Here is a 72,089-nt window from a genome sequence, read left to right on the forward strand (position 1 = left end):
CCCAGTACGTCATCTGGCCAAGGCGATGTCAAACAACAGAGTGTTTCCAAATTAGGGATGTGCACCGGCGACTTTTGAGGTCTCGTGTTTTGTGTTTTGGATCCGGATTTTCGTTATTTTTGAGGTTCGGATTTGTCTCGCAAAACACTTGACGAAAGGTCTCGGTTCGGATTTAAGGTATTGGATTCGGATTTTTTTTGAAAAAAACATAAAAAGTTTAAAAATCAAGTTTTTGGGCTTATTTTCACTCCTAGGCTATTATTAACCTCAATAACATTCAATAACAAGCATTTCCACTAATTTACAGTGTATTCTGAACACCTCACAATATAGTTATTAGTCCAAAACGTTGCAAAAAGGTATCTTTCTGGACTGCGTAGAGGAGTGGGTCACCACAATATCTTAAAAACCCTGAACTTTTATGATTCGCACCAATAATTGTACCTGGACTGCGTAGAGGAGTGGGTCACCACAATATATTAAAAACCCTGAACTTTTATGAATCGCACCAATAAATGTACCTGGACTGCGTAGAGGAGTGGGTCACCACAATATATTAAAAACCCTGAACTTTTATGAATCGCACCAATAAATGTACCTGGACTGCGTAGAGGAGTGGGTCACCACAATATATTAAAAACCCTGAACTTTTATGAATCGCACCAATAAATGTACCTGGACTGCGTAGAGGAGTGGGTCACCACAATATCTTAAAAACCCTGAACTTTTATGATTCGCACCAATAATTGTACCTGGACTGCGTAGAGGAGTGGGTCACCACAATATATTAAAAACCCTGAACTTTTATGAATCGCACCAATAAATGTACCTGGACTGCGTAGAGGAGTGGGTCACCACAATATATTAAAAACCCTGAACTTTTATGAATCGCACCAATAAATGTACCTGGACTGCGTAGAGGAGTGGGTCACCACAATATATATAATAAGAAAACCATCAACTTGTTTGATTCGCACCAATAAATGTACCTGGACTGCGTAGAGGAGTGGGTCACCACAATATATTAAAAACCCTGAACTTTTATGAATCGCACCAATAAATGTACCTGGACTGCGTAGAGGAGTGGGTCACCACAATATATTAAAAACCCTGAACTTTTATGAATCGCACCAATAAATGTACCTGGACTGCGTAGAGGAGTGGGTCACCACAATATCTTAAAAACCCTGAACTTTTATGAATCGCACCAATAAATGTACCTGGACTGCGTAGAGGAGTGGGCACTGGGCACCACAATAAAATATATAAAAAACCTTCAACAGGTCTGCATTACACTACACATACGGCTGCTCCTCCATCCTCTCCATCATATACATGTTGGAGTTTTAGCGTGTGACAACCTCTTGTTTTTGATAATGTCAGTGCATTTTGAATATTTTTCAATTTGCCCCACACCACTGAATGTACTTTATCTATGATACGCATCTATCTATCTTGACTGCGTAGTGTGGTGGCCCCGGTACACAATTTGGTACCGAGGCCACAATATAATTAAAAAACCCTCCACGTGTCAGAATTCCACCAAACAAGTATCTGGACTGCGTAGTGGGGTGGCCCCGGTACCCAACTTGATACCGGGGCCACAATAAAATAAATACACCCTCCACGTGTCAGAATTCCACCAAACAAGTATCTGGACTGCGTAGTGGGGTGGCCCCGGTACCCAACTTGATACCGGGGCCACAATACCTCCTCCAAACATGCTACAGACAATTCGTCATTGAGATCCCATTAAGTATGTTAAAGACAGACAGGGTCCAAGTGTTATTAGTTGACTTTGTAAAGAAAAAAACTGTCCCTGTTGCACATAGTCGTGCAATGAAGACTTACTTTTTCATTTAAAGGCACGATCTTTCAAGTGTAGTGTTTGTAAGTCTAAGTCATATTATACTTTTGGTAAAATTGGTTTTTTTTGTTCCTCTTTATGTTAATTAATTAGTAATAGAATTAAAGTAGGAAATAGAATTAAATAGAATTAAAGTAGGAAATAGAGTGGTATAGAGTTGTAGTGTGGTATAGATAGAGTGGTCCACACAATATAATAATAAAACCCTCAACTGGTCTGAATTCCACCAAACAAGTATCTTGACTGCGTAGTGTGGTGGCCCCGGTACACAATTTGGTACCGAGGCCACAATATAATTTAAAAACCCTCCACGTGTCGGAATTCCACCAAACAAGTATCTGGACTGCATAGTGGGGTGGCCCCGGTACCCAATTTGATACCGGGGCCACAATACCTCCTCAAAACATGCTACAGACAATTCGTCATTGACAGACCCCAGACAGACAGGGTCGTAGTGTTATTATTTGACTTTGTAAACCCAAAAAAATGTCCCTGTTGCACTTGCACATAGTCGTGCAATGAAGACTGACTTTTTTATTTAAAGGCACGATCTTTCAAGTGTAGTGTTTGTAAGTCTAAGTCATATTATACTTTTGGTAAAATTGGTTTTTTTTGTTCCTCTTTATGGTAATTAATTAGTAATAGAATTAAAGTAGGAAATAGAATTAAATAGAATTAAAGTAGGAAATAGAGTGGTATAGAGTTGTAGTGTGGTATAGATAGAGTGGTCCACACAATATAATAATAAAACCCTCAACTGGTCTGAATTCCACCAAACAAGTATCTTGACTGCGTAGTGTGGTGGCCCCGGTACACAATTTGGTACCGAGGCCACAATATAATTTAAAAACCCTCCACGTGTCGGAATTCCACCAAACAAGTATCTGGACTGCATAGTGGGGTGGCCCCGGTACCCAATTTGATACCGGGGCCACAATACCTCCTCAAAACATGCTACAGACAATTCGTCATTGACAGACCCCAGACAGACAGGGTCGTAGTGTTATTGTTTGACTTTGTAAACCCAAAAAAATGTCCCTGTTGCACTTGCACATAGTCGTGCAATGAAGACTGACTTTTTTATTTAAAGGCACGATCTTTCAAGTGTAGTGTTTGTAAGTCTAAGTCATATTATACTTTTGGTAAAATTGGTTTTTTTTGTTCCTCTTTATGGTAATTAATTAGTAATAGAATTAAAGTAGGAAATAGAATTAAATAGAATTAAAGTAGGAAATAGAGTGGTATAGAGTTGTAGTGTGGTATAGATAGAGTGGTCCACACAATATAATAATAAAACCCTCAACTGGTCTGAATTCCACCAAACAAGTATCTTGACTGCGTAGTGTGGTGGCCCCGGTACACAATTTGGTACCGAGGCCACAATATAATTTAAAAACCCTCCACGTGTCGGAATTCCACCAAACAAGTATCTGGACTGCATAGTGGGGTGGACCCGGTACCCAATTTGATACCGGGGCCACATTACCTCCTCCAATTTCCAAGTGTAGTGTTTATAACATCTTAACACTACACTAATTCTAGCACGTCAAAACCTCTTGTTTTAAATAATGACAGGGCATTTAACTTTTGATTTAATTTATTGAATTTGTTGGCATTTTCTTTTACTTTTTGAACATGGCAAACGACTGTTGAATGGTCACATAATGCCAAAAAAAAAGTTGCAAGATGGAATTGTCCTTGGGCCCTCCCACCCACCCTTATGTTGTTGAAATAGGACATGCACACTTTAACAAACCAATCATTTCAGCGACAGGGCCTACCAAACAACTGTGGCTGAAATGATTGGTTTGTTTGGGCCCCCACACCAATAAAACAATTCATCTCTCCCTGTACAAACTAAACAGGCTCTACTGAGGAAAGATGTCGTCCTTATCCTCAACCTCTGATTCCTCTCCCCCTACAGTGTGTACTTCCTCCTCCTCACACATTATCAATTCGTCCCCGCTGGACTCCACAACCACAGTCCCTCTGTACTGTCTGGAGGGCAGTGCTGTACTTCATTGAGGAATTGATTATTCATTTTTATAAACATCATTTTTTCAACGTTGTGAGGAAGCAACCTCCTTCGCCGCTCACTGACCAGGTTCCCCGCTGCACTAAAAACTCTTTCCGAGTACACACTGGAGGGGGGACAACTCAGTTAAAAAATAGAGCCAGTTTGTACAGGGGCTTCCAAACTGCCTTTTGGAGTTCTACCACGTCACTACCTCTAGTTAATTTAGATTGCAAGGCTTGTAAATATAAATACTTTGAAGATAAAAAAAAGCAGGCTGCACAGACTGTGGAGCTAGAAAGTGAAATTAAATGGACCACGTTACTTTGGTGGCTATCTATGCCCCCCCCCCCGCCCTACACTTGTAGTTGAATATAAATAAAGCAGCCTGCATAGACTGTAGAACTAGCAATTCAAATATACAAAGAAATGGACAAAGGCAGTTTGGTATCTGTCTGCATCAGATCCCCTCTCCACTAGGAGTAAAACAGAAAACTTTTCAGCCGTTATATAATCTAGAATATAAATAGAAATTGAGAAATGCAATTTGGTATCTGTCTGCATCATAATCATCAACATCCTCCTCAGCGCCAGCTACATCAATATCCTCCTCCCAGTGCACAACATTCACACCTTCATTAGCCAAATCTGTAACTGGACTGTGGGTGATCCTTCCAGCATATGCAGAGGGCGTGCTGCAAATGCTGGATGGAGTCACCTCTTCCCGTACAGTGATGGGAAGGTCAGGGTTCACAACCAACAACACCCTTGGACTCGCCTTGGGGATTTGTGATGTCATCTGTTTAGAAGGCAGAGTTCTTTGCTGTTTTGTTGTTGCTGACAGCATAACTCTCTTAAATTTTTTGTAGGGGGGGGGAGGAGGGCTTTGATCCTTGGGTGAAGTTGGACCACTAGTCATGAACACGGGCCAGGGCCTAAGCCGTTCCTTGCCACTACTTGTCGTAATTGGCATATTGCCAACTTTACGTTTCTCCTCAGATGATTTTAAGTTTCTTTTTTTGCTGTTTTTTGAGAACTTGGGCTTTTTGGATTTTACATGCCCTGTACTAGGAGATTGGGCATCGTGCTTGCCAGACGACGTTGATGGCATTTCATCGTCTATGTCATGACTAGTGGCAGCAGCTTCAGCATTAGGAGGAAGTGGGTCTTGATCTTTCCCTACTTTATCCTCCAAATTTTTGCTCTCCATTATATGTAGCACAAGATACTGCAGAATGTGTGAACTTGGTAATATTGCAGTACCAATGGACTTATAATGCTGGATTGGTTTTGCAAATTTGGTTATAATTATTATATATTTTTTTTTTTTTTAATTTTTTATTATTTTTTACTTTTTTTTTATTTTTTAAAAACTTGGGAATAATGGGGAAATAACTATGCCCTTAGAAGCACAGAGCACAGGACACAGCACCACTGGACTGAACAGGACACGGCACAGGACCCAGCAGCACTACGGAACTCAGCAGGACAGAGCACAGGACACAGCACCACTGGACTGATACTGCAGAATGTGTAAACTTTGTAATATTGCAGTACCACTGGACTTTTACTGCTGAATGTGTGAACTTGGTAATATTGCAGTACCAATGGGCTTATACTGCAGGATTGGTTGTGAAAATTTTGTGGTAATTAAAAAATATTAAAGTAGTTTTTGGTATTTTTTAAAAAAACTTTTTTTTATTTTTTTAAACACAGGGGAATATTGGGGAAATAACTATGCCCTTAGAAGCACAGAGCACAGGACACAGCACCACTGGACTGAACAGGACACAGCACAGGACCCAGCAGCACCACTGACCTCAGAAGGACAGAGCACAGCACACAGCACCACTGGACTGATACTGCAGAACACAGCACAGCACAGCACAGCACAGCACAGCACAGCACAGCACTAAACAGCACAGCACAGCACAGCACTAAACAGCACAGAACTAAACAGCACAGAACTAAACAGCACAGAGGACCACCTAACACACCCTCCCTCTACCCTGATCAATGCCCGAGTGAAGATGGCGGCGACTAGCGGGGAATTTATAGGATCCGAGTATCGCGAGATCCGACAACGGGATTATGAGTCAGAGCCTCAGTTTCACTTTTGAATTTGGCGCCAATACCCGGATCTGTCTCGGATCCGACTTGGATCCGCAACGTTCGGGTGGGCTCGGATTTCAGAAATCCGAGCGCGCTCATCCCTATTCCAAATCAGTGCAAAAAACAAAAAACAAAAAAAAATTTACTGTGTTACTGAGCAAAAGTTAGGTGCCGATAAAAAAAAATTGCCAACATGCCATTCTACACACACAGTGGCAAAGAGAGAATGAGGCCTTCACCTTTGGCTATTAGTGGCAGATCCCAAAAAAGTTACCCAGCCAACAATTGGTGCACAACTACTGTTACGCGTCAAAGGCGAGCTGCAAGATAACAGTAAGGTATTAGAGGAGAATGTTTGCTCTGATTCACAAATGACAACAATCCCTGTGGAGAGTCCATCCAACAGTGGGATGTCTAATCGTGAGCATTCTGCTGATGTGTGCCTTAATAGCCCGAGTGTATGCCACTTTGGAATTAGAAGAGGATGAGGTGTAGATTTGTGTAGGCGACGAGGGCGCTAATGAGGATGTTGATGAGTATGAGGTTGTTTGTGTAAGTCCTGCACCAGTGGCAGCAGTTCTGGCACGTGACAAGAGAAAGGCCATTGTCATGCCTGGGCATAAAACAAAAAAATCCACTTCTTATGTGTGGAATTATTTCTACCCAAATCCAGACAACAATTGTATAGCCATTTGTAGTGTATGTCAAGCCACAGTCAGTCGAGGGAGGGACCTTAACCATCTTGGAACCTCGTCTATGTTATGCCATTTAACGAGAGTTCATGGCAAAGTGTTGGGAAAAGCTGAAAGTTCTTCCCAAAAAATACAAGCACTCCATCATCAGCTAAGACCCTCCGCTCACCGACATCCCGACGGCTACAAAATACACCCACCACACCATCCTCATCAATATCCTCAGTAGCGCTCGGAGTTAGCCCGGCATCCCACTTAAGGCTGGATGACTCCTGCACTATTATTGATTCCTCTGAAGAAAGCGTTAATCCCACTGCTGCTGCTGTTGCTGGTGCTGGGGGTGAATCATCATCACAGAGGCAGGTCAAGAAAATGAGCAGTCCTACATTTCAGCAATTAACTGTGAAACAATCGTTTGCGAGGGGAAGCAAATATGACATCAGTCATCCAGTCGCCAAGCGAATCACAGACACCATGGCTGCAATGTTAGTGTTAGATCTGCGTCCAATCTCCACAATAAACGCAGCTGGTTTTTCACAGTTAATTGAGGTTTTGTGTCCGTGTTACAGAATTCCATCGCGACACCATTTCTCCCGTAAAGCAATTCCACAACTATACCAAAAAGTGTGTAAAAATGTAGAGATTGCGCTGAAAAATGCCATTCTGCCCACTGTCCACTTAACCACAGATATGTGGACAAGTGGAAGTGGCCAAACCAAAGACTATATGACTGTGACAGTCCACTGAGTTGGTCATTCACCTTCACCAGCAGGAACAGCAGCAGCATGTACACCACTACGTAACATTTGACACAGGCAGGCCACTCTTTGTATCACCGGCTTCACTAACAGGCATACGGCTGACAATTTGTTACGCAAACTGAGAGATGTGATTGATGCATGGCTTATACCACTCGGACTCTCCCCAGGGTATGTCATTTCTGATAACGCCAACAATATAGTGCGAGCATTACAGCTGGGTGATTTCCAACATATTCCCTGTTTTGCTCACACCATCAACTTGGTGGTGCAGAGCTTCCTACGAAATAACCGTGAGGTGCAGGAGATGCTTTCGGTGGCCCGTAAAATTTCAGGCCATTTCAGGCATTCAGCCACAGCATGTAGGAGGTTACAGCAGCTCCAAGAGCAGTTTAACTTGCCCTGCCACCAACTTAAGCAAGAGGTGATAACTAGGTGGAATTCCACCCTGTACATGCTTCAGAGGATGGAGGAACAGCGAAAAGCCCTCCAAGTATATTGCACAAGCCATGACATTGGGAAAGGAGGGGGGATGTATTTCACTCTTGCACAGTGGGGAATCCTTTCAGTCCTGTGCAAGGTGCTGAAACCATTTGAAGTTGTGACGTGTGAAGTGAGTGCAGATTCTGCTAGTTTGAGCCAAGTCATTCCTTTAATTAGACTATTGGAAAAGCAGCTTGAGAAAATTAAGGAGGAGCTGAAAGCAAGCAATTCAGCAAAGTATGTTGGCCTTGTCGATCAAGTACTTAATTCGCTTCACAAGGATCCTCGAGTTATTAAGATCTTGAACTCGGATCAGTACGTTTTGGCCACTGTGCTTGATCCAAGGTTTAAAACCTACATTGAGTCTTTACTTGTAAATGAGCGAGATGTGAACTTTTGCAAGGAGCTATTGCTCAGCAAGTTGTCCGCTGAACTGGGCGTCGGCTTGACAACGTGTCCTCCTTCACTTTCTCAAGCTGCTGCTACTCGTAAAAAATTAAATTTACAAAAAAGAAGCAGGATCGCCGTAGAAGGTTACTTCCCAAAAATGTGGAGAAAATTATGTTTATAAAAATGAACTACATCTTCCACGAGGAAGGCCTTCACCATCCAAGACATCCAAGCACTGACTGTTCTCTAATGGCGGATTCAAGCGGCGATGAATTGATAGTCTGTGATGATGACGTACACACTGATGAGGGTGAGGATGAAGCTGAAGATGATGACTATAACATCTTTTTAAAACTTTCTATGTAAGTGTAGGGTGCAATCTACCCCCAAAGAGGAAAGGGACTTGTGGCATTTCCATATCAGCCGTCTATAACGGCTGAATTTTTTGGTATTTTATACAAGTGGAGGGGGGCCTAGAGAGACAGAAACCAAACTGGCTTTGTCCATTTCAATTAATATTGTACAGTCTATAACGGCTGAATTTTTTGTTTTTTTCAACAAGTGGAGGGGGGCCTATAGAGACAGAAAGCAAACTGCCTTTTTCCATTTCTTTACATATTTAACTATAAGTGTAGGGTGTAATATACATCCAAAGACGATGGCTGCATTGCCAATATGCATAGATGGAGAGGAAGACAATCTGTTTTGTTTGTAGAATAAATGAAGGTCTACCAACGAAGAATTAAACTGTTTTTGGATGATTTATTACCTCTACAATTAGATTACTTATCTCTAAAACAGTTGGAGCACTAAATTGGGTTATTTTAGGCCCAAAAACATTGATTTTCCAACAAAATAGCAAAACAAAACCAAACAAAACCAAAACCAAAACACGCATTGGCGGTTTTGCAAAACCAAAACACGACGGTAATCCAAAACCGAATCCAAAACCAAAACACGGGAGTCAGTGACCATCTCTAGTTTAAACATACTTGTTGCATATATGAAGATTTAAGAGAGTTAAACTTTGTCAGGGTAAAGTGGCTATTTCTGTGTTTGAACAACAGAAGTGAGAAAATGTGTGTGCATAATCCATTGAGCGACAGATCATATGCAAAGAAAATATATGTTGCTGAAGTCTAGGAAATGTGTGTGTCTGCAAAGCACAAGTTGGGTGTGGGCCAGTTTTGTGCAAAATCAAAGAGCAAGAGTTTAAAAAAGAAAAGTTTATTGGAACAAATGCTGTTTATTGTCGTGCCACACCTCAAAGTCAAGTGAAATTGTGTTTCTATAAAGAAAGTGCTTTGTCTATATGAAGATGAAATTGGCTGCTTTTCACGCTACATTGGGCAAGAAAAAGCAGAAGGTTTCGATTTTAAAACCAGAAAGATTGCATATAAGTATAACAGAGTATCAAGGTGGACAGAAGAATTTAAAGGCCCAGGTAACCATTTTTCTTGGGGTTTGGGAAAAAGACTGTTACAGTGCTCTAGCATGGAGGATTCGGTCAAGGCATTTCAGCAGTTAGCTATTGAGGAGTTCTGGAGGCCACAGCAATGAGACTGTAACGCCTGCGGGGGAACAGGACAAACGCACACAGATACCTTACCTTCCGTCCGCTTTGAATTCAGCCCAGCCGCTCTCTGCCTCGGTGTCCTTCTCTTTCCTTTTCTGGCAGACCAGCAACTGTATCTCCGTCAGATCACTCCCCTTCTGTATGAGATTACAACCCGTGCTTACCAGTAAGAGACTGTCCAACACTACGACAAGGAGAAGAGACCTGGGGCCAGAAACAGTTCGGTCCAAAACACTCCACTCACCCCTCGATGAGGGCCTAACCAGAAGTAGGAATTGGAAGCGATACTCACCAGGGCACTCCAATTTCCAGTCCCTGCTCTCCTGCTCCTCTCCGCCACCTGTGGAAGACAGAACACAACACGTCCTCCCTCTACTCTACAGGTGAGGCTAAATGTACCACCCACACAACTGATACTAGCGAATAACAGGTGCCCTGACCCTAAAATAAACAACTAATGGTCGGGTACGCAACTTCGCTAAGTACTGGGTTTAGTGCACTCCCTAGACCTCCTCTCTCTACCTGTGAGGAACACCAGCCGGTGTTCAACTTCTACTCAGGGGCTGACCCTGTTCCTCACCCAGGTCGTACCGAGAAGACTATCTTCTCACTATGGGGTCACTCACCAAAATCCCAAGGACCAGTTGCTACCTGCACAACCGGGGCTCACTGCCTCAGGAATTCCATTGTAACTCTGGGACCTACGGGACGGGAAGACTACTGTGTGTCCTAACCCTCACTACGTGTCTGCTCTATCTTCCCCTTGTCCCAACAGACACAGAATATCACAAAATTACAGTCAGAAACAAGAGCCTACCTTTAATGGGGGCCTGACGTCTTGCACCTGTAAATAAACATATACAGCACAACCAAATACAATGCACAATACTGTATTTCACCACACAGGCGCAATAACACTTTGCTGCTGTATCTGGAAGGCTGACAACGGGATACACTTACCTCTGCTACCTAACCAGCCGGTTTGTATAGCAGTAACAAGAGCCTTCTGCTCAACTGTTGCCTAAGACTATCACCTAGATTTACTTACACCTCTGAGTCCTGTGCCCTATTCCAACTCATGGCTCTCACGCCCATTCTACCTATAAAGGCCTTGTGCCCTGTCTGTCTAATGGGGCCTTGTGCCGCTCTCACTACACTTCGTGCACTGGTGCCTGGTGCACTTTTTCCTATAGGCTTTATGCCCCTCTAACCTTGGGCTTCAAGCCCAGCTACTTATAGGGCCTTGTGCCCTTTCTGACTAGGGACTTTTAGCGCCAACTAACTAGGGCCTGGTCCCCACTTATAAGACCCTACCTATCCCTACCTGTACCAGGGCCTTGTGTCCGCTATCTGGTGCCATGGGCCTAGTGCCCGACAGTGCCCCCCAAGCCTTGCACGCCATCATCAGACGGCACCGCTGCGAGCGCTCATTAGCTTGCCGAGGCGCCAATAATTCAAATAGCCGGATTGGCTCACCTATCCGGCCGCCGATTGGCCAGCAGGGGGAGGCAAGCCCTGATTGGCTCACCTGCCCACTGCTGCCCAGACCTGCTGAAGAAGAGAAGTACTCACTGACGCTGGAACGCAGGAACAGTGAGTAGAGTTTCATTTCTTCTGCTTTCACCCTCTTCACGGGCACTTCAAGGGGACACTTCATCATCGCCCTCTTCCTGGGCACGGCAGTGGGGCACATCTCTACAAGACCATGAAGTGTTCCGTACAATGGTGAGCTCTATTCAAGAGGGAGCACTCAATGCCCCTTTCAGTGAAGAAGAAAAGTCTCAGGAGAAAGCTATAGATATGCTCAGATGTGCTGAAACAAGATTTGAAGCTGGTTTGCAAGTGGAATGTTTAAGATACCAGCAGCGTATAGAGCAGATGGGGAGAGAAATAATTAAGCTACAAGTTAGTTTGAATACAGAGCATGAAAAAGTTCTGGTAACTACAAATATAGTGGCCCGACATAAAGAGATACTAGGTCATGACCTACAGGAACTTCAAACTATGGGGAACATTTATCAATATCCGCAAAAAATGAAAAATAGTTTTCAATCCTTATTGCATTGATAAGGATTGAACTATTTCTCAAATTTATTAAAAAACCAACACAGGAACAGCAGTTTCTGATAAACTGCTGTTTCAGTGATAAAAATATTACTTACCACGCCTTCTTCGTAATGCACTCGTCTCCAGATTTCATCATGTCTTCTTCGTTCCTCTTCACCGCTCATGTGCGCATGTGCAGAACGAAAATCTCCAGTAGAAATTATATCATGTGACAGGGAGGGATCACATGATCCATCTGCACATGCGCCGTCCAGCTGGACATAAATGAAAAATTAAGTGAAGACTTAATTTACGATGATGTACGCCAGCTGAAGCTGACGTACATTAACATAACAAGTTTCCGAAAAAATCTTGTTAGATTGCGATAGGGAGCAGTCACCATACTATTTTATGGTGACTGCTCCAAAAATGAAAAAGAATGCAAAGCAGCAGTTATCCACAATATCTGCTGCGATGCAACATTCATAAATTTGCGGAACACTCCAACTTGCGTCGGAATGACAGTAAGTATACTTCCCTTCAATAACACTACTTAATAAATAGGCCCCTAAGATACACAAACATATAGCAAATACATTACTGTTGCAAGAAGCTAACTCTGAACTCAGTAAGAAAAGTGAGATGTTGCTGGCAGAAAAGAAGTTGCTTGAGAAAGATGTAAAAAGTTGGAGGGCCACAACATAACAGCTCACTGTAGAGATTGGAAAGTTGAAAACTGATATTGCACGGGTAAATGCATCCCAAAATACAAGTCAAAGTCAATAACAGAGTGCTAAAGAAGAAGCAATAAAACTGAGGAATGAAGAGGAAAATCTGCAGAAAGAACTTGATGGCAAAGTCACAGATATACAAGAGAAAATGAATACCATAAGTCAGGTTGAAAACGTTGGAAAGCGATACAAAATTCAATATGAAGAGTTAAAGTTTCAGCATGATAAGCTGGTTGCCGAGACCTTCTCAGCTCAGGCAGCACAATCAGAAGGGCAAGCTTCTCAAAAAAAAGTACAAGAGTTAAGAAATTCTCGTGCCCAGGCTGGAGCAGAGAAAGCCAAAAAGAGTCTATAAATACACCGGCTATATAATATGCACTTTTCATATTGTTTGACTGATTATTTGATTAGTTGTCAGATAAGGGAGCTTGCAGAGGTGAGTCTCTCTGAGGGACGTACTAAAAGGTATGACAGCTCCAGTCTGCTAAAAGGAATGGCAATTGACTATAATGAAAGGAAATTGAACAATTATGTATATTTTATAAAATCATACACTTTTGAATTATATCTTCCACACACTTATTGCTAAGATATTTGGTCATGTTTGACATATGGAATGACATTTAATGACGGCCAATTACTATTTTATACGCCATGGCAATGCAGTAAAAACATAAAAAAATTAGTAAAAATTTGCATTTCCCTCAAAAAATCACTCATATTTCTCCCAGATCTTCTAACCCCACACACTAAATCCTTTGCATATGTGCTCCCCCATACGTGTACCCACTACACAAGTGAAATAATGTGGATTGACAAGCGATTACTATGAAATGACAACTGTTTTATAAGCCTTCTGAATGACACAGGAAAATATTGAAGACATAAATCTGAGAGAAAAAGGCCAAGAATTGATGATACTAAATGGTACAACTCTGCCTATACTTTGTATGTGGCAGCAGTACCTCAATTCCACCAGAGGTGCTGCTGTTCTGTCCCTGAACTTTACCCTGTAAGAATTAATCTCCTTACCTGATTATTACCAGCGCCTGTCTCACGGCTTCATATACCTGCCTCAATCTATGTTCTGTGCAGTTCATTGTTTATACCTGGCTGCCGCTTATCTCCTGTTTATACCATTCCAGTCTGCTTCATTGCTGTCTGATCTCTTGTTGTGACCCTCTGCCTGATTACCGGACTCTGCCTGTTTACTGGATTATGCATGTTTACTTGTGACCCTGAACTCTGCCTGGCTACTGGGTTCTGTTTGTATGCTTGTTGCCCTGACCTCTGCCTGGTCACTGGACTCAGCTAGTCCTGCTTCCCTGGACTGCCTCGTGCCTCTGGCTAACTGGAATCCCGTTCCAGGCCTCCCTATGCTGGTGCCTCATGCCTCCTGGCAATTGGGTAACTTAATCTACTTGTTCCTGCATTTTGAACTGTATTTGTCATTTGAATCATTGCCTAGAACCTGTTACTTCTGTGGACTATTGTTTTCATTCATCACACATGCTTATACTTGTGTACTAGAGCATACCTGTTAATTCTGCTACCTGAAATCAGCATATTCCTGAACTGAATCCTTGTTCACATTGTTAAATATGATTTTTTGTTAAGGCCTCATAAAGCCTTTGTCCAGCCATTTTTGTAACTCGCATAAAAATATTATTTGCTAAAAGAGATTATTAATTTTTCTGCTGATATGAAGTTTTACAAGATATGAAGATATGAAATTTTACAACCTCAAGCCCACAGCCTTGAGGTTAAGCTGGCATAGAGAACTCCTGAAGTTATGTATCAAGATATATGAACAATAGGTAGTTACATTTTCAGCTCGTGGTGTGGGAGCTGTGCCCATGACGTTGGACATGGCACAGGCACAGGAGATAAACCTCCAGCTCCCCTGAGATAAGAACAATAGACTCATCTGTCCTTAGGAGGGGGAGAAAGTAAACACCTCAAGAATACGTGAGAAAGTTAATCAGCAGCGCATCCCATAGACTAATGTATGCTTATGAAGTAGGCTTCATTTATTCAGTAGGCTTATAAAAATTTGTATCTTTGTATCAATAAATCAGAGAATATTCCTTGTATACAGAACTTGGGCTGTGTCCATTCTCTCCAGCTGATTGAAGCGCTTCCAGATATACTTGACACCACAGGCAAACTTGGATTAGAATTTTAGATCTAACAACATCTTTTGCCTAAATAAAGACACTTGGCTTTTCTACTGCTATTTCCGCGTCCTGAATTCACTAGGAATCATAACACTGATTACAAATGTACACTGGCATAAGACTCAATTCTCTGCTCTTCAGTAGAAAGAGTAAGATGTAATTCCAAATTATGACACTTGTGTAGTGGTGTACACATATGGGGGATAGCATTTGCAAAAGATTTAGTGTGTGGGATTAGGGAATCTGGGAGAAATAGGGATGTTTTATGGAAAAATGTGACTTTTTACTGATATTTCTGCACTGACATGACAAATAAAACAGCTGTCCTTCCATAGTAATCGGCTGTCCCTCCAAGTATCTTTGTATTAAGTGTGTGGAAGATATAATTCATAACTATAGGACATACTTGCCAACCTTTGGCAAGCTAATTCGGGGAGATCCCAGACAGGGGGGTGTGGTTGGAGGGTGGGCACGGTAATTTACGTCATTTTGGCTCCGCTATTCGCGGCTAAATGCCAATTTCCCGCGGGGGCGTGGCCAAAATGACGCAATTCGCCGTGAATCACGTCATTTTGTGGAGCATATTGCCATATGCGGGATATTTGACCTACCCGAATTTCGGGAGTCTCCCGGACATTCCGGGATAGTTGGCAAGTATGCCATACTTGCCAACATTTTTTTTTTTTTTCCGGGAGATGCCGGCTGGGACGTGGGCGTGCAGGGGGCGGGGCTGCGAAATCGCGTCATTTTGGCCCCGCCCCCGTGACGGAATGACGCAAATCGCGTCATTTTACAGTGGGGGCGGGGCTAAACGCCGCGATTCCGGGTGAATCGCGGCGTTTAAACTAAATTTTTCCCCCTTCCTATCAGGGAGATTGCCACACTCGTCCGGGAGACTCTCGCAAAATGCGGGAGTCTCCCGGACAATCCGGGAGAGTTGGCAAGTATGAAGTATGCTATAGGATATATATATATAGAAAATTTTAATTTACTATCATAGTAATCAATTGATATCCCTTTTAGCAGACTGAAGCTGTCCTTCCTTTTAGTATTTCCCCTCCCTTTCAATACTTTTAAAGTAAATCGCAATGATAAACAACTTAGAAATCTACTCATCAAACGATGGTATTTCAGAACATCAGACAAGTCAGTTCCACTTTAAAATATAGCCTAGAACTATTGCAACATATGAAGCGAATTACTTCAATGCTTTTCTAGCAATTATAAACGAATGCAGTGTCTTTCTTTTATTTTAACACTATATTAAACATACATCTCTAGTGACCTTCTCATCACCGAATCACGGTTTACGTTTCAGATTTTCTGCATATTAAATTAATGTCTCGCGTTGCGATTGGACGTTTTTCAGAGCGTCTTATTATTGGCTATCCGATGGAGGGGTGGGAGGATGCTCCTCGATTCGGAGTTACAGTGCTATGAAGCGGCGTTGGAGGGTAAATATGAGATGGAAATAAAACACTGAACTGTGTTACAGCGTCAAGCTTGCGCAATAGTGACTGACCTACGCTCGAAGCCAGTGGAAAGCGGGGCATGGCTGCACGTTTCCGGCCCTTGGAACGCATAAAACGGAAGTCCTCGATTCATTGTCTGAAAGGTGAGTGATCGGAATGAAACATGTTTTAACGTTAGAGTTCGTATGCATCCAGGTGTTCATTTAATGGGTGTGTGCGCTCAACTGTTCGCCGCAAGAGTGCAAATTGTTTTACAGCGATAAACCGTTGGCACCTGTGTAAAAAGTACACTACAGAGTGCACGACAAACTTAATGCGTCTCGCCCATGTGGGTACACTTGATCCCTACTTAAGTAAACAAATGTCATCATATTAGCGATGCCCATTACTCCTGCTGTAATGTGACATACTGCCTTATCATATGTTGTGCCTCTTATTTATCGACATCTTTCGTTGAAAAACCCCTGAAAAAAAACTAGGCTGAAGTTTTGAAGTCTTTTTCGGCCAGCTTATTATTCACTTGTTATTCATGCTCCAGCTTCTTATTCAGAAAAGCTTATTTTTAAAGGATTGAATCAAGTTGTATCACTTATTTCACATCAGATTAACACGAAAGGGGGTCCCTTATACAAACTGCAATAATATTTAGCCGGACCCAAAAAGGTTTTGGGCATGAAATCGGGGCAAATTTGCCATAATTTATCATTTTGAATAAGTAGCTGCAGTTTTGCGCCACTAATTCCGCAGCGCGGTACAGAGAACTTGCTCACATCAGTCCCTGCCCTATTGGAGCTTACAGTCTAAATTCCCTAATATAGACACACACTCACACACAGACAGAGAGGGACTAGGGTCAATTTTTGATAGCAGCCAATTAACCTACTAGCATGTTTTTGGAGAGTGGTAGGAAATCGGAGCACCCGGAGGAAACCCACGTTAGCACAGGGAGAACATACAAGATCCACACGGATAAGGCCATGGTTGGGAATCAAACTCATGACCCCAGCACTGTGAGGCAGAAGTGCTAACCACTAGGCCACTGTGCTGCCCATAATGAAATGAAAACAAACTTTAAATGTATGTAAACCTTACTTAAAAAAAATGATTTCTACAAAATCTAATAGTGAAAGAACAAGATAGATAGCGGAGAATCGAGAGACTGCCAGATGTTAGCTACCACCTAGGGATGTCACAACCTCCGTCAGAGTGTACCCTAGCTCGCAGCATCCATCCGGCCCCTCTCCATTTCCTTTATTTTTAAAACCTCATACAGAATACTATCCACAACCTCACTGCGGGGAAGTATTTTCCCCTAATGGGCACTAAACACCGTGCACTCAATGGGCTAAATTTACTAAGAGTCGAGTTTGGTGGCGGTTTGAAACTGCCACACATCGCCGGCGGTTTAGTGGTCCAAACCACCGCATTTACTATAGGGCGGTTTGCGGCTGCGATTCAAAATGAATAGCGATATATGGCGGATTGAAAAAGCCAAGCTGCCAATGGTTTTGTCCAACCCGGTTTAGTTATAACCGCGATCCAAAACACAGGACCGGACAGTTTTAGTACCTGCTTCTGAATGGCTTGATAGCCAAAGCATGCTGTTTGAACTATTTTGCCATTCAGAAAATAAGAGAAAGCACCACTGACCTTTAAATTATTTGGGTAATCATTATTTATTAATTACGGGGCAAAATTAATTTAATAACTAATGAGTAATAACTTATCTACGTTGTCCATGGGAGAAATGTTATGGGGAGGTGGAGACAATGAACAGCTTCTTGCTTCTGTGTCCTTTTAATATAGAGGTTTACAAGGGAGTGTCCCACACCTTAGCCCTTTCCTGTCTTTCAGAACTTAGTTACTCTGACTGGGTGTATGGAGCACTCAAAAGGTGTGGGGATTTGGAGTTAAGCACTCATTTTTTAGTTAAGAGCGATTGTTAGATTTTACACGTGGAATGCACTTTGTTTAGTGTGCAACAGGGGCAAAACCCTTCCCTGTAGTAAGGTGATGGATAGTATTCTGTTTGAGGTTTGGAAAATAAGGGAAACGGAGAGGGGCTGGATGAATGCTGGGAGCTGGGGTAGACTCTGGCGAAGGTTGAGACATCCCTAAGTGGTATTTTGTGGAAATCAGGTTTTTTTTTTTAGTAAGGTTTACATACATTTAAAGTTTGTTTTCATTTCCTGACTGTAAAGAGTGTGTGGGTGGTAATATAGTTTGATGACAGGGTGTAATGCAGATAATTGTGTTAGAAAATGTCATGTTTCTTTGATGTATATAATTCTCATTTGTGAAGTGATGCAGTAGTTTTTGCGGAAGGATTGTAGGAGAATTGGGTATTATGATAATGTGAAGTTTTGTACCTATTGGTCCATTTTACACCTTGATGACACCTTGATGATGCAGTTTGTATAAGGGATACCCTAAAGGGCTAATCTGGTGTGAAATCAGTGATCCAACTTGATTTAATCCTTTAAAAAAAAGGTTTTCTGAATAAGAAGCTGGAGCATGAATAAGAAGTGAATAAGAAGCTAACTCCAGACTCATTGAAAAAAAGCAGTTTTGGAGGGGGGTAAGTAGCTAAAAGTATCCCCTTAATTTATAACTAGGGCATTGCAGCAGATATCTGAGATACCTGCTGCTTTCCCTGTCACTTTGAACACAAAAAGCAGTCCCCTTAGGTTTCTAAGGGACTGCTATTTTGCTCCATTTAGTTCCGAAAATCAAAGCTTTTCGGACCTTGTGCCCCATGGCTAATGACTATAATTCTTAAATACCAGAGTTGGAACTAAAACACAATGGCACTTTGGTCCAGTAATACATACTTTAATCCATCTATAAATACATTCATTTTGAGTATTTGTAGGTTTCTTTGGCAAGGATATGTAACTCATGATGGGCCTATGATTGGTTAAAACTTCCTTCATAGGCACATCATGAGTTACTATCCTTGCCTTATTGGTAACAATGTTATACACTAGTGAGAGAGATTACTCACTCAATTACTTTGCAAAATAAATGGTCTGTCTTTAATATGTAGTGATATTTTGCATGTCAAATATGTGACACTTCTATGAATATCAAATGACCAGTCAACTAACACATTTTTTCATTTTATATACGACTGTTATATATGGCTGTTATTGAAGAGTTTGTGGTTTTAATTCATAATTTCTTACATCTCTATCACATTTTTATTTGTTTTTAAATATTTTGCCGTTAATCTAAAATATTTTTAATCAATATTTTTTTTAAATAAAGGCTATTTACCAATTAGTGAATATATGCTGTTTCTCAAAGAAATCTATAATACTCAATGAATGAAGTATGTATTATTGGAATGGAGTGCTTTTGTGTTTTAGTTCCAACTTTGGTCTTTAAGGGGCGTATTGAATTGTTGCTCCGGCCGCCGGAAGAAAGAGCGCGTTAAAACTATTACCGTTTATACGGTAAGTACTCGCTGAATTTCATCTCGCAGCTCCCTGAGCTGCGAGATGAAATTCAGCGAGTAAACTACCGTATTAACGGTTTTTACACGCAAGTTTACCGTATAAACGGTAATAGTTTTAACGCGCTCGTTTTTTTGCGGTCCGGAGCAACAATTGAATACCCCCCTAAGAATTAAAGTCATTATTTGTTGGAAGGGCACCATTTCATTTACAGTGCATCCAGAAAGTATTCACAGCGCTTCACTTTTTCCACATTTTGTTATGTTACAGCCTTATTCCAAAATGGAATAAATTCCCTTTTTCCCCCTCAAAATTCTACACAATACCCCATAATAGTAATCCGATTACCCGGTGCGGGAAGGAGAAAAGGGGAATGGAGGATATGAGGAGCCAAACAACATGAGTAATTGGAAGGCAATAGGTGTGTTTTGACAAGTACTTGTATTTATTCAATAAAGGGAAAAACCTTATTAATCAAATAGATCAGCAAACACTGAATCAGGCAGGAATAAACGTCATGCGGATATAAATAATTGGAACAGAGATATCTGAACACAGTCTTAAGCTGGGTACACACTACATGGTTTTCGTCCAATAATCGGCTGAATCAGCCGACATACGACCGCTCGTTCAAAAGTCGGGTCAGTGTGTGCAGTGACACGATGGTCGAAAGTCTGCCCAAATGGACGATTGTTGCCTCACTTGGTTGGTCGTACCGTTTAATATTTTCGTTCCAATCTCGTTTCCGCTGTGTAGTGTATATAAACTTCCGACTGATCCACGACAATCCTCCGATACTTCCTCGACCTGGGGGGCGTGTGTATGTTAATTTTTTGATGTCTGTCCCAGTCCCACGTGGTGTGGAATCCGCACATCACTGACTAGTGTTCTATATCGATGTATATTGCACCTGTCTGGCTGCAGACCATTACACTTGTGTAAAGCACGTGTGTTATTCATATTTACTCTTTATACACTTATACCTTTATAACCTATTAAAGTTATATTAACCTTGATTAACTTATAATTGTGAAGAACCCAGAATAAACCACACAGTGTTCAAGCAACATTTTTATTGCAGGACCAATCAGCGATGATGCCCGCCGAGAATGGATTATTCCATTACATATGAAGGGATTTTATTATTAGGGAATATTCATTGCATTGCACTTTAGCAGTTACATGTTTTTCTAAATTAAATGTATATTACTAAACTTCTATTTTATAGAAATGAATGAAGAGACAGTGTAGTCTTCTCTTTTTATGCAGCTTTGGGTGTTAAATTTAGCGAAAGCTCTGCCCCTTTATACTAATGCCTTTGGTATCTCGTTACATTTCCTGCAAATGTCGCTGCAGTGTGTACGAAATTAAAATCATTGTTCCTGATAACATGGCTGTAAAAAGTCGCTAAAAGGACGTCCGATTTCCCTTTATCGTCCTAAACAAGGCTAGTGTGTATGCAGTCCATGGACCGAGCGATCGGACCATCGATCGCATGTAAAATCGCTCAACATAATAAGTTGGTGGAAAATTCTATAGTGTGTACCCAGCTTTAGGAACCGTTAGTCCATAGACAGATTAAATAGCTTCTATTGTTTAAGCCAGCCGGCTTATTGCAAACAATACATACAGTGGAAGTATGAAGCATAAATATCCACAGGGTTTGGTGTAAAGACAGTTTATGGACTATATTCAGGTGGTACGTGAAGATAAACAGTTATTGCACTATAGGTCCTTAGACCACAATATAAACTCTGATCCGTAGAGACATATCAACAGATTGTATAGTGTATATCCACGGGCAAACAGTAAAACTGGGTATACAAAAAAATCTCGTGGATAAGATATAATATGTCCGCTAAAAGTTCAGAGCTTATGAAACAGATGGTGAATGATACAGATGGTGAATGATAAACCAGCAAGTAGCAGAGGCTGGTAAGAAAAACAGTCCTTAAATATCTGCCGTGTAACTGAAGTCCGTGAACCGGACTGAAAACTCTTGTGTAAAGAAGCTGATAACAGAAAATCCAGAGTCTGGAGCTGTGCGGTCGTAATAGGAGGAAAGGGGAGTGCACTTACTCTACTTTAAGGTACATACTCCGGGTGTCCCGGTCCTTAGGTAATCCTCTTAGTCTGTGCCGCACGATGTACAAGTCCACCAGAAATGGTAAAATACAGCCGGCGAGTAGTTGGAGTCCTATAGCGCATGCGTGCTTACAGTAGCGGGTGTGAAGCGCCGCAAGTGTTAAGCCGGATGCTGTGTAGATGATATTGATATCAGCGAGTAAAAAAGTGTGTAAACCTACGCGTTTCACCCCAGGGGGGCTTTCTCAGGGATAGGTTATCAGCAGTTGAATGAGTAGTAAGGCAAAGGGTGCCTAGATATAGTTCTCAAATTTACATATCCACTCCCTGATTGGTCAAAGTATTGAATGACATTGTGAGGTCACACCCAAATATTCTGCTGTAGTTTGAATGAACTTCTAGTAGTGGACATACAATTCTTCCTGTTACTGAAAAGCAGGTATATTGAATAAAAAGATGCAGTAATGTCTGAATTATAACATAAGAGTAGGTTATGATGACATACCCCATAATGACAACGTGAAAAAAGTTTTTGGGAGATTTTTGCAAATTTATTAAAAATAAAAAACTAAGTAATCACATGTACATAAGTATTTACAGCCTTTGCCATAAAGCTCAAAATTTAGGTCAGGTTCATCCTGTTTCCACTGATCATCCTTGAGATGTTACTACAGCTTAATTGGAGTCCACCTGTGGTAAATTCAGTTGGCTAGACATGATTTGCAAAGGCACACACCTGTCTATATAAGGTCCCACACTTGACAGTGTATGTCAGAGCACAAACCAAGCATGAAGTCGAATGAATTGTCTGTAGACCTCCGACAGGATTGTCTCAAGGCACAAATCTGGAGAAGGGTACTGAAAAATATCTGCTTCTTTGAAGGTCCCAATTAGCACAGTGGCCTCTATCATCCGTAAATGGAAGAAGTTCGGAACCACCAGGACTCTTCCTAGAGCTGGCCGGCCGTCTCAACTGAGTGATCGGGGGAGAAGGGCCTTAGTCAGGGAGGTGACCAAGAACCCGATGGTCACTCTGTCAGAGCTACAGCATTCCTCTGTGGAGAGAAGAGAACCTTCCAGAAGGACAACCATCTCTGCAGCAATCCACCAATCAGGCATGTATGGTAGAGTGGCCAGACGGAAGCCACTCCTTTGTAAAAAAGCACATGGCAGGCCGCCTGAAGTTTGCCAAAATGCACCTGAAGGACTATCAGATCATGAGAAACAAAATTCTGTGGTCTTATGAGGCAAAGATTGAACTCTTTTTGTCGTGAATGCCAGGCGTCATGTTTGGAGGAAACCAGGTACTGCTCATCACCAGGCCAATACCATCCCTACAGTGAAGCATGGTGGTGGCAGCATCATGATGTGGGGATGTTTTTCAGCGACATGAACTGGGAGACTAGTCAGGATAGAGGGAAAGATGAATGCAGCAATGTACAGAGACATCCTGGATTAAAACCTGCTCTAGAGCGCTTTTGACCTCAGACGGGTGGGGTACCATTTTCCGATGTCGGTAATTTCGACATCGGTTACATCTACACCCCAACGTGTAACTGTCGTGGGGTTAGGCATTGTCGCTTTAAATACGTACGAGATATGTGTCTGGCTATGGAGAGTGACGTAATTTCAAAGTGCCAGCTTTCAGAGAAATCAGTATGCAGCGTAAGCATGCCGAGGATGTGCACTGTCATTTTCATGGTCAGTCAAAATTTTCGTTTTGTAGGAATTGTTTAATTCAGTTTTTTTTTGTAGATGTAAGTGATATCGTTATGGTGGTAGTCCTTAATATGACTACCACCGCCTCAGACTGGGGTGACGGTTCCTCTTTCAGCCGGACAATGACCCTAAGCACATAGCCAAGATATCAGAGGAGTGGCTTTAGGACAACTCTGAATGTCCTTGAGTGGCCCAGCCAGAGCCCAGACTTGAATCTGATTGAACATCTCTGGAGAGATCTGAAAATGGCTGTGCACCGACGCTTCCCATCCAACCTGATGCAGCTTGAGAGGTGCTGCAAAGAGTAATGGGCGAAACTGCCCAAAGATAGGTGTGCCAAGCTTGTGGCATCATATTCAAAAAGACTTGAGGCTGTAATTGCTGCCAACGTTGCATCAACAAAGTATTGAGCAAAGGCTGTGAATACTTATGTACATGTGAAGCTGTACAAAATATTAAATACATTTAAGGAAGCTTTTTCAATACTTTTTCCCTGTGTCATTTCACCTTATTACAACAGGCGTAAATTATGGACATCTATGGTTTGATTTCTTTGCATGTGTGAATTGCAAGAGTTGTTGCTGACATTTGGTGTAAATTTCAAGTAGCTGGTACAGTTCAAAACGTCTTCCAAAAAAACTGCTCACTACAGATATGCTGGCATTGCACAGAGCTCCTGTAAAGATGACTGTTCAATGAAAATAATGTTTTTGAAGGTTGTTGGGGAAAATGGAAAACTGTTCAAAACAAATTAAATGATATTAATATTGTAAAATTCTTGCAGAGTTACTTACACCAGTTCTTTAAAAAAGTGTGATGGTCATTACTTAAAATGGCGACAGCTACATTGCTGATATTAAGGGGGCAATGTGAGGGCCTGACGACCTGTATAATGTTTTGTTTTTTTTACTAAGGCTTACACATTGTACAGGGGCCGAGTCCTCAGATTGTCTCCTTGATACCAGCAATGTAACCGTCGCCATTTTAAGTGATGACCATCACAATTCCTGCTTGTTCTGCTGCGTTTATAGCAACTGTGAGTTGTACCTATTTCAGTAAGTCCTCCTTCTTTGACATGTCATGATTACAAAATTCTGGATTTTAATGTTGCTGTAAGTCTTGTAGGAATTTTCATAGTCACACTTTCGTACCCCACCCAAAATAACTTACTGTAATAGAATTACTTTTTGTTACTGTAATTAAATACATATTAATGTTGACTTTTGTTAATACTAAAATTCATCTTGAATACATGAACTTAAGTGGATATGTACTTACAACTAGTTTATTGTTGGTTAGGTAAATTTTAAAAGTGAAACCTTATTTGTTGGATTTTTATGTTGTTTTTTGTTCACCCTTCATTATTTTATTTTTTTTTCTTCTCCCACACAGCTTGAGATCAGTAGTATGGGTCTTCTACCTACCCAGAAGTCCTTTTTCCCTCTCTGCTCCCTGGAATCACTTATCAATCTGTTCCAGTGGGAACTGTCTCGTCCTGAGCCTGATCTGGCGCTACTCTCTCTCACTCTAGGCTTTGTTGAGCACTTTTTGGCAGTTAATCGTGTGATTCCCACTAATGTGACCAGCATACCTGGGGGACCTGAATTATTAGCTAAAATATGTGGAGAAGGTGTAAAAGCAAAACTTGGAGACTCAACAAGCCAGGACACTCGTGGTGGCATAAGGGCAGAGCAGGGGAAGAGAGGAGCTAGGAGTGAACTGGGGAAGAAGGGGGGTTCTGGAGGGCAAGCAAGGAAAGAAAAAGATATTGGCCCTAAAGAAATCACTGGAAGAACATCAAAAAAGGAGGTGAACAAAGCAGGAAGAGAAACTTCTGAAGTGAAGAAGGATAAGGAAGTAGTGCACGAAGAGAGTATCAGTACAGAAGACAGTTTAAAGATTGGACCTGGGAAGGATAGCACAAGAAATCCTGATGAGAATGCCAAGTCAGAACTTGCCCAACAAGGAATACCTTACTTTCCAGCGCTGGAGTTATCAGTAGTCCAAGCACTACATGCACGATTCACAGCCCAGACCCGAGGGGCAGTTGATTTGTCTTGCTATCCTCGAGAAGATAATGTGTCGGGTCGGGAGTTAATTCGTAGGGTATCTGATGTCATCTGGAATGGTCTAAGTCGTTCGTACTTCAAAGACAGAGCACATATACAGTCACTTTTCAGCTTTGTAACAGGTGAGATGATTATAATTTAAAGTAATAAATATTAGACTTGCACAACTTATTAGGAGGTAATATTGTTTTGTAAGTGATCTTAAACACAATTTAAGAAAATATTACAACCAAAAACGTCAAATTGTTTAAAACAATATGGCATTCATTAGCTAATCTGTTGCAATAATGTGCCACCTGTGTAAGCACATTGCTTGTTTGTGACAATACCTGTCATTGGATCTTTTCTAATTGTCTAATTCAAGAAATGAATATGTTTGTACATTTGTTACATTTAATCTTGAATTTTATTTGCCATATTTTTTAACCTCATATAATGTGGTTACTGGCTATCTGTTGCTTCTACTTTTTTTTTTTTTGTAACAAATTTATAGATGGTAGAGAGGGAGTGTAAAATCAGATGTAACTTGAAGTTTATTTGAATAAAAATCGGTGTTCATTTGGCACTGGCGATTCTGTCTACCACTCTTAGGTACAAAGCTTGATTCACCTGGGGTGGCTTTTGCAGTTGTGGCTGCCTGTCAAGCCCTAGGTCTTTCTGATGTACATCTAGCTCTCTCTGAGGACCATGCGTGGGTAGTGTTTGGAAAGGATGGGGAGCAGACAGCTGAAGTAACCTGGCATGGCAAGGGTAATGAGGACCGAAGAGGGCAATCTGTCAGCCCCGGTGTAGCAGAAAAGGTGAGATAGCATTTTATTTTATTTCATTGTAAATCATCCTGCATGTATTTATTATTGTTGTTGATTGGTAAGGCACCACAGTTCTCCAGCACCAGACAGTGGGGAAAACGGGGCATACATACAGCAAGGGCAGACCTGAAAACAAATTAAAAGGGATAATAGCTTACAATCTAGTGTATTTTATTATAACTTATGATATGAAGAAAAAGTAATAGTCTAGTTCTCCAAAGGATAGAGATACCAAATATGTGTATTTTAAGTAATGGAGTTATAAAAGTAGATATATTTATAAATCTTTTTAATTACTTTATTTTTAACTGGGAAGCCTGTCTTGGGCTCCCCGAATGTCTGCATTTGTTACTCTGATAGGAAAATGAGCTGTGAGACTTGTATCCCTTGTTGCAGATTGGGCTACTAACAGTGAGGGAAATTCCTGATGACATCATATTTGTGATGATGACATCACTGATTTCCTCTTTTCAATGTAAAAGAAATGATACAGCCGGCAACAATTGGGTTGCGGGTCATTCCACATCAAATCAACACAATTTTAGAAACAATTCTACCTTACATTCTCTAATTTCAATTCAATTGAAATGAACAAAACAATTATGTTTTCTAGTTCAATAAAACTTTGGGGATTTATTAACAGTATGAAAAATTTCTGAGCTGTTTTTCAAAATCTTAAAATATGGCTTTTTTGAGAAAATAAAAAGCTTGATTTTTAAAATGTTACAATTTAAATTTCTATTGAAACATACTGTGTTATATATCATATGAAAGGCCATAAAAAGAGTTTTAAAATGAGACATTGCCCAACTCTCAATTAGGTGAGCTACAAATGCAATTTAAAAAAAGGTTAAAAGCAAATATTTTGTTAACAAATTGCACCTTTTAAAGGCATACAACTTCAAAACCAGTGTACATATGAGCCTGAGGGTTTTCCTTACACCCATGGCAGCATTTATTATACCAAATTACATTACAATCTGAAACGGTCAGTTTGAAACCCTGTGTTAATTTGATGTAGAATGACCCTAGCGCTTCTGGGGCACTGTTTATGAACCGCAGCTCAGCCCAAAAACTCCTGCATCCTGTACCATTGATGGTCGGGAACAAGTAACAACATCAAATGAGTTAGTTTATATAGTACAGACATGCATCTCTGAAACTCATTCTCTGCCGCATTGCAGATTGATCTAAACTCCCTACCACAGAAACACACACAAAAGAGTGCACTTTAATCAGCAACTAGGTAACTTATCAGAACGGGGTTTTTTTGGACCTTGGGAAGAAACCAGAACCCCCAGGCATAAACTGGAAGAACATATAAACTCCACACAGACAGGGCCCTAGTCGTAATTGAACTCGTAACCCAATGAGACAGGAGTGCTCACCACAGTGTGGCTAATTGTAGTCTTCATGACAGTTCAATGTTTAATCACAATATGTGATGGGTACTTTAATATACTAATGAGGTGATCATGACAGGGTAAAGTAATATAAAAATCAAATGGCAGGCAGAATGAAACAAACGTTAATTACAAAATAATATTTAAAAAGTGGTACCCAAAGTCCCTCTGAACTTGTATGTGTGAATACTTCCAAAAAAAATACAAGGTATTTAAAGGGATATAAAAGTAAAGATCAAATTATGTGTAAGACATATTCATGATTTATACATTTCTAAATGGATATCAGCAATGAAGGAATGCTTGACAGGCTATTTATGTTAAACACTGCATTGCTGTTCTTGATTTGACAAATGTGTTTTATACTTTTGGGATTTTCCAGGCTGGGATACTTCACTTAATTTGGTAACGTCACCGAAAGCTAACTGGGAAAACTGAAGAAAAGAAATAGATCTGTGATCTATAAAACAATTCCTAAGGAATGTTTGATTTTTATAATAGAAAAATAGAATGTTGGGGCTTAATTGCCCTGAAAATAGGATTGTTGATAAAATATCACTGATGTAGTTTATGTAACAAACAAAACATTTCAAGATAATTAAGCCAACCCAATTTTCTATAAATCAAAATCCATTGTACATAAAGCATCTACAGTAGTGTAAACAGGGTACGTTATTATGCATGACACAGAATGGTGGATTAATATTTACAACCAAATCTGTATATGTTCAATATAGGCACAACTATAAAAATAAAATGATGTACAGAAACAAACCTGTATAAGTTCAGTGGTATTTTCATAAAAAATAAAAGTATAAAATGATACATTGAGCCACTTTAGTGACTTATAATTGCATATTCAAACATGTTCTGAAGGGCAACAGAACATAAAAGCAGATGGAAAGAGGAAGTTTCTCCACATAACCCACCTTGTGTATAAATGTCATGGTTTGACTGTTCTATACTTTCATATAAATAAATAAAGTTTGTATTATCTTCTTGTTTGACGATGTCTCCCTTTCCATTTAATCCCTCTCTCTCCAGAGCTGGCTGTATTTAAATGGCAGATATCTGCGCTGTGACCGTCACATGGAAGTGGCTTTCATGGTCTGCGCCATTAACCCTTCAATAGACGCTCACACAGACAGCCTGGAGCTATTGCAGCTACAGCAGGTGAATGAAAACTAATGATTTTGGTTTTTTAAATTACATATTCAATGTTTGTATACAAATTTGGAGGACTTAAGCCTGGTATATTTGCCAAAAGAACATTCAAACTGAAGTCTGGTAGATATTGCTTGTGCAACCAGGTACCTTTTTATGTCAAAGTCAGAATTGGAGATTTAGGGCATGTTCACACAAACATTATCTTGTGGCGGTTTTCAATCGGTTTTAGGCTAATACATACTACAGAAAATATCTCCTGATACAATTTCATTAACGATTTTACCAAAAGACTGAAAGTCACGATCAGCAGCCGATTCATGTGTACACACTATACACGTTTTACAAGATTTACCTTCAGATCTGTGCTCTTATTCTATCATAACCATCAACCAACTCCAAAATTTATTGCCACCCTTCATGAAAATGAGCCAAAATCAATACATGAAATAAAGCACACATGCAATGATTATATATAGGGCTTAACCAAAGTGGTAACAAATATTATAGCTAGTTGGAGCACGTGTGTGTGTGTGTGTGTGTGTGTGTAGCCCTATTCAAATGAGATTGTATTTTTGTTTCAATCATCCTATATCAAAAAAACAAAGAACATTTGATAAAACCTGGTGCATACACTGCGATCAAATAGATATCAATAAAAATACAGTATCATTTTTAAAATATAAACTGTAAAAGATATTTATTCAATTTTCACTTGCACATAGTATTCTGTCAGCATAGAGAGTTCCAAGCTGCACAATAGACGATTACAGCTCTCCCTCATAGAGTGTATTTACACTTGGAATATAGTCAACTGGTGATGAAATGGGGACATTGTATGTAGTTTCCCACTGTTATCCTTTATATAGGGAATTTTTCACTCATTGCATAAACGAAAAAGACTTCAACTCTGTGTCTGGCGTTTAACCAGGAATCTTTATGATCCGTCTTAGCTTGTTCTTTGAAGAGGTGTCTTGAAAATAAAGGTAACAAGAAAACAAAGGACCGCTGTCCTAGTGTATCATTCTTTATTTAAAATCGTAGAAAAAAATTGTAAGCACACACAATGGACATTTTTTTTTTTTCTTGCAATGAGAATCTTTATTGCTGACTGGATGACATGGGCAAAATAATATCTTAGGAGAGTGAGGGTATTATCCAAAAGTGCTAAGGTTTCTCCAAAACCTATGTTATAATACATTTTTTCAGTCTCCCTGTTGATAGCAGGGACATAATCATGGTGCATGGGGGGCATGGTTGCACACTGCATACATCATGAGATAATAACAAAAGGTATTAATGTATGCAATTGTGAGATTTGAGTGTTCATGTAAGGTATGTACAACATACATTGGACACTTTGGGGCATGCACGACAATATCACACAACTGCTTAGCATGTCTTTTAAATAAAGACACACTCTCGGCTCTCTTTCTCTCTCCTTTCCCAGGAAGGAATAATATTTCTCTCAACCATTGCTAGCACTTCCTCATTCACTTAAAACAAAAGTATCTTACTCCCGATCGCCAGTGATACAAATTTATCAACAAGCAACTCATAGATACATTTGCTCCCACACACGCTATCTTTTCTCTGGCCTCTGCAGAGCAGCGAGATCTGCCCTCACTTTGGGAAACTGTATTCTATGTTTCTAAAAGAATGATATATGCATAGATTGTTTACAACATTAATACAGGGATTCTGCCAAACATAACTGTGAGGTTTGTATCTCATTAAGTCGTAAAAAGAACTGAGATGGTCATTGATAAAATCTGGAAGAGTGTTAAGAGGGAGCGAACAATTAACAAGGCCATCCAGGAAGAGTATTATAGTAAACGTATGCAACAACATTGTTATCCTCCTATTTCAGACGTGCTTCATAAAGCCTGCAGATGTATAGTTGGTTAGCGGAGAAGTGATATAGTCTTCTGTGTATGCTCCCTTTTAATATGTATGTATTTTTTTTGTCACTCCAGAGTTTACTTTGGGTGCTGTATGATGGAGGACACCTAGACAAGTAAGTTGCGATGAAGAACTATATTTTACCATGCTATTTTGAAAACAATTTTTTATTAAATACTTCATGGAATGTAGGTTTACAGATTATAAGCAGAAACATCACAAAAGTTTCAGGTAGTGGAGGTGTAGCTTACTACAAGTTAATAAATCATCAAACAAAATGAGGGAAAGGAGCGCTCATGGTGTAGTAAATTAGGCACCAGAAATGATTATCTTATTTTTCTAATGGTCGTACATTCCTCTCTGGATTAGAATGACAAACATTAATGTCTTTTACAATGCAAATTGACCAGGAAGACGGACGTACTTGTGTAAAATCAAACATACAATTTTTATTATAAAAATACCAATTAAAACCCTAAAAATAGATAAATAAAAATCAAGCGCTCATATGTGTAAGGGGCAACTTCAAATCCTGATCAAAAAAGTCTCTTTATGCCCAGATTTTATAAGGTTCGCATAGCAGTTAGTAATTCTCTTGTTTGTAGTTTGTTAGGTGATTATGGGAGGGAACTGAATTTGTTAAACGTCTGTTTTCAACCATGCGCCTGAAGATGTTTGAACATGAATTTTTGAGTATAATTGTTTCACTGGATAAAATCGGCAGGATACAGTGTGTGAAAATAATTAATGTTTTTATTCTCTGTTGATATCATTATTATGGTAGATTTATACCTGTATGAAAGGATTTCTAATTGTAGATTAATGAATGGAGACTCTGTATAAAGCGCACGTAGTAAGCTGCAGTTATTTACGATCATCAGTAGCTGGCATTTTTCTTTGGTTTTTTTTGTGTCATGAAATAATTTATTGCAATATTCAAATTGGTAATTCCAATGAGAAAGACTTTCATTGGTGAAACCTTCGTCTGGGCTAGGCATCATCCATCACATCACAGACCTGGGAGTAGGAGCTGGAAACAGCGAGACGCTGTGTCTTTCCCAGCAAGTAATCTTTCACACATCTTAAAAAATTATGAGCATTTAGAATAGTGAATCGATATCAGGGTTGATTGAGAATGAGGAACAGAATGCTGAGATTAAACTGCACGTAACGTTTAAAACTAAGAAACACTCTACTATCAGGGGTGAATAAATTGCAGTGAGTCTCTGAACCTTGCATGCAATCATTTTGAAATATAGCTGATCCACACGAGAATCAATAGGTCCATGCAAAAAATATTGACTATCGGATAAGCATTGACTTTCTGAATTATTTATACAGGCATTTGGGTATAAATATGAGAGTATACCTTATATCTACACCTAGACCCCATATCACAAGCCTCCTGTCAAAAATCTTAAACTAATGTGTATAATGATCGGTATATACGAAACAGCCAGATATATATATATAATTTTATATATATATATATATATATATATATATATATATATATATATATACACAGCCATGACCAAAAGTTTTGAGAATGGCACAAATATTATTTTTCACAAAGTCTGTTGTCTCAGTTTTTATGATGGCAATTTGCATATACTCCAGAAAGTCATGAAGAGTGATCAGATGACTTGCAATTAATTTCAAAGTCTCTCTTTGCCATGACAATGAGCTTTAACCCAAAAACAACATGTCCACTGTATGACAGTCGTGCTACAAAAGGACCAGCTGACATCCGGTCAGTGATTCTCTCATTAACACAGGTGAGAGTGTTGATGAGGACAAGGCTGGAGATCACTTTGACATGCTGTTTGAGTTAGAATGTGTTTCCTTGCAAGTAACCATAGTTAACCGTCTTTATTGCTATGCAAAAAAAGGGCTTCACAGGCAAGGATATTGCTGCTAGTAAGATTGCACCTAATCAACTATTTATCGGACCATCAAGAACTTTAAGAAGAGAGGTTGAATATTTGTGAAGAAGGCTTCAGGGCACCCAAGTACGTCCAGCAAGCGCCAAGACTGTCTCCTAAAGTTCATTCAGCTGCGGAATCGGGGCACAACCAGTGCAGAGCTTGATCAGAAATGGTAACAGGCAGGTGTGAGTGCATCTGCATGCACAGTGAGGCAGGCGAAGACTTTTGGAGGATGGCCTGGTGTCAAGAAGGCCAAAAAAGAAGCCACTTCTCTCTAGGAAAAACATCAGAGACAGATTGATATCCTGCAAAATGTACAGGGATTGGACTGCTGAAGACTGGGGTAAAGTCATTTTCCCTGATGAATCCCCTTTCAGACTGGGGGCATCTGGAAAAATGCTTGTCCGTAGAAGGAAAGGTGAGTGCTACCATCAGTCATGTGTAATGCCAACAGTAAAGCAACCTGAGACCATTCATGTGTGCTTCTCAGCCAAGGGAGTGGGCTCACTCACAATTTTGCCTAAGAACACAGCCATGAATAAAGAATGGTACCAAAATATCCTCCAAGAGCAACTTCTCCCAACCATCCAAGAACAGTTTGGCGACAAACAATGCCTTTTACAGCATGATGAAGCACCTTCTGCCTCACAGTGCTGGGGTCATGAGTTCAATTCCCGACCATGGCCTTATCTGTGTGTAGTTTGTATGTTCTCCCCGTGTTTGCGTGGGTTTCCTCCAGGTGCTCCGGTTTCCTCCCACACTCCAAAAACATACTAGTAGGTTAATTGGCTGCTATAAAATATTGACCATAGTCTCTCTCTCTCTCTCTGTCTGTGTCTGTCTGTGTGTGTGTGTGTGTGTGTGTGTGTGTATGTTGGGAATTTTAGACTGTAAGCTCCAATGGGGGCAGGGACTGATGTGAATGAGTTCTCTGTACAGCGCTGCGGAATTAGTGGTGCTATATAAATAAATGGTGATGATAAATGGCCAGGAAACTCCCCAGACCTTAATCCCATGGAGAACTTGTGGTCAATCCTCAAGAGGTGGGTGGACAAACAAAAACCCACAAATTCTGACAAACTCCAAGCATTGATTAGGCAAGAATGTCGGCCAACAGTCAGTATGCATAGGACGTCAAAAAGAAGGGTCAATACTGCAAATATTGACACTTTGCATAAACTTAGTGTAATTTTCAATAAAAGCCTTTGACACTTATGACATGTTTGTAATTTTACTTCAGTATACCATAGCATCATCTGACAAAAAGGTCTAAAAACACTGAAGCAGCAAACTTTAGGAAAACCAATACTTGTGTCATTCTCAAAACTTTTGGCCATGACTGTATATACACTGTGCATGTTTGTGGTAAATCATTATTTTGAATAGCAAACAATAAGTATTAAAACTGAAATAAATGAGGACACAATTTTGAACAATGCTCTATTTAATGAACAATTATTAAGAAGAGAAAATAAACAATTAGTCCATACGCAAAAGCATAAGATTGGTAGATGCATAATAGCTACTAACAACTACAACCTGCAACTAAAAATATCGGCTCCTAAAATAGTGTATGATTCAAAATATTGTCTTGTCTATCAGTCTTAATATACTCTCCTACTTTTTTAAGTGTTTTTATCAATAATTAAAATTTATGTAATATCTAGAGGACCTGAGTGCCTATTTATCCAGCTCTAATCTATTTGTGAATTTGTACCTAATCGGTTTGATGAGCACCCCATCACAAAAACTTATTTGTGTTAAATGAGGCAAGCCCAAGTCTAGTTTGGACCTAAAACCCTTCTTTTGTTATAAATAACAAGGTATGTCAGTTTAAGTTTACTGAAAAGAATTTGTTGCAGTGAGGTATTACATCTTGATTAGCTGGGATTGTATTTTAGAATAAAATTAGATACATAGGTTGCAACGGTAAGTTAATAAAATTGTAATGAAATGGCCCAGAAAAAAAAGTGTTATTTAAAATTGTATTGAGTAGTTCTTGTGTCTATATAATCACAAGACTAATTGACACAAACCTGGTTTAAATTAATAGATGGGTTAAGCTGGCTGCAATAGGGGTTTTAAAATCAGGAATGATGGAGGTATTTGTACCAGCTGCTATAACTGTGTATATAAATGCTGCTGTAATTGTTTTTAAAACTGCATATACTGTGAGATCTGAGGACAACCATACCCCTGACGAAGTTCCATGAACAAAACAAGTAGGGTAGATCAACAACACTGTCTGGACAAAATGAGTTGATTGATCTGGATTTCGGAGTTGCCTCTTACACAGATGAGCACCTGATTTTCTTATCCATTATAAGACTTTTAATTGGTATTGTATAATAAAAATTGTATGTTAGATTTTACACATGCATTGATGTTTGTTATTTCAATCCAGTGAGGAATATCTGATCTTTAAAGAAGACATCAACAGATAAGCAAAATATAATCATGAAAAGTGTATGCTGCTTTTAATTAGATCATCATTTTTGGTGCCTAATTTAATACACTATGGGGGAATTCAATTGAACATCGTGGCTGCGCATTTTTAGCATTTATACAGTAAAAATATCTGCTCATTTTTGCTTGTACCTCTATGGGATGAGCACAAAAAATGAAGGATATTTCTATGAAAAAAAAATCCGTGCGAGGTGTCTCTTGGCAGTTGAGCGCTCCTTTCCCTCATTTTGTTTGTCTTTTAGAATCATTCACAGCGGGTTGTGAAACAGTGGAAACAAGCTGCTGCTGACAACCCTTCTGGAACTTTATTGAATTGAAATTGAATATGGTGTTTCAGAGCTCTTTTGTGGGAAATTAGAATATTAATTACAAATCATCAGGTCCATCTCGACTACTGTAAATTTAGCAATGCACCACTTTTTCTGTTTTTGTATTGATTTTAATTTTCACTTATAATTTATTTTTCCTCAGGTATCCAATGGCTTTAGGTAATTTGGCAGACCTTGAAGATTTAGCTTCAACCCCTGGACGTCCAAAGCCTCTAGAACTCTATCAAAAGGTGAGTACTTTATTGTCTATTCCTATCTCTTGATATGTCATTTTTATGTGGCTTAAAACATTTCATCAAGAATGAAAACTTGATTTAAAAAACAAACTATAAACTCCAAAGCTTCCTCAGGCCCTTGTGTCAGTCTGCAAATGTGTTTTTCTATTCTGTCACAGAGCATATAGCTTTTTTTAATTGCTGATCCATCTGTGTTTTTCCATTTATGTAAATAATAGTGTGTATGTGCACATATGGTTTTATGTGGTATTGAGTTCATTACAACTTGCCAGAGTGTCCACAATGTTTTATTTGGGTTTTTTTTAGTTTGTTTTGTGTTTCCCCCACAGGCTATACATTCCTCTCGAGTACACTATGAAAACCAGCACTTGTATCCTCACATTTATTTAGCTGCTTATCATTGCCGGAACAAGGATGTCCGAGAAGCATTAAAAGCCTGGGCTGAGACATCTGCAGTTATTCAAGAGTAAGACTTTATATTGAATAGTAGTCTCCTCTCCTGTCTCTTGATTTCTCATTCTTCATATTCTTCACTTCCTCTTTCCAAGTGTAAGTTTCATGGGGTTTTTTTGTTTTTGTTTTTCTTTTTTATATATTTTTTTGTTTGTTTTCCTATTTTTATGATACTGCTTTCTATATATTATATACTGTAACATGGTTTTATTTTTAGGTATAATTATTGTCGAGAAGACGAGGAGATTTATAAAGATCTCTTTGATATTGCCAACGATTTGTTACCTAACTTATTAAAAGAGGAAGCTACATCAGACAATCCAGTAAGTGACAAGTAAATTCTTGATTTTGGTTTTGTGAAACCAAGAATATTAGCCCTGATCCTCCTCCATTTGTTTTTTCTTAGACTGGTTCTGCTATTCAGGATTCTTTGTGCTTTGCAAACCTCTTGCGTTTTTATGATGGGATCTGTAAATGGGAAGAGGACAGCCCAACGCCTGTGCTACATGTTGGTTGGGCCACATTCCTTGTTCAATCACTTGGTAGATTTGATGCACAGGTAAGCATGATACCTGCTAACAAGAACAACTAATTAAATATATAGCTAAAAGAGCTAGGGTTGGTAGGGTATTGTGTGAGCAATTAACTCAAATGTTGCTCTATCATTTTTATGCCTTCCCCTGTACTGAATGAGCTCCTGAAATACTGGCTTTTAGTCATGCCTTGAGGGAAGTGTCTGAATTAGAGGATGAAATAACTAGCTTAACAAAATATCCTAAGCATGTAGGATACTGCTATACATTGAGTGTGTGTGTAAAGCTTATTGACCTTATTCTCACTTTCAGGTAAGGCAGCAGGTAACATTAGTGAGCTCAGACCCTGCTAATGAGGATGATGACTCTGATGATACCAGAAGAAGGGCCCCTCGAAGAGAGGCGAGGCCTGGGGAGCCTGTTCAGCTTCTTCAGTACCCGTGCCAAGAGCAGAAGGGGGAGGAGACTGACCCTGCACAGGCACTCACACTCAGTTTTCAGAGTCAGAAAATGAAAGGAATGAAAGAGCTTTTAGTAGCTGCGAAAGTGAACTCCAGTGCTATAAAATTGCAACTCACTGCACAGTCACAAGTGCAACCAAAGAGAGCACGAGGGGCTGGGGCAAGAGACTACAACCTGGGATATCTTAAAAGACAGCGCAAAGGGATCTAAAAAATGAGTGAAGCAAAGACAGTAGAGTAAGAGACTGAATGAAATGGCAGCCAAAATGATTTTTTTTTCTTTTGGTACTCAAGTTTTGTTTATTAATATTGTAAAAATGTGTGTAATATAATGACTTAATAAGCACATTAAAATGTGTTTGACTTTATTTGGTTACATATTTGAAAAAGTTTCTATGGTATTGCAGAAATAATACCTGGTGTTGTCTGTCTTTCAGAACAATAACTCCATTATGAAAATTGTAAAGTATTTGTGTATTACTTTCATGCCTTTTAGTTTTTATTCTGAAGTTGTGAACCCCCCAAACCTCATCACTACAACTGCAGATTTCAAATGAACAGACTTTGTTTGAATTATCCCAGAATAATAAAATTGGACTCTGACACCAGCCTGACTTCCTCATTTGTAACCATTTTATCCACAAGTTTACAGCAGTAGGTACATAAAATTGTTGTATTTTAGTGTGTGCTAATATTTGGAGGTACATGTAATTTGGGTAAATTACCCAAATATTGCGTTAACATCAAGTCTCCAGCCAAACTCTTGAGGCGGTTCGTAGAGGTACTTGAGGACCAAGATCAATGTCGGTCTCACATGAACGTACGTATAAAGTTTCCTGCTATTTCCAGGCTTTTAACAAGTGTATATGGTGAATCTGTTTCCTTTTTCGAGTGTCAGACTGATATAGCTTGGAATTAATATCCCCTACCTTGCGGATCCCTTGCCATTTAGCCAACCATTTACTCCTGTGTGGGTAATGGCAAAACCTTATTGCATGGCGCAAAGGCCTCATCACCAACTTTACAATTATACAGCTGCTCTTGTGGCTGTTGCGTATTTAACAAATTCTCTATAGCTAGCTGATCAACTAAATTGAGGTGATGTCCTACAATATGTTGTGCATGTTCTCTCGCTCTACCAACTTTTGCTCCCATGACTTTTAATAGAGATCAAGGAAACCACAAGGTTTTCTCCCATAAAGGATCTCAAATGCCGAAAAGCCAGTTGTGGCCCGAGGCAGCTCTCGTGTGGCAAACAATAAGTAAGGAGAAGTTTGTAGCACCGCTTCTCAGTTTCAATTACCTGCTTTAACATTGATTTCAAAGTGTGATTAAAGCTTCCAGTATACCATATATATGATGGTAGACATACATTCTTACCAAAGTTACCTTTTATGAGCTTCAGGAACCCTTGTGCCAACTGAGATATGAAATTGGTACCTTGGTCAGTGAGGCCCACCTTTTGCAAGCCCACCTGGGATAATAATTCCATTAATTTAGTGGCAAAGGGATTTTCACCAGGTGCCATAGTCCACACCAATGAGAATGAACTTAAAACCTTTAGAGAATGGCTTAATAGGCCCTACTAGGTCCACTCCTATTTTTTCACAAGGAACACCAACAATGGGGAAGGGAACCAGGGGCTGGATGTTTAGTAGCTGTTTATAATCAGTACATGCTGTGCAAAATCTAGCAACCTCTGCCTAGACACTTGGCCAAAAAATCCTTCACGGATCCTATCCACCATTTCAACACATCCCCGGTACCCTCCCTAAGGAACTAAATGGGCCAAAGTCCATCTGTTTGTTTTTTTTAAAGGGGATGTGTACAGCCAGTTGTAAAACCTCCCATTTGTTTATGCTTGTCCTTGTTACGAGCTGCGGCGGTACTCATAGCCGCCGCAGTTCGTTGTCCTCTGCCCCATGTGTCCTAGGCGTCTCCTTGATGACCAGGACGTCACTTCCTGCCCAACCGTTGCTAGGGCAACGGCCGGGCGCTGAGCTGTCAAAATCGCAGCATCCCGGAATTAGCCGTGCGCAGTAGGGTGAAATTTATTATCAGCCTCCTGTGGCTAATTAGCTTAGGCTGTGCCTTCCTAGCTGTCATTGGCTGCTCTGGGAATTTAAGACAGGGAGGACTGAGCCTCCCTGCTGGTTATAGTGTTCACAGTCTGCTGTTGCTGACCTACTGCTTGTCTTCTGTTATTGCCTGACCTTCTGTTGTGACCCTTGCCTGTTGCCCTGACCTTTTGCTTGAATACTGGACTCCGCTGTTTCGCTAGAGACCCTGACCTCTGCTTGGATACCGATTTGTCTATTTGCTACTGACCCCTGACCTTGGCCTGCCACTGCCTGGGCTAGCGCCTCCGGTTCAATCTGCACTACGGCCATCATAGACAAGCTTTTACTATACTGAGCTTAAGACCTGGGAGCATCCAAGCACCTGTGAGCACATACAGCTCTACGGGAAAGGAGGCTGCTAAAGGTGAAGACCTCAACATTATCATTCTAAAAGCTCATCTTGGTGGTTGTGAACCATAACAGTCCTATTGATATATTTTTTTTGCTAAATTAAACAAGTGTGCCTGAACTCCTTTACACTGCAACTTTTTGTCATCATCAGTCACATAATTTTCAAATGTTCTTTTAAGCGCAGGGTCTTTACATTGGGCCACTCTGAGGTCAGAGGTGGAGCACAAGACGAAGCGTTGTTACCACATTAATATTATGCAAACAAAAATCATCATTGTTATTAGTGTGGATGTCGATGTAGAAAAACTGGAGTGACAACTCTCAGGAGTGAAACATCATACAAATTACTCATTACATTTTTAACATTTTTGGTATTGGCTGTACTTACCGCCCCGACCACATTTGTAGGGGGCTCACTTGTGCTCAGTTCTCCGTGCTTTGCAACGCTCACTTCTGTTGTGCGCGCGCTTTGCGGCACGCCTACTTCCGCTGAGCACGCGCTCCCTTGCCACGTGTACCCTTCTTGTTGCCACAATTTTAAACAATCATCATGTTCAATTCTTGTTTTTGTTGATTTAATCAACCGCACTTTATCTCTAACATTATTTAACACCTCTGACTCAAAACTACCGATGTTTGGGAAAGGTTTCACACACTCCCGGGTCATCTTGACCCATTTGTCTCAGTATGCGTTGCATACGCACCATATTTATCATGCATAACATACTTTGCCGAACCAACCGGACATTCATTAGGCAGCACACAATTGGCCATGTCTTCTTGGCCCTGGACTATTTCAACAGGTACGTCCCCTTAATGCTTTTCCTAGTTTGAGTACTTTACAACTGTTAGCAACCGATATCAATCAAGGATATTAGTGGTTGCAGCGTATTTCCTCCCACATCTCCCAAGTCACAATCACGACTGCACAAAATCAACCATGCGGTCCGATCGCACCGCTTACGGATACTATCAGTAAACTTTGCGATTACTATTGGGAATGCCGCGAAAACCTGTTATTTTTGCTTCGAGTATACCTGCCATGTATACTCTGTGGTGTCTCTTTTTCCCCTGCTCTTTGTTAGAACAGAACACCACTTCACACAAAGGTCTCTTTATATCCTGCTCACCCTTAGAACAGAACATTTGTTGTCAGGTCACCTTTTTATCGTGCCCCGTCAGACACACCTGAACCATAGCGCTATCTGTTTTCAACTATATACAACAATTTCCTGTCTCCTTTCAACAGTACTTATGATTTCCTGTCTCCTTTCAACAGTACTTACGAGTTTATGCATACCATTCCCATACACACGCAACCTTTTGTTTTCTGCACAGAAAATACATTTCCCAAACAATAGTAATATATTTTCAGAGGCTTTAACAAGTGATTATATTATGCATATATAACAGAATATGAACACGACTGTTTAAACACGTGGCAACAATACCGGAAGTTCACATACGCTATGCAATGCAATACATTTAAAACGCAAAACGACAATAAAAAGAAACATTTTTCTTTCTTGTCCCTAGATTCAAGTTAGCGTTCCTTCAGATTACGCAACAACGGACATTCGGTTTCTCAACACCGAATGAACAACAGGTTTTGAACACTTTGCGTTTTTTCCCTTCGTTGAGGAACCGAAATCCGTAAGCGTTGCGTACCTTCCGGTAACGTAACCTCCGCTAAGAGTCCCCAAATTATTAGAGTAATTCTATCGTTTTCAAATAAGCATTGCCCAAGCGATTGTATTGTGTTTCCAAAGCACAAAGTAATTTTTCTTGCAGATGTAAAATTTAGCAGTTCAGTACATAATTATACAGTACAGCCAATACCAAAAAGAAACATACATACCACGCCCGCATGCGCTCGCTAAGCTGCGCTCCCACTGGTACCATCGGACAGTACTTCACTCCAGAATACTGTGGCCAGTGCCAGTTAGAGCTGTATTATATACACTCAGTGTTACAGTGAAAACAATGCAGATGGTGTGGCTTGCTTGTATTGGTCCAGGTATCAGGAAGGTCCAGAGTGCTGCAGGTCATAGGCCAGTTCAAATCAAAATATCCAAAGGTGGGGGTCATCTCTCCAGGGGTTGTACTCTGACTTTCCCACCAAGAATCCAGTTACAACTAGTCTATTATCATTTTATAGTCAGTATTTCTTTAAACATTTATTCCCTAACATCGCTAACTAGAGTATGCAATGTGCGATCTCTTCGGCGAAGCAACCGGACAACTGGTGATGAATAGGGGATTAAAATGATACCAGACATTTTTTCTATAACCTGAACATTAAATAACACTAAAGTGTACATATAATCATAATATATAAACTAATAATAAACTAAATACTATCTGCTCACAAATCACTGTGGAATGGAATCAATATAAATATGAAATATATATATATAAATAACTAAATGTTGTAGTGCGAGTATGTGCGTGCGTATTTTACCGCGTGATCGCACCATGCCACGTGTAGCATGGCATACTGAGTGCAATCGCACAATAAAACAATATTAACCAATATACTTGCATTCATCCAATTATACGAGTTCGACAGTGTTACAGAGAAAACAATACAGATGATGTGGCTTGCTTCTATAGGTCCAGGCTTCAGGAGGGTTCTGTCAAGCCTAAGTAGCGGAGAACACTAACCGGTATTAGCACTACTGAGCTAGTAGGTGCGGAGTCTAAAGTATCCCTGGTATTTGCCATGGACCCCCACAAGGAGGTTTGGAGTTCGCTGCACAGGGCACGCAGGTCACGGTCCTATTAGCCAGTTGCCGGTGTAGTGAAAGAAAGGTCAGACGGTCCGGGTCAAGCCAATCAGGATGCAAGGTACAAAAGGAGAATCCAGGAGGGTAGTCAAACAAGCCAAGGTCGCAGCAACAAAGTGGGGCACATAGATAGCAGGATGGTGCGACTCCTGGATTATTAACACCTGTCCTTAGCTTGTCCCAGCAGCCTTTGCCAGATCATCTGTTGCCTTTATTTGTGTTGCTGTTCCTGTGTCCTATCCTGATTGATCTCCTGGTATCTGCTCGTCCCTCCATTTTTGCACCTCTTCCTGTGACCCTTGACTCGGCTTGTCTGTGACTCTGTACCTTCTTGCAGCCCTCCAGTGTTTCTGCATTATCCTGCTGCAGTATATTACCACCAATACCTGCTTTCTGCTCTCCAGTGTTACAGAGGACTAATCTGTTGTAGATTGTTACTAGTATCTTCGTTGTAAAGTCCAGCAGATCATCGCACTGTGTCTGCTACCTTCAGTGCCTTTTCCGCAGACCGTTGCACCTTGTGTGTCATCTCCACTACTTTGTGGTAAAGTTCTGCAGATCATCGCATCCTGTGTCTGTTATCTTCAGTGCCTTGCTCCGCAGACCGTCACACCGTGTGTGTCATCTCCACTACTTTGTGGTAAAATCCTGCAGACCATCGCATTCTGCATTTAAATGCTGAGCTCTCTTGTTATTTCTGCCATACCCTACCGTACTGCATCCTGAAAATGTGTAACCGGTGTTTAATAAAAAACACTTCCTTCACTACACTCTCTCTGTGGTCTTATATTGGGAATCCTGACAATGCTATTACAATGGATGGCACTAAAAATGATGTTCTTAGTTGCAATACTTCTGCTTGCAAAATTGGAGAATTACAAGCACTGTGGTGCAAGCACCTTTTCTGAATGTCTATACAGAAAATGTGTTACTTGGAGCTAATCCAGTGTTTCTGCCTAGAGTACTATCTACATTTCACATTAATCAGGAGTTTGTACTGCCATTGTTTTGTCCACAATTTTATAATGATGAGGGAAGAAAACTACACTCCTTGGACTTGTTAAGAGCAATTGCCATATACTTACCCAGGACAGAAGGATTCAGAAACACATAACAACTCTTCTTCGACCCTGGGAAAGCGTGTGATCCTTCTAAACAAGCCACTTCCAGATGCATCAGAGAACTAATTGTACAGGCATGCAATGCAATGGGCATAAGGTGCCAAAGATCCTGAGGGTCCACTCAAAATGGGCAATAGCAACATATTATGAAAGGAAGGCTCAGCTGTCAGCGACAGAGTTTTGCAGAGCAGTGGAATGTATGTAATCCATATCTTCGCCAGTCATTATCATCTGGATATCTTATCCTCAACCGATTCTCAGTTTAGGATACAAGTTTAGCTACTAAATACATTCATGATGTTGCAGCATACATGCTATTTTTGGTTTTTTTGTGGCCCTTCCCCTACTGTTTTCTTGGGTACATTCATTGTAATGGCTGCTGTGGAAAATTGAAGAGGAAAAATATCCATGGCAGCTCAGTTTCCTAACCATGTTTATTAAATTTCTCAGTAAGCTTCAGTGTAAAAAAAAAAAAAAAAAAAAGCTAAAGGGGGAGAGGAGCTGCCTTATTTACCATCCAGAAGGCATTTTCTAACCTATATCTACATAAACTGATATGGGATTCTACCAATTGTAATGACTGCCATGGAGTATTTCAAGGAAAAAAGAATGAATGGGAAGCATAATTTGATTATTTATTTTTATGATCTGGCGTGGTTGTCCAACAACAACAAAAAAAAGGTAAACGAAAAATCATGTTTTTGTATTTTCTCCATATTAACCGTATCTGGCCAACAGTAAAACTTTGGAAACGGTGATCCACGTTGGAAATAATTCAATTGCACAAACTTGTGTCAGGAAGCACAAAGTTGTTTTTTTGAGGGGGTGGCGTGGTCTCATAACGGGGCAGAATGAATCAGAGTTCCATCCGCTCTAAAGGGACAGGCCCTGAGTAAGCCCCAACCAGTCAATACCTATTTACTTTCACGTCAAGGTTCCTTTTGGACAAGGTCCGGAGCAGTGGGGGAAGAGTGTTTGCACTGTATGATCCTGAGCATCTGGTTCCAGTTTATTTATCATGTGGAGGCCAAGGCATAGCAAGGCCATTTGCCCACAGATGGGCTGTTCCTTTTCGGAGGTTCTCACCACCGCTTCCACTATGCCAGGTTCGCCGTTAATACAGGTACTGGTGCAGGTTGAGAGTAAAGTGGTAAAGGGCACAGATGTAACAATCCTGTCCAGGTTTGTTACTTTCCCTGTCTGCTCTGTTCTCCTGTGGATCACATGACTCGCCCTCAGGGTGGGCTATTCAAACCTGCTCTATTTAAACTCAGCACTGACACCTGCTCACTGTCAGTGCAACTTGGTGCTGCCCTGACTCCATGGACCCTTGTATATCCTGACCCTGTGTCTTCCTTGTGAAAGAATTCCATTTCTTTAACCAAGTGCTGGAGCATTTCTCCTGGGACTTCCTTGCATCTGCATTTTACAAGACTCTGTTTACTCTCAAGTGTGCCTCTACTGTGATACACAGACTTTCATTATCTTCAACCCTGCTGCATAAAAACCTTTGTCATACCAAACAGGATGGTTCGCTTACACTGCTAATTCCTGGACTCTGTGGTATATAGACTTTACCTTGCATCTCTGTGTAGTGTCATCTACTAATTACTGAACCCTGTGGTATCCTGGACATTGGTTATTGCTACCTTATCTGTAGTGCACTGAGCGATGACTAGTCTCATTTTTGCTGTGGTTATTTTAGCTGATATCATCTGTGCTGTGTACAAGACTGCTGTTGTGTATATCACCTTGCCACGCTCTGCTGCGGCTAATTGACACCTGCATTGTATCACTGCCTCTGCTACAGTTATGGCTCCGCTCCGCTGTAGCTAATTACCAACCCTTCTGTGTGCTTAACCTTGCCGGATTCTCCGTCTCTGCACTGTGACATAGCGTGTCTCCCTGCATTGCTGTATGTGGTGTTCCGCCCTGGATTCCTCTCTGCTGTACTCCCAATACTATGCCTTCTATTGATGCTTGCATTGCTATATGTTCTCCCTGTGATTTGCAGCACTTGTCGCTGCTTCCATTAATCTATCCATTCTTGTTATCTTTGTATTATGTACGTTACTAATACTTCCACGACCATCTGGCTGCCTTACAGATGCCGTTTGCCGATGCATGGGTTCTTTGTGCCCAGGAGGTCGCTACCGCCCTAGTTGAATGCGCCTTCAGTATCCTAGGTATGTCTTGCAAGGGTTCAAAGGGATAAGCTTTTAAATTGTCTAAGACAATATTAAGGTCCCAAGTGGCTAAGAATGGTTTCAGCCTCAGTCGTAACCTCTTCAATGCCTGAAAAACTGTTAGACGAGACCTTGAGATGATAGCTTGATATCAAGAAGGATGCTAAGATCAGATACTTGCACCTTTAATGTAGCGAGTGCTAGTCCTTTAACAAAACCATCTTTGAAAAACTCTTAACACATCCGGCACACTGGCAGACATGAAATCCTTCGCCATGTCCCTTGCTCAACAAATGAATTTTTTCCAAATTCTGTAATAAATCATAGAGGAATTCGTTTTCCTGGCCTGAATTAAAAAGTCTATTACTTCATCTGAGACCCCTTTGGATTTCAGTAATTGCCTCTCAATTTCCACGCCATGAAACTCAGGGAGTTTGGATTTGGATGTAAAACTGGACCCTGATGTATGAGATCTAGCCTGACTGGTAATGGCCATAGATGTTTTAGCAACATTCCCTGTGCTACAGCGAACCAGGAACGCCTTGGCCATGTCGGGAGGACTGCTATCACCTCCCCCTTCTCTTTCCTTATTTTCCCTAGTACCTGAGGAATGACTGGAAATGGAGGAAACACATACCCCAGCTTGAAGTTCCACTTCATTGACAGGGCATCAATCCCTAGGGCCCTGTTATCTCTGTGATGGGAGTAGAAGAGGGGTACCTTGGCATTGCTTCCTGTGGCCATCAGGTCTATCTGTGGCATTCCAAATCTGCGTTGTATAAGTTGAAAAACTTCTTTGTGCAGCTCCCCTCTCCTGGGTGGACTTGGTGTCTGCTTAAGTAGTCCGCCACTACGTCGTCTTTGCCTGCTATGTGAAGGGCTGAGAGAGATTTCAGGTTTGCCTCTGCCTTCCATTAATGTGGTTATTTTGGCCAACATTGCTCTGCTCTTGGTACCACCTTGCTTGTTTATGAAGGCTACCACAGTCCTGTTGTTGGAGAACACTCGTATATGTTTGGTTCGTAGGTAGGGCTGGAAGTACTGGATTGCACGCCAGACTGCTCTCATCTTCAAGATGTTTCCCTGAAGAAATCTCTCTTCGTCTCACCAAGTGCCCTGCGTGACCATAGCTTGCATGTGAGCACCCCAGCCTACTGAACTGGCATCTGTGGTAAGGACACACCAGTCTGGTTCTGAGAGAGTCACACCTTGCTTTCTCAGGCCTGGGAGCTGCCACCAACGTAAGGACAGTCTTGCCGGACTTGAGAGGTTGACTTTGGAGCCTAGAGACCCCACTGTACAATCCTTTTGCACAAAGAGGTCTGCTTGAAGATCTCTCATATGCCATCTTGCCCACGGGAGGATTCCTATTGTTGAGGAAAACATTCCTAGGGTGCGCAGACATGTTTGTGCTGACCCACGAGGTTGAATTTGAACTTGGTGTGCTAAGGACTGGATTTTGTCCATCCTTTCTTGAGAGAGGCAGACTTTGTCTGTTTTTGTATTTATTTGCACTCCTAGAAACACAAGCTGTTGTGATAGTGTAAGATGGCTTTTTGATACATTGACTAACCAACCGTGCTGTTGCAGAAACTGGATTACTTGGGCTGTAACCTCCAAGGCTGCTCCTTATGACTTTGCCAAAATTAGAATATCATCCAGATACGGCCACAAAGTCACTCTCTTTCCCTGAGTGCCGCTATGAGAACTATAAGGACCTTGGTGAATGTTCTTGGAGACGTGGAAAGGCCAAACGGGAGACAAGTGAACTGAAAGTGACATCCTTGAATGCAAAATCTCAGAAACTGCTGGTGATGAGGTGTGATTGGAATATGGAAATACGCATATTTTAGGTGAGAAGCAATATATTTGTTGAGAAGCAATGAGCTACACAGGGAATTGCTGAGTAGCAGTGAGCAGCACAGGTATTGCTGGTTAGCGATGACCTGCACAGGTAATGCTGAGTAGCTGTCACGGCGGTTACCTGTGTCAGCGTCGCTCGTCCGTTCCGTACTGCCGCACTTCCGGGTAGCTCCCGGTGGCAGGTCAGCTGATCTGGGCGGGGAATTCAAACTCCTACTTCAGGCCTGCTCTGACACACTGTAGGTGTCAGAGCAACGTGTTACCTGTATCTGGCTGCACTTCCTGTGCTTTGGCTTCCCTGGTATTCTCCCTTGTGACTTCTGATCTCCGTGTACCGAACCAGCTATCCTTCAGACCATTCTACTGTCTAATCCCTGGTACCGCATAACGGACAGATCTCTGTGTACCGAACCGGCTATCCTCCAGACTACTCTTCTGCCTTATCCCTGGTACTGCATAACGGACAGATCTCTGTGTACCGAACCGGCAATCCTCCAGACTATTCTTCTGCCTTGTCCCTGGTACTGCATAAATGGACGGATCTCTGTGTACCGAACTGGCTATTCTGGACTACGCTTCTGCTCCTGGGGCTGTACCGTGGATTGACTCCTGCATTTCACCAGTCTCTACTCCAGACTACTACCTTCTGAATATACGGTTAGTGATTTCAGTTATCTATCCTTCTGTGGATCTGACCGTGCCTCTACATGTCCATCTCATAGAATTCTTTCCTTACGTCAGTAGGCTAACCTGGGGGCCGCGACCTGCGGTTCTCTGGCAGCAAAACCCACCCTGCCTTGCGGCGGTTCTTGGAGAAGACCGGGAGAGCCGTTAGATTCCGCGCCCTAGGAAGGCCGGCATAAATACTGACTAAGGTAACCTTGAAACCTAACAGTTTGCTCTGACCCATATATCTATCTGATGGACGGATCCGGGAACCCCTCAACTAGGGAGTTATTGGAACACTTAGCTACCCGGGTAGAGGAACAGGACAAGAACCAGGCACAGTTACTTCAGTTTCTTCAGAGCATGTCTGCTCGCCTGGACACACTTCAGGGTGCGGTGTCAGCTCAGGCAATCCAGGCAGCGGTACCTGATCCGCTACCGATTCCCCCTCATCCTGCTCCTGCCCAGGAGGGTGGTGCCGCTCCTCTCCCGTTGAATTCCCAACTTCGCATCCCTAATCCTCCGAAATTCGATGGGGATCCCAAGGCCTGCCGTGGATTTTTAAATCAGTGTGATATCCAGTTCGAACTCTAGCCAGGGAACTTCCCTACAGAAAAAGCTAAAGTAGCGTATATTATTACCGTATATACTCGTGTATAAGCCGAGTTTTTCAGCATACTTTTGTATGCTGAAAAAGGGCACTCGGCTTATACACGGGTGAACTTACCTGGTGTCCGGTCCCTCGGCTTCAACTTCTGCATATGCGTTCCAACACAGGAAGTTCGGCATTTGGAACGCAAACTTGCGTTCCAAATGCCGAACTTCCTGTTGTTGGAACGCATATGCGTTCCACTGCGGGGTGGATTTACAAGCCGTTCGATCACATCTTTTGGGTCTCCAGGTTTTGCCTTGATTTAAACAGCACCAGTACCTCTTCTACTTCTTAATGATGGTTCTGACAGGGTAAATTCCTAACTGGAAGCATTTTGCTATATTTGTATAGCTTTTCTCTGCCTTGTAACTCTGAGTTACCGTTGTTTTGAAGTCCTCAGTCAGTTGCTTAGAAGAACTTGCATGCTTGTTGAGAGGAGGCATAATATCCTTATATATTTTCTGACTCTCTCTCTCTCTCTCTCTCTCTCTCTGATTTTATAATCATTTATGAATGTTCCTTGTCATCTAGCTAAAAATGATTTCATAGATTGAACCTATCATTTTTATTTAGGTTTTTAAATTAGCGCTCTTTTCCACCCTAGGCTTATACTCGAGTCAATAAGTTTTTCCAGTTTTATGTAGTAAAATTAGGTGCCTCGGCTTATATTCGGGTCGACTTATACTCGAGTATATACGGTACTTTACTTACTGGTCAAGCTCTTGCCTGGGCATCTCCCCTATGGGAACACAATGATCCTTCGCTACATAACTGCTCCACCTTCCTGGAGGCTTTCAGACATGTCTTTGATGAACCAGGAAGAGTTTCCAGCGCTGCTTCTGGCATCCTTCGTCTGCGCCAAGGCTCTATGACCATAGGCCAGTATGCTCTCCAATTTCGTACTATGGCGGCTGAGTTACGTTGGAATAATGAGGCCCTGGTAGCGACCTTCTGGCAGGGTTTGACCGACCGCATTAAAGACGAATTGGCAGGTCGTGAACTTCCAACTTCTCTGGATGCTTTGGTCTCTTTATGGAACCAGATTGACATTAGATTCCGTGAGCGCTCTCAGGAGAAAGAAAGTTCCCGTCGTTCTCCTTTTCGTCTGGTCCCACGTTTTCAGAGTCCGGTGATGCCTGAGGAAGAGCCCATGCAGTTGGGAAGAGCTCGGCTCTCTCAAGAAGAGAGGGAAAGGCGATTCAAAAATCGTTTATGTCTTTACTGCGGAGAACCTGGTCATTTGCTAAACAATTGTCTTAAGCGTCCGGGAAACGACCGAACCTAACTGACGGTGGAGAGGCCAAGTTAGGTGTACGTATTTCCTCTCCTGTTGATTCTAGTTTTTCTATTCAGGTTCTGTTACAATCCTTTGACAAACAGCTTTCTCTTCCAGCACTCATTGATTCCGGAGCAGCGGGGAATTTCATAAGAGCTGACATAGTGGAGAAGTTGTCCTTACCTACCCTTCCCCTGGATCCCCCGATTGCTATCACAGCCATTGATGGAAATCGCATTAGTGGAGGATCACTCAAGAAACGTACCATCAAGCTTTCTCTTCGCATAGGAGCCCTGCATACTGAATCTATTTCCTTATTGGTCATTCCAGAGGCTATTAATCCTCTCATTCTTGGTCTTCCGTGGCTCCACCTTCAGTCCCCTACATTAGATTGGCATAAGCCAGAAGTTCTTGCCTGGGGTCCGGCTTGTCATTCTCGTTGCCTTCCCAGAAACAGTAAGTTCACCAATAATGAAGCTGCATCACTACTTACGTCCACTGGTATTCCTCTCCAATACCATTCATTCTCGGATGTGTTTTGCGAAAAGGAGGCCTCCAAATTACCTCCCCATAGACCTTGGGATTGTTCTATTGAGCTTTTACCCGAAAAAATACCACCCAGAGGACGTGTTTTTTCGCTATCACTACCAGAATCCAACTCCATGTCTAAATACATAGAAGAGAACCTAGAAAGAGGCTTTATTCGGAAATCATCCTCCCCTGCAGGGGCCGGCTTTTTCTTTGTTAAAAAGAAAGACGGGGGTCTACGTCCATGTATAGATTATCGTGGGCTGAATGCCATTACTGTGAAAAACAAGTACCCGTTACCATTGATTTCAGAGCTATTTGATAGAATAAAAGGCGCAGTTATTTTTTCCAAATTAGACTTGAAGGGTACCTACAATTTGATCCGTATTAAGCAAGGGGATGATTGGAAAACTGCGTTCAATACCCATGATGGACACTTTGAATATTTAGTTATGCCCTTTGGGTTATGTAATGCCCCCGCAGTGTTTCAAAATTTCATCAAAGAAATTTTTCAAGATTTTCTCTACCAGTTCGTGGTGATTTACCTGGATGATATCCTGATATTCTCTCCTGACATCGTGTTGCATCGCCATCATGTTTCCTTGGTGCTTGAACGCCTTCGGGTACATCAACTGTTTTGTAATTTGGATAAATGTATCTTTGAAAAAAGTCATATTCCCTTTCTTGGACACGTGATCTCTGGATCTGAGCTATGCATGGATTCCGAGAAAGTAAAGGCAGTTTCCGAATGGCCTCAGCCGATAGGTCTGAAAGCAATCCAACGTTTCATAGGCTTTGCCAATTATTATCGGCATTTCATCAAAGGCTTTTCTTCAGTGATCGCACCCATTACTGCACTAACTAAGAAAGCTATCAATACTAAACTTTGGCCTTTTGAGGCAGAAAAGGCCTTCTCTTCCCTAAAGAAAGCATTCACGACAGCTCCTATCCTTCATCAACCGGATCCTACTTTTCCTTTCTTTCTTGAGGTCGATGCATCCTCTGTGGGAGTAGGGGCTATCTTGTCTCAGAAGGACTCCGGTGGAAGATTATCTCCTTGTGGTTTCTTTTCCCGTAAACTTTCTGTTGCCGAGAAGAATTATGGCATCGGGGATAGGGAACTCCTGGCCATCAAATTAGCCTTAGAAGCATGGAGACATCATTTGGAAGGAGCTAGGTTTCCTATCACGATTTTTACAGATCACAAGAACCTTCTATATTTACAAACAGCTTCTTGTTTAAACCCTCGGCAAGCCAGATGGTCCCTGTTTTTCTCCCGGTTTGATATGATCATCACCTTTAGACCAGGATCTAAGAACAAGAAAGCGGATGCTCTGTCGCGATCCTTTGATGCCACGGATGCTATAGAGGATACTCCTAGACCTATCCTGGGTCCGAAATGTATACTGGCCACCACCCCTGCTCATCTAGTGATTCCTCCCGGGAAGACCTTTGTTTCTCCTCATCTTCGATCCAGACTCCTCAAGTGGGCTCACGCCTCTCGGTTCTCTGGTCATGCTGGGATCAAGAAGACTCTAGATTTTGTCTCCCGTAATTACTGGTGGCCATCTATTCACTCTGATGTGCGGGAGTTCGTTACAGCTTGTTCCACCTGTGCTCAGAACAAGGTACCTCGGCAAGCCTCCTATGGGTTGTTACAACCTTTACCCATTCCGGATCGTCCATGGAGTCATCTCTCCATGGACTTTATCACTGATTTACCCTCTTCAAGAGGCTTTTCCGTGGTTTGGGTAGTCACAGACCGTTTCTCTCGGGCTGCTCATTTCGTACCTCTAAAAGGCCTTCCATCTGCTCCGGTGCTGGCACAACTTTTTATAAAGGAAATATTCCGTCTCCATGGTTGCCCAGAGGTCATCGTTTCAGACCGTGGAACACAGTTTGTTGCAAGATTTTGGAGAGCCTTTTCTAGTGTTTTTGGAATCAAACTGAATTTTTCCTCTGCATACCACCCCCAAAGCAATGGTCTCACGGAGAGGACTAATCAAGAGCTCGAAAAATTCCTCAGATGCTTCATTTCAGCTAAACATGACGACTGGGTTGATTTGTTACCTTGGGCAGAATTTGCTCACAATAATAATTCTCATGACTCTACATTGGTTCCCCCCTTTTTTGCTCTCCAAGGCTTTCATCCTAGAGTTCCTCCTTGTAATGATTTGCCTACATCCGGAATTCCTGCTGTAGATTCCATGTGGTCAGACTTCTCCTCCAGGTGGGGTATAATCAAACGTAACCTGCTTCACGCCACTGCCACCAGCAAAAAGGCGTTTGATAAGAAAAGGAGACCTTCCCCATTACTTTCTCCTGGCGATAAGGTATGGCTATCTACGCATTTCACCAGTCTCTACTCCAGACTACTACCTTTTGAATATACGGTTAGTGATTTCAGTTATCTATCCTTCTGTGGATCTGACCGTGCCTCTACATGTCCATCTCATAGAATTATTTCCTTACGTCAGTAGGCTAACCTGGGGGCCGCGACCTGCGGTTCTCCGGCAGCAAAACCCACCCTGCCTTGCGGCGGTTCTTGCAAAAGACCGGGAGGGCCGTTAGATTCCGCGCCCTAGGAAGGCCGGCGTAAATACTGACTAAGGTAACCTTGAAACCTAACAGTAGCGATGAGCTGCACAGATAATTGCTGGGAATCAGTGAGCAGCACAAGTATTGCTGAGTAGCGATGAGCTGCACAGGTAATGCTGAGAAGTGGTGAGCAGCACAGGTAATTTGCTGGGAAGCAGTGAGCAGCACAGGTATTTGCTGGGAAGCAATGAGCAGCAAAGGTATTGCTGAGAAGTGGTGAGCTGCACAGGTAATGCTGAATAGCGATGAGCCACACAGGTAATTGCTGGGAAGCAGTGAGTAGCACATGTATTGCTGAGAAACAGTGAGCAGCACATGTATTGCTGAGTAGCGATGAGCTGCACCATCCACAATGTCAGGAACAACAGGAGTCAGAGGGAATGCTTCCTATCAGGTAGAGAGACCTGACGATCTGACACCCATTAAATGGAGGCGGGCCCTTATAAAGGAAACTTGCTGCAGATGATCCAATCACTGCAGAGGCAAGATGATGACCAATGATAGAGAAACACCAGGCTGAACAGCAGATAGCGGTAACCAAGGGAAAGCAAAGCACACAATGAACCATGCAGAGCTAAACTGGTGAGATGCGTGATATAGAGCCAGAAACTCCAGAACTCACCGGAATTCAAAGATCTGTTACCATTGATAAACTCCTGTCATTTAACCCACATGCAACTTGATGAGTCATTTGTCCTCACATTCTGTGCAACCAAGTGCATCCCCATTGCCATTAAGGACAATGTGCTTGCTGACCTAGATCACTTTAGAAGGCTCTGTATAATTACCCCAACACAGGAAGCAGCATAGTGGGTCTCAGCCATAGTAACTGCAGTGAAGAAAAGCTCAGTAAAAATATGAATAGACCCCATGCACCTAAACAAAGCACTACTGAGGTCTCAACGCTCATTGAGAATGCTCAAACAAGTTATTGCTGAAATGCCTGAGGCAAAAATCTTCAGCACCCTGGATGCTAACTGTGGATTTTGGCAGATACCTCTGGACAAAGAGCCATCCAGGCTCACTGCATTCATGACACCCACTGGACGATATGCTTTCTTGCACATACCTTATGACCTGACCACCGGCAGTGAAGTTTTCCAACGATGAGTGGAACAGCTGTTTGCAGGATATCTGTGTGAAATCATTGTCGTGGACATCCTCATCTGGAGCCGCAACTTGCAAGAACACGATGAGTGCCTCCTTAAGAAGTTAAAAAGGATCTGTGCCATGAACTTACAGCTCAAACAAAATGCAAGTTCCGTGTGGCAGAAGTTCTATATGTGGGTCAACTCCTCACTGACAAGGGGGTCAAGCCAGACCCTAAAAAAATAGTGGACCGTATATAACAGCAGATGGAGAGAGGATGCCAATGGAATTCATAATAGTCAGCGACTTGCACTATACTGGTAAATGAGTCAGCGACTTGCAGCTATATTGGTAGATGAGTCAGCGACTTGCATCTATAGTGGAAAGGCAGTTTTGAACCACGGAGACCAGGGTGGACGTGAGCAGGTGAAGGAAGGTAACAGGAGAGTCAGTGGTCTGCGGATAGCAAGTTGTACCACTGCTGTGAAGGGAAGACTTGTCCAGGTGCAGGTAGGTAGCGGGGAAGTCAGTGGTCTGCGTACAGCAAGTTGTACCACTGCTGTGATTAGAAGACTTGTCCAGGTACAGGTAGGTAGCGGGGAAGTCAGTGGTCTGCGTACAGAAAGTTGTACCACTGCTGTGATGAGAAGACTTGTCCAGGTGCAGGTAGGTAACGAGGAAGTCAGTGGTCTGCGCATAGCAAGTTGTACCACTGCTAGTAAGGGAGGAGTAGTTCAGGTGCGGATGAGTGGAGGCATGAAAAGAGTCAATAACGGTATGAAGACACTGAGAGCACAGAGGAACTTGTTCCAAACAGATATGCAGCGTTACAGCTAATAGTCTATAACGGTATGTATACCGCTGCTGAGTAGAGGCTTGCACAAAGCGAATATGCGGGATAATAACTGATAGTCAATCACAAGTATGCATATCTCTGCTGAGTAGAGAAGCTTGTTCCAAACTGATATGCAGCGTAACAACAAATAGTCTATAGCGGGTATGGATACCGCTGATGAGTAGAGAAGCTTGTCCACGAGGATATGCAGGTACAGCGGGAGCGCTAAACGGCTGTAGCGGGTATGAGAACCGCAGGTGAGCAGAGCAGGTAATCCAGCAGACAGCTGAGGACACATGCAGGATACAGGAGTCTGTAGCGGGTATGGGAACCCCAGGTGAGCAGAGCAGGTAATCCAGCAGACAGCTGAGGACACGAGCAGGATACAGGAATCTGTAGCGGGTATGGGAACCCCAGGTGAGTAGAGAAGGTAATCAGCAGGAAGATGAGGACACTAGCAGAACACAGGAGACATATTCAGAGACTCACAGGGAATGAGACTCAAGATCAGGCAATGAGGTAATGAGCACAGGTGCCTTAAATAGGGAGAGGTGCCTGATCCACCAATTAGATTAAAAGCAAAGGTCATAAGTTCTTGGATGCTGCGCATGCGCAGTGCATCAAGATGGCGGATGGCCGCGGCTCAGGACAGGCGCCGGCAGGAAGGCTAGAGAACCACGCACCAGCGCAGAGGTACTCACGGTCCGGTGAGTGACAGTACCCCCCCTTTTAAAGGTGGGCACAGAACACTTGGAGCCGGGTTTGCCCGAATACTTGGAGTAGAATTTTTTTAGAAGAGCTGGAGCATTGAGATCATCTGCACAGATCCAAGAACGTTCCTCTGGACCAAAGCCCTTCCAATGCACAAGGAAGCGAAGAAATCCTTGCGAAATTTTAGCATCTAAAATATGAGTAATTTCAAACTCTTCCTCTTGATGAACTTGTACTGGCCGAGGTGCTGAAGGAGGAACAGAAAACGGTTGATGATAAGAGGCTTGAGTAATGACACATGGAAGGCGTTGGAGATACGAAGGTTCTTAGGTAATAGTAGTTTGAAGCACACCGGATTTATCGCCTGAGTGATCTTGTATGGACCAATGAAACGGGGAGCGAACTTCATGGACGGAACCTTCAGGCGAATATTTTTGGTAGAAAGCCATACGCGGTCTCCAATCTTAAGTGATGGAATAGCTCGCCTCTTTTTATCCGCAAAACACTTGTATCTGGCAGATGTCTTCTTTAGGCAGGATTTAACCTGAGACCAGATATTTTTGAAACTCTGACATACACTCTTCACTGCAGGAACTTGGGAGGGCAGGAAATTCTGGGAAAGACGGATGGTGACCGTATACCACAAAGAATGGACTTTTTGAAGATGACTCGTGATACATGTTGTTATGGGCGAATTCAGCCCATGGAAGTAAATCTACCCAGTTGTCTTGGTTGGCTCAAAGATCTGATGGAGGATTCCTTCATCATTATTAAGTCAGCACACAAGGGGGGCGGTGTGGTCATCCAGAATATAGCAGACTACAGAAAAGAAGCACATCAACAACTTTTGGATAGGGAGTTTTATACAATATTAGCAAAAAATCCTTCTCTTGATTATCAGAACTTACTAAAATCTATATTGGATGATGCTCTTGAACATGACTTCATTACTAAGGATATATGGAGGTTTCTTTTTATTCCTTTTCCTATTATCCCTATCTATTACCATCTTCCAAAGATTTACAAGTCACTGGTGTCACCACCCGGGAGACCCATCATCTCGGGTATTGGGTGTCTTACTTCAAATTTATCCTTTTACATAGATTATTTTTTACAACCTTTGGTACGTTCTTTGCATTCGTTTATACGGGATTCCTCTCACCTTCTTCACTTAATCAAAGACATCATATGGCAGGAGGACTATTGTTTCCTCACGCTGGATGTCCAGGCATTATACAGCAATATACCACACAATTTAGGCATTGAGACTATTCGTAATATATTGAGTGATGATGGGACCTTGACAGACGGTCATCAGGGTTTCATCATTGATGCAATCACTTATATTTTAACTCATAATTATTTTTTGTATGAAGGGGTCTATTACCTTCAGCTGATGGGGACGGCCATGGGGACCAGGTTCGCCCCGAGTTACGCCAACCTGTACATGGGTGCGTTTGAGAAGGAGCGCATCTAGGGCGGCGTTCTTGGGGCGAGCCTGGTCTTCTATGGCCGTTATATTGACGACCTGTTTATCATCTGGCAGGGGACAGATCAGTCAGCCATTGACTTTGTTTCACAACTTAATTTAAAGACTTTTAATTTAAAATTCACTCATACTCTGAGTAGAGTGTCCATCGATTTTTTGGATCTTACACTGTATATAGATGGAACTAAGATTGCTTCACGCAACTATAAGAAACAAGTAGATACGAATAATTTTTTACATTTTGATAGTGCATATTATAAGCCATGGAAGAGAAATATCCCCAAGAGTCAATTCCTTCGGTTAAGACGCAATTGTTCTTCTATTGAAGACTTTAAACAACAATCTCAAGCTATGCTGATTTCTTTTAAAGATAGAGGATATCCGCTTCAAAATTTATATACTGCTCTAGAAGAAGTCAGACAAACAAATAGAACTTCCTTACTTGAATATAATGCAACAAAACCCTTTAAGAAATCAGAATCTATGGAGATAGCTTTTATCTCTAAATATAATAATCTATCTTATAAAATCAAAAAGATTATTTCAATTCACTATCCCATTTTAATACAAGATTCTACCTTGGGATCAATTCTTCCAGAGAAACCAAAAGTGGTATTTAAAAAGAATTGCAATCTTTAAAGCATATTGGCCCCAAGTTTCCCCAAAAAAGCTTATAAAGCTAAAAGTAATACTGATTCAATTCAAACATGGTTACCACAACCACTGAATGGTTCATATAGATGTGCTAAAACGAACTGCATTACATGTAGATACATACAACATGGTGTTAAGGAAGTTCTCTCTCCCATTACAAAAAATAGTTTTAAAACTATGGGATTTGTGAACTGCAATACTGAATATGTTATATATCTTCTACAATGTAGCTGCAACCTTCAATATGTTGGAAGGACTATGAGACCTCTCAAAAGAAGAATAGTTGAACATAGACGTAATATTCTGAATAAATTTCTTAATCATGGAGTATCAAGGTATTTTGCAATAGCTCACGATAGTGATCCCTCCTGTCTCACGGTATTGGGTTTGGAACATGTTAAAACAACTGAGAGGGGGGAGATAGATATAACAAACTTTGTAAACAAGAAGTTGTTTGGATGCATAAATTAAACTCCATATACCCAGATGGTCTTAATGAATCTATGGAATTAAACTGCTTTTTGTGATAAAAATTTCTCTCTTTTTTACTGTATTGATGAATATTGAATACTATATCCTGGTTTTGATTATTAATATTATTATTATTAATACCATTATAATTGTGTATCATTGTTATAGGTATTTAACGGTATGGTCATTTATAAGGAGTGGGTTAATGTTCCCCATAGCTCTATATTTCATTATTATTATATGTTCACTTTTATTACTATTTCCATTATTGTTATTATTAGCAAAATTATTTAATTTTATTCATTTATATTAATTTTATCTATATTTATTTTTATTTTTATTTTCATTCTTATATTTATTTTTATTTCTATTTTTATTTTTACCATTATTATTCTTTTCTATTATTATTATTTTTTTATTATTTTCTTCTTTCTTTTTTATTTACACCTGTGATATATATTTTATTAGTAAGGACAACAATACAGTTATGCTGATCTATGGTTGTTTTATATTGGTACGATTCATTGTAACATTGTATAATTGTCTTGATTTATGTTTTCCTTGGTAGACCTTGCCTCTGTTTGAAGCAGACACACACAATTATATGTGTGCTGCTAGATTTGATCACAAGTGGTCACAAATGTGTGTTATATAAAGTTTAATTAGCTAGTTGATTGAAACTGCAATGTATATAAAGGCATCTATAAGCCTTCATTGATTATGTTCATTCCCTCTGATGAAGTTACATTCCGTAATGAAACGCGTTAGTGGCATAGAGTCAACTACTTAGTTGGTCTCTCATTACATTTGGTACCGTACGGAGCTATTTTTATTTATTTTTTATATGCTTCAATTGCCGGCTATATTCCACTCATCATACACAGGAGTTGACATCACCGGATCAACCTGGAAGTAAATAATTGTCTCCGTTGGAATCCTACGGTCTCTTCATACCCCTCTCTCCGTTCGGAGCCTTTTTCCACCACAGTTAGTGGTAGGTGAGGCGGTTACACACGCAGCTGTGAACCGCGGATTATACAAGTACCATCATCTGATGCAGTGCGTGAAGTTATTTGTGAGAGTATCCCGCTAAAGCCTAAAAGGCTGCACTATTATTCATTCACGATTCCAGTCTGCATTATGAAGGAGTGGGACTCCAATCTATAACCATCGGACACACAGCGATCCTAAGGAGATGATTCTCTTACGGTATAAATTAACGGGTGTGTAGAACGACGCATCTCATTTCCAATCAGAGACAGTGAGTACTATAATATATCTTACTCATTTATGTGTCTTTCTCCATCCATGGGGTATGAAGTGGAATAAACTTTTCATGGTGAACTAATACTATAAAGCCAATTGGAAGCTGAGGCTTCAGATCATCTTTACTCCGTACGGAGCTATACATATGGCCATATAGATATTATTATTCATCGTAAGAAGTTTACTATTATATGTGGACCAATAACTACGGCAATAATCAGCATTTTTCTCTGGGAGGAATTTTCAGAGCAATGCTCAATTCTTAACATTTTTCGACCACAATATCGGCTACAGGGTACACAGCTGTTATACATTATTTCCAATAGTAGCATTGTGGTTCTAATATTTTAGACTCATGAGCACCATGTTACATGGTTTTTTATAGTCCATGAATTGTTATATCATCCTATGTCACAGTGCACTGTGACGTAGTTTCTGTACATCTTTCCCCCTATTACCACCACTTAAGCATCAATAGGTAATATATGTATGATTTCACTGTGACATTAAATACTATTTTATATATTTGACCACTCGTGACCTGCTATTTATGCTCCATTAGCCCATATTGGGAGATAGTTAGATTTGAGCGCTGCATTCGTTTTTTGTTGTTAATTCTGTTTGTTGGTGGGCGCAGCCACTTGGTTTATGCAGCAGCTTGTCTTCTGTCTAATATAACATTGGGAGATCATTATTATTTAGTTGTTTTCCCATTATCCCATATACCTTTATTGGTATTATATTGGCGCCATATCAGGGGTATTTTTCTTTTTTTTGCTGACTCGCGATACATGTTGTTATGGGCGAATTCAACCCATAGAAGTAAATCTACCCAGTTGTCTTGGTTGGCTGAGGAGAACATCCTTATAAAAGTCTCAAGATCTTGGTTGACTCTCTCGGTCTGTCCATTTGATTGAGGATGGTAGGATGATGATAGTGACAATCGAATACCCAAGGTCTTGCAAAGGGCTCGCCAGAATCTGGAAACGAATTGCACTCCTCTATCCGAAACAATCTCAGATGGACATCCATGAATTCAGAAGATCTCCTTGATAAAATGGTCAGCCAGAGTAGATGAGGAAGGTAAACCGGTTAAAGGAACGAAATGTGCCATTTTCGAAAATCTATCCACCACTACCCAGATGGTATTGCACTTTTTACTCGGAGGAAGATCGGTGACAAAGTCCATACTAATATGGGTCCAAGGTTTGGAAGGAATGGGTAGTGGTTGAAGTAATCCCGCCGGTGTTCTGCGGGGAGTTTTAAACTGGGAACACACCTCACACGCGGCCACAAATTCTTTGACATCTCTCCTCATAGAGGGCCACCAGTAGCTTTGAGAAAGGACTTCTAAGGTCTTGCGTTCACCCGAATGTCCAGAAAAGCGTGAGGAATTATACCAGGACAATATTTTTTCTCCATAGAGATGGAGGCACGAGGGTTCTCCCAAATGGTAGCACCTTGGTGGAAGAAGTGGCCAGAGTCACACATTTGGGATCTAATATAGTATGGTTAGGACCATCTTCAACGTCTGAGGACGCCACAAACGCCCGAGACAAGGCGTCTGCTTTTTTATTCTTGGAAGCTGGTTTGAAGGTTATGATAAGCTCAAAATGGGTAAAGAAAAGAGACCATCTTGCTTGACGAGGATTCAAACATTGGGCTGACTGCAAATATGACAGGTTTTTGTGATCCGTAAAAATAGTTACAGGATGATGAGCTCCCTCCAGCAGATATCGCCACTCCTCTAATGCTGCTTTTATGGCCAACAACTCCTTGTCCCCGATAGTGTAATTTTTCTCCGCAGGTAGAAGACCTCGAGAGTAGAAGGCACAAGGATGGAATTTTTGTTGCTCCGATCTTTGGGATAGTATAGCCCCTAGGCCAACATTAGAGGCGTCTACCTCCAGGAAGAAAGGAAGAGTCACGTCAGGCTGTTGAAGAACAGGAACAGAAGAGAAGGACTCCTTGAGGAACTGGAAAGCTTGAAGGGCATCGGAGGACCATTGTTTAGTGTTAGCTCCCTTCCGGGTCAGAGCCACTATTGGAGAGGCGATGGATGAAAAACCTTGAATGAAACGTCTGTAGTAGTTAGCAAAACCTAAAAAACGTTGGATTGCTCTAAGAGTAGTTGGCTGGGGCCAACGTAGTACAGCGTTCACCTATTCAGGATCCATCTTGAGACCAACTCCGGACTCAATATATCCCAAGAATGGAATCTGGGATAACTCAAAGGAACATTTTTCTAACTTGCAGAATAAAGAGTTTCTTCGGAGTCTGGAAAGGACCTCTGCCACATGTTGATGATGAGTGGGCAGATCCTGGGAAAAGATTAATATGTCGACCAGGTAGACGACGACACAGACATACAACAAGTCCCGGAAGATCTCATTCACGAAACCCTGGAAGACAGCGGGGGCGTTACACAACCCGAAGGGCATAACTAGATATTCATAATGGCCATCCCTGGTGTTAAAAGCTGTCTTCCATTCGTCTCCAGACTTGATCCGGATTAAGTTATAAGCGCCTCGAAGATCAAGCTTGGTGAAGATCCGGGCTCCCTTAATGCGATCAAAGAGCTCGGTAATTAGTGGAATAGGATACAGATTTTTGATGGTAATGGCATTGAGTCCACGATAATCTATACAGGGTCGTAATGATCCATCCTTCTTCTTCACAAAAAAGAACCCCGCTCCAGCGGGAGAGGTGGAAGGTCGGATAAATCCTCGCTGGAGGTTCTCCTTGATATACTCAGATGTTGCTTGAGTTTCTGGTAGCGAGAGTGGATACACACGACCCCTAGAAGGGTTCTTGCCAGGTTGTAAGTCAATCGGACAATCCCACGCCCGATGGGGAGGAAGGCGTTCAGACTGAACCTTATCGAATACATCCGCGAAGAAAGCATACTGTGGAGGGAGACCCGGCGGGCAAGGTGAAATGGAAAACTGATGTATTTTGAGTGGAACAACTTGAGAGAGACATCTATGACGACAATCGGGACCCCAGGAAGTGACTTGAGGAGTGTTCCAGTCAATCTGAGGGGAATGAAGTTGAAGCCATGGAAGGCCAAGTACGATGGGACTGGTGGTAACAGGAAGGACCAGTAAAGAAATTTTCTCTTGGTGTAAGGCTCCAATTTGAAAGGTCAATGAAGACGTACTTTGAGTAATGAGTCCATTAATTATACGTGACCCATCGATAGCAGTAACAGCTATAGGTGTTTTTAAAGGAATCACTGGTAGGGACCATTGATTCACTAGGGAACTAGAGATAAAATTTCCAGCAGCTCCAGAATCTAGAAGTGCTTGAGACATAAATGATTTAGGAGCAAAGGAAACGGTAACATCAAAAGCACAGACTTTAGCATCCGTAGAACATGGAGAGGACTCCAGGGACCCTAACCTTACCTTTCCAAAACTGGTTAGGGCCTGGCATTTCCCGACCTTCTAGGGCATGAGTTCAGCATGTGAGTAGAGTCAGCGCAATAGATACAGAGTCTATTCTTCACTCGTCGCTCTCTCTCTTCAGATGTTAATTTAGAGCGACTTACCTCCATGGGTTCTACTGGAGGTGGAAGATGACGAACTTGGGATACTGAGCGAACAGGCGCTTTGGAGGAAGTTACTTTTTCAGAATCTCTCTCACGAAACCTCATGTCTACACGATGGCATAGAGAAATCAAATCGTCCAAGGAGGAGGGTAGCTCTTGTGAGATCAGTGCGTCTTTGATCTTGTGGGCAAGCCCCTGCCAGAAGGCGGCTATCAGCGCCTCAGTGTTCCACTGAAGCTCAGAGGCAAGGATCCGAAATTGAATGAGGTACTGAGCTGCAGACCGAGATCCTTGGCGTAGTCGGAGAATACTGGAAGCTGCAGAGATAACACGACCAGGTTCGTCAAAAATTCTTCGAAACGTAGAAATAAACATGACACTATCTTCCAGCAAGGGGTCATTTCTTTCCCACAGAGGGGAGGCCCATGCAAGAGCCTGTCCGGAAAACAAAGAGATGAGATAGGCCACTTTGGAATGATCAGTAGAAAAGTTATGTGGTTGGAGTTCGAAATGAATGGAACATTGGTTAAGAAAACCCCTACAGGTTTTGGGGTCTTCATCATACTTAGAAGGAGTAGGCAGGTGTAGCGTGGAAGCGGTAGATACCTGGGATGGCACTGGGGAAGAAGATGGAGGTACTGGAGGATCAACAGTAGCTGCTACATTTTGCTCAGGGATTCCTCGGGCAGCTAAAGCCTGACAACATTGAAACAACTGTTGCTGTCGAACATCTTGTTGTTCAATCCGAGTAACCAGATACTGCAGCATCTCTTTAGCTGTTGGTTCCGATCCTGGGTCTGTCATGGCCTGATCTTACTGTCACGGGCACTAGGAGTCTTGCCCAGGATTTCACCAGTTGACTTATGCTTACCAGAGAGGCGGAGTTTGCACAGCGGTCCTCTGGCAGCAGGGTGAATAGTGGAACGTATATAACAGCAGATGGAGAGAGGATGCCAATGGAATTGATGATAGTCAGCGACTTGCACATATACTGGTAAATGAGTCAGCGACCTGCAGCTATATTGGTAGATGAGTCAGCGACTTGCATCTATAGTGGAAAGGCAGTTTTGAACCACGGAGACCAGGGTGGACGTGAGCAGGTGAAGGAAGGTAACAGGAGAGTCAGTGGTCTGCGGATAGCAAGGTGTACCACTGCTGTGAAGGGAAGACTTGTCCAGGTGCAGGTAGGTAGCGGGGAAGTCAGTGGTCTGCGTACAGCAAGTTGTACCACTGCTGTGATGAGAAGACTTGTCCAGCTGCAGGTAGGTAGCGGGGAAGTCAGTGGTCTGCGTACAGCAAGTTGTACCACTGCTGTGATGAGAAGACTTGTCCAGGTGCAGGTAGGTAGTGAGGAAGTCAGTGGTCTGCGTATAGCAAGTTGTACCACTGCTAGTAAGGGAGGAGTAGTTCAGGTGCGGATGAGTGGAGGCATGAAAAGAGTCAATAACGGCATGAAGACACTGAGAGCACAGAGGAACTTGTTCCAAACAGATATGCAGCATTATAGCTAATAGTCTATAACGGTATGTATACCGCTGCTGAGTAGAGAGGCTTGCACAAAGCGAATATGCGGGATAATAACTGATAGTCAATCACAAGTATGCATATCTCTGCTGAGTAGAGAAGCTTGTTCCAAACTGATATGCAGCGTAACAACAAATAGTCTATAGCGGGTATGGATACCGCTGCTGAGTAGAGAAGCTTGTCTTAGGCGGATATGCAAAGTAACAGTTGATAGTCAATAACAAGTAAGCATACCGCTGATGAGTAGAGAAGCTTGTCCACGAGGATATGCAGGTACAGCGGGAGCGCTGAACGGCTGTAGCGGGTATGAGAACCGCAGGTGAGCAGAGCAGGTAATCCAGCAGACAGCTGAGGACACGAGCAGGATACAGGAATCTGTAGCGGGTATGGGAACCCCAGGTGAGTAGAGCAGGTAATCAGCAGGAAGCTGAGGACACTAGCAGAACACAGGAGACACCTTCAGAGACTCACAGGGAATGAGACTCAAGATCAGGCAACGAGGTAATGAGCACAGGTGCCTTAAATAGGGAGAGGTGCCTGATCCACCAATTAGATTTAAAGCAAAGGTCATAAGTTCTTGATGCTGCGCATGCGCAGTGCATCAAGATGGCTGGCGGCCGCGGCTCAGGACAGGAGCCGGCAGGAAGGCTAGAGAACCACGCACCAGCGCAGAGGCACTCATGGTCCAGTGAGTGACAAAACCCTTCTTGTACTGCAGTAATTTATTGTGCATTTACTGGTGGTGATCTCTGCATAGTCTCACAACATGGACTGAGTGCTGTTTGCCTCGAAAACAACAGGAACATAGCCTTGTCCTCCAGAGCACTGACGGAGATTGAATCACAATATACACATATAGAAAAAGAACTTTTGGTGTTAGTATTTGCCTGTCACAAGTTCCACGACTTTATATATGGGTGTCCTGTCACTGTTGAGACAGATCATCAACCACTTATCACCATACTTAGGAAACCTCTTCATAATGCTTCTGCCGACATACAAAAAATGATGCTCAAGGTACAGAGATACAATCTGGATATTGTATACAAGCTTGGCAAAGAATTGTTTGTGGCTGATGCCCCGCTCCCGGGCCTACTTGCCTCACACAGAGTGCCCACCAGTTGAGGATAAATATGACGTCATGTCTGTGCAGATACTATCCTACAGCTGAATGGATGAGCTTCTGCGCGAAACCTTTAAGGACGACTTGTGCCAATGGCTGTCTCAAATCATATTACAAGGGGGGCCCCAGTCGTCTAGGGAGATCGCACAAGATTTGCGCCCCCTTCTTTGCCATGTGAGAAGTTTACTGTTTGATGGAGTCATCCTGAGAAGTAAAGGGTTATAATACCGTATACCCTGCAGAAGTACTATCAAAGCAGCTCCACCAGGGGCACGTGGACCTTGAAACCACCAAGAGTAGGGCCAGAGAGTCACTATATTGGTCCATCATGTTTAGTGACATCCATATGTGACCCACGCAATGCTCTCAAAGCTCATCAACCAACGGAACTACTGTACCTACACAAAAGTCCTGACTTGCCCTGATCGTTAACTGCTGCAGACGTTTTTGAATGGAGAGGGAAGGAACATCTAGTTATGGTGGACTCTTATTCAGGATGGTTTGAAATTGACTCCCTACCCAATCTCACCTGCGCTACTGTTATTGCCAAACTCAAGGGACGCTTTTTTTTACACATGGCATCCCACAACAACTCAACACGGACAATGCCATGCAATTCATGAGCAGAGAGTTCAGAGTTTGCAAATACCTGGGACTTTCAACATTCTAACAGCAGCCTCTACTATCCACAATCCAAAAGGTTAGAGGAAAGTCCTGTCTGCTCAACCAAACACCTGCTGGAAAAATGCATGTGACAACACCGACATCCTTGGATCAGAAACACACCACAAGATGGTTTACCATAGCCTGCCCTGTGCATATTTTCACGCTGCACAAGGACTCTCATCTCTGTTCCAAAGCAACAATTGTAACAGCAAGTACAAACACGAATACAAACTCTACTTACCTCAAAGCAGCTGTCCAACAAAAGAAATTATGATCGAGCAGCACATAGTCTTCTGCATCTGGTTCCAGGTCAAGCTGTCTGAATGCAAACTCCTTGTGGATATGATAGACCTACCACCATTGTCCGAGAATCTACACGTCCCAACAGTTACGTGGTAGAAGCTGAGGGTGCCACCTATGAGCACAACCATCGCCACCTGCTGAATGTGCCTGAGGAAGTTCCTATAGCAACCAATTCAACTATGGTAGCTCCAGAACTCAGTTACACTTCACATGAGTCAAGATCTGATGGGCCCATGACCATACCTTCAGACTCTGGACTATCACAAGACATGCCTGAATGCACAGGTGGACTTTTGGGCAACCATTGTGTGTCTAAGCCTAACCCGAAATTTTAGTACTATGTAACCTAGCAGTAATTTTTCCATTGCCTTTTCTACCACTAGATTGTCGCCACATCCCACCACACTGCCACTTAATGCCTAACCCATTATCTTGAACTTGAAGGGAAGGATATAAATGTATGACCTGCCAAAGCTGGGCAGGAAGTGAGGTCGCTGGCTAGCATGCTGGGAAGTTCCTGTTCTGCATTCTGGTTATGTATGCTATGCTGAGTAAACACGTTATGTCTTAAGTTATGATGAGAGTAATGTTTTAGAAGAAGAAAATGTACCCACCGTCATTTCAGCCATTGCCCATGCCAGTAACATAAAAGAAGCAGTACACGGACAAGGAAAGGGAACGGTTCCACCAGCAGGGGCAGCGGCTGAAATCGGTAAGTGTAACATAGAAATTAATAGAAAAGGGGATATTCATTATACTGCAACAGCGATTCCAGCAACTAGTTCAGGATTTAGTGATTTGGTAGGTCTGTATCCTGTCCGCACTACAGCAGTTCCCAATGGGAAGGCAGACAGAGATGGTGTAGTTCCCATGAAACATGTAGTAACGCATTTTACATGGACTAGGACAGAACTGTTTTCAATTATGTCTGATTTCCCTGATCCTAGAAAAGATTTGGCCAAGTGTCAGAAATGTATTAGACATTTAGGTAATGCACATGAGCCTACTAATAAAGATTGGCGAGTGGTGTTTAGGGCCTGTCTTCCTCTCTATACTGATATACAAAAGTTCATTAAGGATTGTATCTTGGAGGAGGATAAATCCTTAAACGAGGATGATAATCAGAACAATATTAGATGTATAATCACACAGTTGGCCATATATTTTCCAGTGATAGTGGAATGGGGAAAAATTTTCACCATCAAACAAAAAGGTAGTGAGATTACAACTGACTATTTTGCTAGGGCTCTAGCAGCCATGACTAAGTACACAGGGATACCAGATATAAGGGAGAATCCACATCATAGGGAGGTAGCTGTTGCAGTACTAGTGGATGGTCTCCGGAAGGATCTAAAGATCTGGATACAAACCTCTTTTCATAATTGGAGAGGTCTCTCTGTAAATGAAATTAGATAGCATGCTGTAGAACATGATAAAAATATATGTAAAAAGGAAAAAGCGCAGAGTGATAGGCTAATGATGGTGAGTATCCAGGCTTTAGAAAGATTACATTCACAACCTCAGATTTATAAAAAAAAACACTATAAGGGACGAAAGAAACAGAAATCTTTAAAATGCTTTAACTGCCTTAAGAAGGGACATTTGAGGAAAGATCGCAAAGAAAATCTTGGAGCGAAAGCTAGGAAATTAGGACCAGACAAGGCAAATAATAATCAATGGTAAGTATTAGTGTGCAGAGTTAGAAAGAGACTGGTTTAAAAGTATACTTTGTTGTTATTGCTTGTTTGTTTTATGTGTCATATGTTTGCTTTCCTGATCGCTGGCCGATGGTAAGGAATGAAAAGTTTTGTTTCATTTGTTGTTTAAAGATAATTATCTTGTCTTTTCTTCTCACAGATAAGGGTAGACAAAAGAAATATAAACTTAGTGCTTAAGGGGGTGGGATAAAGAAGTAGAAAAATTACTCTTGAAAGACAAATTGACAATGGATCATTGGAACACTGTTTGTTTTAGGCTGCAGTGGCTCATGATAATTTGTTTGGCTGAGAATTATTATTCAAAAATGTACATACCTTGCTCTAAAATATTGTTTTATTTATTTCAGATAAGTATGAGTCACTAAGAGTTAATTTTTAATTTCTCTATTATTAGTCAGGAAGTCCGTCGCAAAGATATATAGTTATGGTGATACCGAGTTCTTAATGAACAAAATGACGGACGACACTGGTTTGCAGGGTTGATGTAAGACCCCCTAGTCAAGTATGGGGAGGGGTCACAGTTTAGTGAATAACTAAGGGGATTAGTGGAATGAATACAGCCATTTTCCCATAGTGTCCAATCCAGCTGTCATGTTTACTGTAAAAATCTCACTTTCTGCATTTCTGTTTGTTTTCAAAACCTTGTATTCAAATCTTTGTATTCTTATTATTCGTTACTCTCCTATTTTCTCACTCTTTACATCAATGTTAGTATCTCTCTCTCTTCTCTTGTATAGAGATACAAAAAGACGTAGATATGGTCTCTTTAATGGGGCTAAGACATTTTTTTGACATAAGACGGACTCAGGGATATACACACTAGACTAACATAAGTTACAGAAACAGTTAGGGGTTTGTTGAGTATAGAAGCTGCTAATTTTAAGCAGAAAGGTTCTGTTGTGGAAATACAATTCACGTTTTATAGATTACATATCTGTTTTTGTCTCGGGCCTCCTGTACAAAGTGTGCCTTTATATTTATGCACAAAGGGTGGATAGATCGCTAGAGGTTAGACATACAGATATGCATCTCTGTGTAGAACATTGGAGTAGGATTTTTGCCACAAGATACGACATAATGTGAAACCCTAGAAAATGTAGAGTTTTCGTGTTTTATATTTTTTCACTGTTAGACATGTACTGGATACTGTTATATTTTGAAGAAAGTGTTATAGAGATAGACCCCTTTGCCCTTCTCACTTAGCCAAGTAGCTAAATGTGGGGTACTGAAAATGGCCTGTGAGTTGGAAGAGGGAAAATCGATTGATATACATTGGTCTTCAGGATTTTTCTAGTCTAGGGGGTGACATTGAGGTGGCTGAAAATTCTTTTTATAGCAATGCCAGCACATGAGTAGGACATTACATATAGGACTTTATACAGTGGCACAGTTACCAACTGAAGTAGCTGCTAGTAACATCCACTTACACACACGATTATACATGGCTGTCACACCACGGCGAACATAGCTGTCAAATAGACAGCAGGGTTTTATGTGACAGCTGACAAATCTGTTTTGTTTTGTTTTTCGTTGTATTGTTTTAAAATGTGAACACACACATAAATATGCACGCATACACATTTTGGTTCATATATGAAGATTTGTGTTACCTGAAGAACAAACTGTCTGGAAGGTGAAGAGATGTGGTTAGGAGTCTGGCGGACCCTGGAAAGATGGACAAGGTAGACCAGTAGCTCCCAGAGTGTATCTTCCTTGACCTAGCGGAGGAAGCACATGGTCTGGCTCAGCTGGGTACAGAAGGTATGTGCAAGTTGGTAAGAGTATATTGGGGTGCACCAGACGTTTCTTCTCAAGCTAGTAGGACGGCAACGTCCTGTCTTGATTGAGAGAATGTCAGGAAGATGATACCAATAGAGCCATCCCATATCCTTCCTGCAGATGGGTTTTTCTCCAGGTAAAACAAATCCATGTAATCCAATTACCACCTTGCAGGATCCTCAAGTATATATTGGTGTACCAATGAAATATGTCTGGGTAAAGGTGTATTGAAATGTGTCTAATGTTTTACTGTGTCATACCCAAAGCTTTTGTTATTCAATGTGATAGCCCTAGAGTTATAATAGGTGATAGGGGTATTTATGTTATTGCTAATAAATTTATAATGTATGAGTAGGGGTAACAAATTACATACTTTTGATTAGCCACAAACCAGTGTGAACATAAAATAACGGTACTATTTGGAACAAATTGAATAGAATGAGGGTTAGAATTCGATTGAAGTGGCTGATAGCTTTGGCCACTAGTCCTCCCCCACTATCAAGACCACTCCTAAGCTGCCTCCTAACCTGTTGACTTTTGAAATGTTTTTGACTTCTTGTGATGAGTTTGTAACTGAGAGACTAGTCTAGACCTTGAGAGGAGAGGTAAATAGTGAGACAGCAACCGAGAACGTACAAAACACTGTCTACTGAAAACTTACACTAACTGTCAGGAAGGTGGACTGGGAGAGTAAGTTGTGGAACAGTAATTTCCTAGGCTCAGGTTATTTGACAGACAGGTACCAAGTGTAAGCTACCAGCATCACGACTTCAAGGGTAGCAGAGACACACTGGTACCCATTTCACCCACTGCAGAGGAGACAACACCCAGAGAAGACTCCAAGTGCACTCATGAATCTGTTCTGGGAGGCCTCGAATGCAGTTAGTAGCACCTGAGCCAAAGACTAAGACAGTTGTCCAGCATGAAGTTGTAGTTTTTCCTGTTCTGTGTTTCTCTCATCTCATTCTCTTTTCAGGACAGTCGATTCTTTTAATTGTGGACAGGTGACAGAGGCTGGTTCAGGTAGTGAAGGAGAAGTTGGGGATAAAGGAGAAGTTAGTAGCACAATCGGTCCAGCCAATTACTCTATTCAATTCAGGGGTAAAGGAAAATTTGGAACCTTGGAGCTTGGAGAAAGTGCGAGGAGCTATTGTCTGAGTAGCATTATGTCCGTAAGTACATTGACCCCATAGTTGAAGAGAGGTACATCCAGCGATGCCAGTCCAGTAATATTCGGACTTGAGCAGGCATCCTTGAGAATGATTACCATACTTGGGTGGGTAAGGTTTTAGACCAAACTAAGTGCTGGGTGTGCTCTCACGTGCCTCAGTGATTATATCGAGTAGGACTAGTTCTCTTTCCACTAAATATTCCGGAGGTACCCGAATTATGGGTGGGAGGTCACTAGGGGAAAAGTACGACATCTAGGTCCTT

The 72,089-nt window shown here is 41.6% G+C and overlaps 1 protein-coding gene across 3 annotated transcripts; it reads left to right on the forward strand.

Moving 5' to 3' along the window:
* The first annotated feature begins 16,245 nt into the window (after positions 1 to 16,245).
* MEN1 (menin 1) lies at positions 16,246 to 37,938 on the forward strand. Of its 3 annotated transcripts, none has more exons than XM_075188767.1 (11): positions 16,246 to 16,461; positions 18,809 to 18,896; positions 24,970 to 25,768; positions 26,238 to 26,446; positions 28,903 to 29,031; positions 30,999 to 31,039; positions 35,790 to 35,877; positions 36,213 to 36,349; positions 36,554 to 36,659; positions 36,743 to 36,895; positions 37,182 to 37,938. In XM_075188767.1, exons 3-11 carry the CDS (start codon positions 24,985 to 24,987, stop codon positions 37,539 to 37,541), a joined length of 2,007 nt encoding a protein of 668 aa, XP_075044868.1. In that variant the 5' UTR covers positions 16,246 to 16,461; positions 18,809 to 18,896; positions 24,970 to 24,984; the 3' UTR covers positions 37,542 to 37,938. The 3 variants fall into 3 exon arrangements, with proteins under 3 accessions (XP_075044868.1, XP_075044869.1, XP_075044867.1); XM_075188768.1 differs by lacking the exon at positions 18,809 to 18,896 and adding an exon at positions 20,044 to 20,194; XM_075188766.1 differs by lacking the exon at positions 18,809 to 18,896.
* The last annotated feature ends 34,151 nt before the right edge of the window (positions 37,939 to 72,089 follow it).

Source organism: Mixophyes fleayi, chromosome 10, assembly GCF_038048845.1.
Source record: "Mixophyes fleayi isolate aMixFle1 chromosome 10, aMixFle1.hap1, whole genome shotgun sequence".
Lineage (NCBI taxonomy): Eukaryota > Metazoa > Chordata > Amphibia > Anura > Limnodynastidae > Mixophyes > Mixophyes fleayi.

Excerpts from the sequence above, each read along its gene's own strand:
- MEN1 (XM_075188767.1), top strand. The coding sequence starts at position 24,985 with ATGGGTCTTCTACCTACCCAGAAGTCCTTTTTCCCTCTCTGCTCCCTG. Across the intron at positions 26,447-28,902 it reads GCCCCGGTGTAGCAGAAAAG|AGCTGGCTGTATTTAAATGG; the intron begins GTGAGATAGCAT and ends CTCTCTCTCCAG. Across the intron at positions 29,032-30,998 it reads AGCTATTGCAGCTACAGCAG|AGTTTACTTTGGGTGCTGTA; the intron begins GTGAATGAAAAC and ends TTGTCACTCCAG.